The sequence below is a fragment of the Camellia sinensis genome, chromosome 14 (assembly GCF_055761805.1).
Source record: "Camellia sinensis isolate YWXY chromosome 14, ASM5576180v1, whole genome shotgun sequence".
NCBI classification, from domain to species: Eukaryota; Viridiplantae; Streptophyta; class Magnoliopsida; order Ericales; family Theaceae; genus Camellia; species Camellia sinensis.
The window spans coordinates 55,697,574-55,769,662 of NC_138974.1; the positions used below are offsets into that span (position 1 = coordinate 55,697,574).

Below are 72,089 nucleotides of genomic sequence, written 5' to 3' on the forward strand. Positions count from 1 at the left end.
ATTGACTAACTTTTATTTAATTTTTATTTTATAATCTCACATCAAGAAAAAAAGAAAAAAAATGAATTGTTTTACTTACATAAAGTGAATCTTCTACTCCCATTATATAAGTAAAATGAGATTTTTAGTGAGAAGCTTTATGATCAATATCTCATACTAATTTTTTTGATTTTCTTAATTTTAAACAATTAAGAAAATCTCAATTGACTAACTTCCATTTAATTTACATTTTACAAAATATAAAAAAATTAAATATAATTATCATATTTTTATTAAATAATATATTATTTTATCTTGTGTATAACACGGGTAATATGCTAGTACAGACATAATGCTTAATATGCTTAATCCTTTGCAGACATCTAATGTGTAGTTTGAGTTTTTTATCCTTCTCTTAGTTTCATTTTTTTTTTTTCAAAAGTAATGTTATGTAATTCAAGAATAGTAATAATAATAAATAATAAAAAAAAAATCCACAAAATTAATTAAATTATAAAACTATAATGTAGATTTAAACTTAATATGATATCAATCATCCTCAAAATAAATAGATTTATGCACTTTAAATCGTAAGGTTTTTTTTTTCTGTTCTTTTCTCTTACACTTGATTATAAAATGAAGATGTCCATTTTAAGATCAACCTATCTTAAATTGTAAATCACTTAAAAGAGATATTTTAAAACCATACTTCTACAATGACCGAAAAATTTGATCACAAATAGCACCAACCTCTTGCATTTAGGATGATTGTAGAAGGATGTAAATTGTGATCAAATATCTCTTAAGTGATTTTAAAATATCTCTTTTAGGATGATTTTAAAATATCTCTTTAAAATATCTTTGTCCATTTTAGGATGATTTTAAAATATCTCTTTTAAGTGATTTACATTAAAAATAAAAAGAAAGCAATCCTATCATTTCATTAATCATTGCAATCTTATCAATTCATAAACTTGTAAATATCTTTCTGAATTGAAATGAAAATATGGATAAGATTGTAAAATCATTTTAGAAATGGACAAAGATTGAGAGAAGATAGGGGTGTAATTTTGGCCCGTGGCTCACGGACGGGTCGAAGCCTATCAGGGGCTTGAGGTGGGCCCAGTCCATTAAGACCCGTTTAGGCCCGAGACCGTGGGCCAGGGCTTCGGCCATCGTTTTGAAGCCCGACCCATGGACCCGTTCAAGGCCCGCCCAAAAGCCCGGTCTAAGGCCCAGCCCACCCAATACCCTGTGTTATTTTTAATGAAAAATAATAGAATTTTGGTAGAAAAAATAAAATAAAATAAAAATTGTTTAAGCCCACCCAAGCATGCCCAAAGCCCGAGTCCAAACCCCTGCCTGAGGCCCGGCCCACTGGCCCGCTCAAAACCCGAATATCCCTGAGTCTGAACCTAGTTTTCTGATCTGTGGGCCGGCCAGGCCCAATTTTTTTACAGGAGCCCACAAAGCCTGACATGGGTGGGGCCGGGCCGGGCCGGGCCGGGCCAGACCAAAATTACACTCCCAAGAGAAGATAGGTCATAGTCTTCTTAGGTGGCACATACAAAGCAAGCCTATCAACCTTAGAATTGGCCTAGTGAACATAAATTAGTGGATAAAATTTGAAGTTTGAGAATGTATTCACTTTAAATCTATCTATTAGTAGCAATAAGTTTATTGGGGCCATGTTCATACAAGGTATTAATGTCGTGTATTTAACGGTCCCTGCAAGTGAATAATGTGATTAATTTTCAAAATTAATTGAAGTGTATATAAATTAATTTGGATACTTGATTATAAAAAATAAATAAATTAAAAAAGGCAAGCCTATCAATCAATATCACTAGGTCAGACAATTATGTATTAAAAGGCAAGCCTATCAATCAACATCACTAGGTCAGACAATTATGTATTAAAAGGCAAGCCTATCAATCAACATCACTAGGTCAGACAATTATGTATGTGTATGTATATCACGAGGTCTACGTTTTCCTAAATTTGGGTAGCAACTTTTTCTAGAGGTTTAAGCCTTTTTTTTTTTTTTTTTTTTTTGGTCTTTGATGGAAAAAAGGTGATAGCAGAATCTACTTTTTAACTTGGAAGAAATTTACAATACTGCTACAGACCCCATTGGGGGTCGACCCCCAGTGGCGTAATGCTATTCGTCAATTTTTTTTTTTTTTTTTTTTCTTTCTTTCTGACCAATCACCCACAGTCACGTTGGGGGTCACTGGGGGTCGCCCCCGTACTGGGGGTCCCCGCATTTTCTAAAAATTTATAATATGCATTCTTTTAAAAGATACGCATTGTAAAAAAATTATAATTTTTTTATGATAAATTTTATAATTATTTATAATGTGTTATGATATTTTATAATAAAGTTATAAATAATAAATTTATGATGTGCATTTTAAAGTTAGGAATGATACTATTATGATAAATTGTGATTTTTGTTATGACATTTTCAATTAAAAAAAAAAAGTTACGACTTTTGTTCATGAAAAAGTTATGACATTTGGGTTTAAATTATGAAATTTTGTAAAAAAATTATGAAAGACATATCATATGTACTTTTTTTAGAGTGCACATTGTAACATCTCCCTAAACATATGATTGTAAATATTCTATTTGTACCTCAAATTTTATTTATGTTCCATCATTTTTTATTAAAAATTTTTTGGGGGTGGGGGGAAATGGGGGTGATTTTTTTTTTTCTCCAAAATGGATGATGTTAATAGGTTAATAAATTAAATTATTACCAATAGGCATTCAATATTTCCAAACAATATTGAGTCTTTGGGTGATTATTAGTTCGGCGGGGAAAAAAATCAAGAAGCCAGAAGTTGAGCTAAATATAACTAAATTGACATGAAATTTTGAAATTGTTTGTATTAAGAAATTGTCAATAAGCTTAGGCCACGGGACGGGACATCACAACATCGACTCTTATCAGAATTGTTGGGCACAGTTTGGAAAATATCGATATCAATATGGACTCCTATAAAATTTAGACAACGCAGTATTTATTAAAAAATAAACAAACAAAACAAAATAAAACAAACTTCATATATATAGTTTATTTATTTATAATATTCCTAGTATTATCGAATCAACTATGAACTGTTAGACGAGCTTAAAACTGTAAAACCTTTTGGGTTGGGCTTGCTGCTAGCGGGCTTGAAGGTTGCCCTGTGACGGACCAGGCTTGGCCCACATTCCACTATCTAGGCTTAGCTTTTTTTTTTTTTTTGGGAAAATTACCCACAGGTCTTATTTGAAATATGTGTATACTATTTAATCCAATAACTTTTTGAGTAAACCCAAAAGTCCTACTTTTCCTCTCTCTCTCTTTTTCTGCATTTTTCTCTCATCTTCTTTGTCATGGACGACGATCGGTGATCATGTCATTCTTATTCTCTTTCTCTTTCTAATATATAGTTACGGGTGACCGACGACCACCATTGATCGGGGTTCACCGGTAACCACCAACCATCGAAATCAACTCATGACTTCACCATCACCGACGACGAATAAGATATATTTCCGACGAAGAAGATGAGTAGATCTATTTAGATCTGATGTAAATCTACATCAGATCTGAGTAGATCTATATCAGATTTGGCTAAATATAAACAAAAAATAATTGTTAGAGTACAATCCTCTCTCTATATCCGCCTTTCTCCTTCGAGCTCTTATTTTTTTTATATTTTCTCTGCTATACACTTCTTTTTTTCTGTTCTAATGGAGAAAATTTTTAAATTCTGAACAAGTAGTTTTTGAGTTTTAGTTACAGGCGGTGAAAAATGTAAAATTTTACAGTTTAAAATTTTTTTGGTGCTGGAATGAATCATGGTATAAAACTGTAAAATTTTACAGCTTCATAACATTCTTTAGAACTGTAAAATTTTACAGTTTCATAACATGTTTTTCAATTAGATTAATAAGGATAAATGCTTAATAAATTTTTGCTTTGAAACTGTAACATTTTACAGTTTCAAAACTTATTTTTCAATTTGATCAATATTGGAGATTATTTGCTTAAATTTTACAAAAATTGAAAAATAACATATGTTTTTTCCATTGTTGCTGTTTTTTGTCGTTTCATTTTTTTTTCTTTTAGTTTATTAATATTTAGCACATTTTGCTATGTTTTTTCGCTTTAATTTCTCCATTTATTCTTTTTTTTTTCTGCAATATTCTAGACATTCCGGTGAGTCTTCAGTGATGTTCTTAATGTCCAGTGAACGTTCTGAACATTCCGGCGACTTCCATTAACATTCTTAACACTCCGGTGAACTTCCGGCGATACTCCAGCGACTTCCCGATGATGTTGAACATTCTGACGAGTCTCCGACGACCGTTTGACGGAAATCCGACAGTTGTAAAATGTAACAGTGTCTGTAAATCTAAAAAAAAAAAATAAGATTTTTTGGTAACAATTAAAATGTATAGGACTAATTGGTGCAAGTGTTTTGTTTGAGGATTAGTTGGGTCTTGAACTTTGTATATGGGACTTATCAGTAAGTTCCCTTTTTTTTTTTTTTGAACTATAAAAAATGATGTTCTGAGGTGTCATCACTACATTCGTAGGCCCAAGCCCCGGGGTAGCCGGTTGCCAGCCTGATTTAACCCAATCCATAGGAAGGGACCCACCACCGAGGCACCAGTGGAGCTCATCAACCTCCCCAGCCATGGACAAGTTTCGATCGGTGCACAGTGCGAGGTCTCTGAAGAGAGCCCCTGGAAAATCCAGGATTTTCGCGCCCCTCAAGAGTTGAACTTGACTCATGGCTGTGGGAAGGCAATGCCTTCACCACTAGGCCACCACCCTCGGTGGTTATCTAGGCTTAGCTTAAACAATGGCTTTGGATAATGGTATTTGGTAGGTGTTAGCAAAAATTTGGTTTGGGTCAAATCAATAGGGAAGAGTAGATAGGAAAATCAATTTTCATAAACAAACAAATTGATCAAGCAATGTGGTTGATGTCTTATGCCTTGACAGATTTAAGGACTTCTTTGGATGTTGTTATGCGAAAAAACAAATGCAAACTAAATGAAATTCGATTGAATAATACTCAAACTTGTTACTTAATTTCAAGAATCAAATTACAAGTCTACAAATGATTACAATCGAAAGGGCCAAACTGAGTACAAAAGCTGAATTACAAATATACTACTCCTAAGTTAAGATAGACTATTCCTAAATAAATTACACTACTCATAAATTTTACATGAGTTGTGAATTTAGTTGTAGGTCCTCTTTGATCTTCTCTTCTTTGCCTATTTATAGGCTTCACCCACGGTTCCCTTAAAGAACTACTCTAGGCAATTTTTTCTTCTAAGCCACGTTGCCACAAACATACTGGGAAGTTACTTCCATCACTCCATATGACTGTCACGTTGCCTTATTTTTCACAACTTCTTTAACCACTTTCCATGCCTCCTGCTAAAAGAATAACAACAAATAATAATAATAATAATAATAATAATATTATGGCAATAATTTATTTATAAAAAAATGATTTATGGTCTAAATCGACACATAAAAATCAACAAGTCACAGTCAATAAAATTAAATTTAGGCATAATTGACAGACCACAACTAATTAGATTAGATTTGGCTTATTGACAGGCCATAATCGATAGAAAATAAAATATAGTGTCAATAATGCCCCCCTCATTTAAGGTAAAAATGAATTTTACCTTGAATGATATAAAAGACAAAACCTGGATCAAACCATATTCATTAAATATTGTATTAGAAATGGTCATATGTTTGCAATAAAATGACTATCTATTTCATTTGCAAAATGCAAATGCCAATTAACTGGCAAATTTACAAAACCACACCCAATCAGGATAAGCAATAATATCAAATATTCTTAATATTTTTGACAGTCGATGGTACACGTTTCACTGTCGAACATACCCATATATGTAGCAAACTTTGTTTACTGTGTTAAACACACTTGATACAATCTCAATGCAGGACTTCTTTTCTACATTTGAGAATATGGCCACTCAAGAATAATTGCTGCTTATATTCACCATGATCTTGAAGAACAAAAACCAAAGTCAAACCATCTAGACGATATTGGATCATTCGCCAATTATTTTTTCCAAGGCCACTAATGCCATCTTATCATCTTGGCCTGGTGCTCGATAGGAAATTCAAAATAGTGAGGGCCAATTTTTGGCTAATTACCTTTCACTAAAAAAGAAAGAAATATTTGAAAAAAGAAATATATTGTCTAAATATTGTTCTTTTGTTTATTAAATTCATACTTTGGTGTGACCCACAAAGTCAAAGTAAATTTTGAACAATAAAAACCATAGTATAAATTGGCTTTAAGAACTCATTTATTTCATCACTTTGAATGATATCAAATATGTTAAATTCATGAACGGTCAATTTTAGCCATGTTTGGCTCAAAAACTTGTTTTTCTCCCAAATAATTTTTATCATCTCTTGTCAGAAGAGGTTGTTGTTCGTCATTTTTTTTTTTTTTTTTTTTGTCTTTTTTGTTCATAATTTCTAGCCGTATTTGGCTTAAAATTGTGCCCCCTACGTTCATAATTTTTAACTATCTTTGACTTAAAATTATGCCCCCCAAGTAAATCTTCACCATCATCTTGTGATAGATTTTTAACATCTTTCGAGAGAATAGATTGTTTTTTAATTTTAGTCATTGATGGCTCGTGAAAACTCTCTAAAGTCACGTTATCTTCATGACTTGGTGTGTTGATTCCTCGAGCCATATTATTTTCATACATTGACTCTTCATGAATAACGGTTTGCATTTTGTGAGCCAACTTGAAATTAAATATGATGTTAAGTTCTTCAAACAATTTTTGCTTTTTATGTGAAAACATGCTTTACCAATAATTGCTCTATTCAAAGAAGAAGAGCATTTTTTATTTTTATGAATGAGCCACTAGGTTGGCCCAACTCTGAATCACTATGCATATTCGTTTGCGGGTGATGCTATGGTACATTTAGGTGTACCATACATTTAGTTATGAACTTATATGATTTTATATCATAACCTATACCATATTAGTCATAACTATCACCATATTAACTCATAACTTAGTTATATTCAATTATTTACTTATACCATATTACTTCATAACCAGGTCATTAAAAGTGACCTGCTAAACAGGTCACTTTTTATAGTTATGAGCTAAAATCATATTTCTTTATAACTATAATCAAATTGATCATAACTTAGCTATAACTACATCTCATAACCAACACCATTTTGTTCATAACTAATATCACATATTTCATAACCACATCTCATAACCAACACCATTTTAGTCATAACTAACATCACATATTTCATAATCATAATCACATATCTCATAACCAACATCACTTTGATCATAACAAATATCACATATCTCATAACTGTTGATCACATATCTCATAACCACATCTCATAACCAATCCCTTTGAGTCATAACCAACATCACATATCTCATAACCACTAGTCACATATCTCATAACCAACACCTTTTTGTCATAACTAATATCACATATCTCATAACCACTAATCACACATCTCATAACTACTACCCACATACATCATAACCACATCTCATAACCAATCCCTTTGAGTCATAACCAACATCACATATCTCATAACCACTAGTTACATATCTCGTAACCAACACCTTTTTGTCATGACCAATATCACATATTTCATAACCACTAATCACATATCTTATAATTAACACCTTTTTGCTCATAACCACATCACTTTGATCATAACCAACATCACATATCTCATAACTACTAGTCACATATCTAATAACCAACATCACATATCTCACAACCACTAGTCACATAACCAATATCTCATAACTCATAACCATTAATACATATAGCATAACTACACCCTTTGACACCACTTTGCTCATAACCATTACCCACATATCTCATAACCACTAACACATATAACATAACCAAATACCATTTGACACCACTTTGCTCATAACCATTACCCACATATCTCATAACTACTAACACATATAGTATAACCAAATACCCTTTGACACTACTTTGCTCATAACCATTACTCACATATCGCATAACCACTCATAACTATTACTCACATATCTCATAGCCACTAACACATGTAGCATAACCAAATACCCTTTGACACCACTTTGCTCATAACCATTACCCACATATCTCATAACCACTCATAACCATTACCCACATATATCATAACCACTAACACATATAGTATAACCAAACACCCTTTGACACCACTTTGCTCATAACCATTACCCACATATCTCATAACCACTCATAACCATTACCCACATATCTCATAACCACTAACACATATACCATAACCAAACATCCTTTGGCACCACTTTACTCATAACCATTACCCACATATCTCATAACCACTAACACATATAGCATAACCAAACACCTTTTGACACCACTTTGCTCATAACTATTACCCACATATCTCATAACCACTAACACATATAGCATAACCAAACACCTTTTGACACCACTTTGCTCATAACTATTACCCACATATCTCATAACCACTAACACGTATAGCATAACCAAATACCCTTTGACACCACTTTGCTCGTAACCATTAGCCACATATCTCATAACCACTAACACATATAGCATAACCAAACACCATTTGACACCACTTTGCTCATAACCATTGCCTACATATCTCATAACCACTAACACATATAGCATAACCAAACACCCTTTGACACCACTTTACTCATAACCATTACCCACATATCTCATAACCAACATCACATATATCATAACTACTAATCACATATCTCATAACCAAACACCTTTTGACTTATAACTATACCACTCTGCTCATAACCAAAATCACATATCTCGTAATCACTAATCATATATCTCATTACCTTTACCCACATATATTATAACCACATCTCATAACTAGCACCCTTTGTTTCATAATCAATATCACATATATCATAACTACTAATCATATATCTCAGAACCACTACCCACATATAGGGGTATAAATTTAGCCCATGAGCTCGCGGCACACCCCAAGTCTGCTCGTGCCCTGGGTAGGCCTAACTAGGCTTGAGTCTAAACCCAACCTAAGACCCTGAGCTATGTGTTCTAGAGCCCGACCCGACCCTGGTGTGTTATGGAGTGTGACCCATCCCGTGAGATCGCCCCGAAATTTTCTTTCCCATCTAGCTCGACCTGACCCCAATGGCTCCTTGCCCCCATTGTCAGTGCAATGGTCAAAAATTTAAATCAAAACAATTTGAAAGAGTCATATAACCGTTAATTCCACCAACAATCAATTTTATTTTTTTTTATTTTTATATATATAAATTAACTCCTCCCTCCCAAGTCCTATAAATACCACCCCTCTCACATTTTATTTCTCACAACAAATTTGTCTCTCAAACTCTCATTCTCTCTAAACTTTCATACATATACAAATCTTTGGCCGTAGTTATGATTTTATCAATTTGTACATATCTTATAGAACTGTTGAAAATGAATATTACGATTTTGTTGTACTGTTTTGCTATCTCAGCTCTCTTCATCTATCAAACATCTCTCTCATTCCTTACTGTCACTGTAGATATCTCCGATGTTCCTTATCGGAAACAACACCATCTTTGACATTATTTTCACAGACGACAAGTCCGTTCAATCTCTCTTACTCATATTCCCTTTCCTTTCGCTCTATTGGTTAATTTTCTCTAACTCTCATTTTATGTTCCATGGCTATAAGTCGTGGATTAAATTATTTGATTATTGTCATTACATTTTGTGTTTATCTGTATCATTAGAGATCCCGATTGGTGATTAAATTATTTAAAAAATTTAGATGTTTTTGTTACACCAATTAGTGGATAGTTACATAATTTTGGTTAATGTTATGAAATTTTGGAAATTAGTTACGACATTTGTGATTTTCTAGAATTTTAAACAATTTCGTTACGCCAATTAGTGATGCAGTTATGTATTTTCTATTTTATATCACAAAACTTTATGACTTGATTACAATATTATGGTCTGTTTGGTAACTATTCCATTTTTAGTTTTCAGTTTATATTTATAAAAATTTTAAAAACTGTAAAAGGCCTGTCACCTTTCTTTATCCTTTTCATTGCTGTAAAAGGCCAAGACCCTAGATTGAGAAGGGTGTACCAACTGAACTCTTCAAGATGAAAAAAATAAAATTCTCGAATCATAGAACATCGATGATAAAAGTAAACAAGAGGTCGACAATAACAAGGCATGTTGCCAATTAGTTCCAATTGACGTTTTGGTGGCAAATGCTACTGTGCAAAGAATTGTCAGAGCTAAAATGATGGTTTGGCCATTTTCAAGAGAATATTTTATGGGAAAAGACGATTGAATAATGGCATTCAATTTTCTATATGCACTTGCTGTTGCGCATTTGCTTCGAAAATGAGCGAAAACACTAAACAAAATGGCTTCATAGCCTTTGCTAGAAATTTATACAAAACAAATATCCATCAAAATACTAACAGATTTAAGTCCATACAAAAAAACAAATATCCATCAACTATCGTTTAAGAGTATTTATACAAAATACTAACAAATTTAAGTCCTCAATTTTTTTTTAAAAAAAAAAATCTTAGTTTAGAATATTTTTCTGCAGCCTATTTTTTTTTTTTTTTGTTACTAAAAATCATGAACTAATTTTTTGTGGTAGAGGAAAGGGAGCGGCAATAGTGGTGAAGATGGTGGATAAAAGATGATGGTGATGGTCATGGTCATGGTCATGGTGAAAGAGATTAGTAGTGAAGTTGTGGTAGTGGTAGTGTAAATGGAGTGACAGGGGTGAAGGAGAGGTAATGGTAGTAGTAGTGGTAGTAGTGGTAGTGGTGGTAATGAAGTGATGGCGATGGCAGTAGTAATGGTAGTTGTAGAGGTGAAGTGGCGACAGTAAAAGTAGTGGTGGTGGTGGAATAGCGTTTGTAGTAGTGGTGAAGGTGGTAGAGGAGATGGGTGGTGAGAGAGATAAATGAGTGAGAGATAGATAGAGGAGAGAAAGAGAGACAGAGTGATGAGCGAGAGAGAGAGAGAGAGAGAAAGAACGCAAACACAGTGGGAGAGAGAGAGAGAGAACAACGCAAATAGAGAAAATGGGAGTGAGAGAGTGAACAACGCAAACACAGTGGGAGAGAGAGAGAGAAAGAAAAAGAGATAGAGAGTGAGAGACAAAAAAGAGACATAGAGAGAAGAGAGATGAACGATAGAGATAGAGAGAAGAGAGATGAGCGAGAGAGACATAAAGAGAAGAGAGATGAACGAGAGAGACAGAGAGAAAGATAGAGAGAAGAGAGATGAGCGAGAGAGATAAAGAGAAGAGAGATGAACGAAAGAGACAGAGAGAGAAAAGAGATGAGAAAAGAGATGAGAGAAAAGATAGATGAGTGAGAGACACAGAGAGAGATAGATAGACAGACAGACAGACAGAGAAGAGTGATGAGTGAGAGAGAGAAAGAGAAGAGAGAAATGAAGGAAGATAAAAAAATGGATGAAAATATATAGACAGAGAGAGAGAGAGAGCGAAAAGAGATAAACGAGAGAGAGAGAGAGAGACAAAGAGAGATGAGCGAGAGAGCGAGAGAGATAAAGAGAAGAGAGACAGAGAGAGAAGAAAGATGAGAGAGATAAAGAGAAGAAAGATGGACGAGAGACACAGAGAGAAAGAGAGACAGACAGACAGACAGAGAAGAGTGATGAATGATGAGTGAGAGAGAGAAAGAGAAGAGAGACAGAGACATAGAGAGAAAGAAAGAGACAGACAGACAAAGAAGAGTGATGAGTGAGAGAAAGAGAGATAAGAGAGACAGAGATAGAGACACATAGAGAAAGAGAGAGACAGATAGACAGACAGAGAAGAGTTATGAGTGAGAGAGAGAAAGAGAAGAGAGACAGAGATAGAGAGATAAAAAGATGAAAAAATGGGTGAAAGGAGAAATGTTCAAAAGAGTAAGACGACGTCGTTTTTATTTTTTTTTATTTTTTCTTTTTGTAACAGAAAAATACTATTGCATTTATTTAAACCATTTTATGACTATATATATATGAAACCGTCTCAAAGCCACAATATATATATATATATTTTTTAAACTTTTTTTTTGCAACGGTACGTTTTACGATCGCACAAAACTTTTTCTTTTTTTTTTCGACTGTAGCTGGTACCGTCGCAAATACTCTTTTTTTTTTGCGACAGCAATTTCTATCATCGCAAATACTCTATTTTTTTGCGATGCCAAGTTATGTCGTCTCAAAAAGTCACATTTTTTGGCAACGGCAAGTTGTGCCGTCTCAAAAAGTCACATTTTTTTGAGACGGTAAGTTCTGACGTCTCCAAAAGTCACATTTTTTGCGACGACAAGCTGTGCCGTCTCAAAAAGTCACATTTTTTAGCGACGACAAGTTGTGCCGACTCAAAAAGTCACATTTTTTGAGATGGGAAGTTGTGCCGTCTCTAAAAGTCATATTTTTTGCGACAGCAAGTTATGCCATCGCAAAAAGTCATTTTTTGCGACGGCAAATGTGACGTCGCAAAAAGTTCCGCCTCATAAGCCCACTTTTCTTGTAGTGTGGTGTGGTTATGAGATATGTGATTAGTGGTTATGAGTAAAGTGGTGTGGTTATGAGCCAAAGAATGTTGGTTATGAGATATGTGATTAGTGGTTATAAGTAAAGTGGTATGGTTATGAGCCAAAGAGTATTAATTATGAGATATATGACTAATGGTTATGAGATATGTGATGTTAATTATGATCAAAGTGGTGTGACAATGAGCCAAAGGGTGTTATGAGATATGTGATTAGTGGTTATGATATATGTGATGTTAGTTATGAGCCAAAGAGTGTTGGTTATGAGATATGTGGGTAATGGTTATGAGATATGTGATTATTGTTTATGAGATATGTGATTTTGGTTATGAACAAAGTGGTGTAGTTATGAGTCAAAAGAGTGTTTGGTTATGAGATATGTGGTTATTAGTTATAAATATGTGATATTGGTTATGATCAAAGTGATGTGGTTATGAGCAAAAGGGTATTGATTATGAGATATGTAATGTTGGTTATGAGTCAAAGGGAGATTGGTTATAAGATGTGGTTATGAGTTATATGGGTAGTAGTTATGAGATATGTGATTAACGTTATGAGATATGTGATATTGGTTATGATCAAAGTGGTGTGATTATGAGCTAAAGGATATTGGTTATGAGATGTAGTTATGAGATATGTGATTGTAGTTATGAAATATATGATATTGGTTATCAACAAAATGGTGGTTATGAGATGTGGTTATGAGATATGTGATGTTAATTATGATCAAAGTGGTGTGACTATGAGCCAAAGGGTGTTATGAGATATGTGATTAGTGGTTATGATATATGTGATGTTAGTTACGAGCCAAAGAGTGTTGGTTATGAGATATGTGGGTAATGGTTATGAGATATGTGATTGTTGTTTATGAGATATGTGATTTTGGTTATGAGCAAAGTGGTGTGGTTATGAGTCAAAAGAGTGTTTGATTATGAGATATGTGATTATTAGTTATAAGATATGTGATATTGGTTATGATCAAAGTGATGTGGTTATGAGCAAAAGGGTATTGATTATGAGATATGTAATTTTGGTTATGAGTAAAAGGGGGATTGGTTATAAGATGTGGTTATGAGTTATATGGGTAGTAGTTATGAGATATGTGATTAATGTTATGAGATATGTGATATTGGTTATGATCAAAGTGGTGTGATTATGAGCTAAAGGATATTGGTTATGAGATGTAGTTATGAGATATGTGATTGTAGTTATGAAATATATGATATTGGTTATCAACAAAATGGTGCTGGTTATGAGATGTGGTTATGAGATATGTGATGTTAATTATGATCAAAGTGGTGTGACTATGAGCCAAAGGGTGTTATGAGATATGTGATTAGTGGTTATGATATATGTGATGTTAGTTATGAGCCAAAGAGTGTTGGTTATGAGATATGTGGGTAATGGTTATGAGATATGTGATTGTTGTTTATGAGATATGTGATTTTGGTTATGAGCAAAGTGGTGTGGTTATGAGTCAAAAGAGTGTTTGATTATGAGATATGTGATTATTAGTTATAAGATATGTGATATTGGTTATGATCAAAGTGACGTGGTTATGAGCAAAAGGGTGTTGATTATGAGATATGTAGTGTTGGTTATGAGTCAAAGGGGGATTGGTTATAAGATGTGGTTATGAGTTATATGGGTAGTAGTTATGAGATATGTGATTAATGTTATGAGATATGTGATATTGGTTATGATCAAAGTGGTGTGATTATGAGCTAAAGGATATTGGTTATGAGATGTAGTTATGAGATATGTGATTGTAGTTATGAAATATATGATATTGGTTATCAACAAAATGGTACTGGTTATGAGATGTGGTTATGAGATATGTGATGAGAGCTCATAACTAAGTTATGATTAATTTGATTTTAGTTATGAACAAATATGATTTTGGCTCATAACTATAAAAAGTGACCTGCTTACCAGGTCACTTTTAATGATGTGGCTCAATCTGAACCATTGATTTTCTATGTACCATACATTTTTTAAACAAAATGTACTATAGACTTTCCCTTCGTTTGCTCCTTCTTTATCGCCATAACTCCAAATTAGACAATTCTCACTGTGCGTGCCAAAATATGTTCTTAAAAATCTGGTTTACGTCAAATCGACAGGAAATAGTCAACAGGAAAACCAATTTTCACAAACAAACAAATTGATCAAGTAATGTGGTTGATGTCCTATGCCTTAATAGATTCAAGGACTTCTTTCGACGTTATTATGCGAAGAACAAATGCAAACAAAATGAAATTCGATTGAATAACACTCAAACTTGTCACTTAATTTCAAGAATCAAATTACAAGTCTGAAAATGATTACAATCAACAGGGCCAAACTGAGTACAAAAACTGAATTACAATTAAACTACTCATAAGTTAAGATAGACTATTCCTAGATAAATGACATTATTTCTAGATTTCACATGAAATCTGAATTTGGTTGCAAGTCCTTTTTGATCTTCTCTTCTTTGCCTATTTATAGGCTTTACCCACGGTGTCCTTAAAGAACTGCTCTAGGCAGTTTCTCCTTCTAAAGTCAAGTTGCCACAAACATGTTGGGAAGTTACTTCCATCACTCCATATGACAGTCACGTTGCCTTATTTTTCACAACTTCCTTTAACCACTTTCCATGCCTCCTGCTCAAAGCATAACAACAAGCAATAATAATAATAATAATAAAAATAAAAATAATAATAATAATAATAACAATAGCAATAATAATATGGCCATAATTTATTTATAAAAGATAATTTATGGTCTAAATCAACAGATAAAAATTAACAAGTTGTAATCAGTAAAATTGAATTTGGCCATCATTGACAAACCACGACTAATTAGATCAAACTTGACCTATTAACAGGCCATAATCAATAGAAAATAAAATATGATATCAACAGTATGCCAGCAAATCAAGTTAAATAACTTGTCATTAGGACTATGCACTTTACTAGGGGTGCTCGCGGATCGATTTTGTGCGGTTTGCGATTCGGTTTTGACCTGCCCACATCTATGCGGTTTGGAAAAAAGTCAACCCGCAACCGCCCGCAGTGCGGTTTGTAGTTTGTGCGGATAGGGTTTGCAGATGTGCATACGATTTGTGGTTTACACTTTTTTCTTTAAAAATTAATTTTTGATTTTTTTTTCCCATCGAATTTAGGCTTCAAATTCATTTTATATATTTGTGATCATTTGACAACAATTTTCTGATGAGTTTACAAATAAAAATTGAATATCAATGCATTAAATGAAAGTATCCAAAATAAAGAGACCCTACACTAGCATTTTTGCCATGAAAAAAATGTATATAAATGCATTAAAAAATGTATATCAATGCATTAAAGGTTGTGCTCAATTAGAACTGCCAGTTTTTTTTTTTTTTGAACACCCAAGCTTTCAATTAAAGAGGCAAATTGGTTACATCAGAGTTAAGATGAGAAACTAGAGGAGCAGGAGGGCATACAACCCAAGTTACAGGTAAGGTCTTAGAGAAACAAGCCTTAGCAACCCAGTGTATTGCTTCATTGTTGTGTCTGCTGGTCCAGGAAAAAGATAAGGAGTGTGTGGAAATAAGTCCTCGAATGTCCAGAATAATGGCACTATACTCCCACGGTGGAACTGTTTCGGATACGCAGAGGGAGATCACCGATTTGTTGTCACTTTCGATTTCCACTCGCGAGAGATTAAGTGCTTTAGCCATAAGACACGCTAGACGCACTGAATGTGCCTCAGCTTGTGCTGTAGACGAAGCCTTGCAAGTTTGAGCACAACCAGTCAGAAGGTGTCCCTTTGAATCTCGAAGGATTACAGCCAAGGCAACTGATGAGGAAGACTGACAGAAAGCTGCATCACAATTGAATTTGACGCTAGTGTGGGAAGGTGGCTGCCAACCTAAATGGGAAGTACTGTTGGGGACGGCAGTGGCCTGATTGTGAAGGTTGAAAGAGCCAATTAGAGCGTCATGTTCCTGCTAGAAGTGAGTGATCTTTTGCAATGTGCCATGAGGGTCCACCATTTGATGATTGAAAACAAAATCATTTCTAGTTTTCCAAATGAACCAAGCAATAGTGACAGCTGAGCTGATGATACGTTTGGATTCAGACTTCGAATTACCTCCCTGCAGAAAGGCATTAGTCCACTTGGCCACATTTGTAATCGAGCTGGGATTCACTCGCATATTTAGAGAGCTACCGAACCAAACAGCTTTTGTCCATGGACATCCGAACAGGAGATGCTCCACAGTTTCATCCTCTTTCCTGCAAATAGGACATACACCCGAAGCTGCACATTTACGTCGAAACAGACCCAGCTTTGTTGCCAGCAAATTATTACAGACTCTCCACCAAAAGTGATGGATTTTGGGAGGGATATCAAGAGCCCAAAGTGAGTTACAAAAATCTGCACCAAGGATGAGAGATCCGGAGGGCTTAGAAGGGCCATTGGAGTTGTGGCACAACTGCTTTGCTAAGGCATAGCTGGACTTAACTGAATAAACTCCTGATGGATTGTGGTGCCAAATTAAAAGATCATCTCTGTGAACTGCTGCAATGGGGATGGTAAGGACAGCCTGTATCTCTTCTAGCGAAAGCCATTCTTTGAGAAGATCATGTTTCCATATTTTGCGATTGGGGTCAATAGCTTCAGCCACTATTTAGACAGTACAGTGAGGTGGTTTCTGAGAAGCAATTTTGAAGTCTTTTGTAGAGGATACCCACTTGTCCTTCCAAAAGTGTGCAAGGTTGCCATTTTGAATTTGCCATCGAAGTCCCGATTGGAGAAGTGCCCTGCCCTTGAGTAGGCTAGACCAAGCCCAAGATGATCTCGTGCCTCTGGATGTTTGCAAGAAATTAGAATATGGAAAGTAGAGGCCTTTATACACATGAGCCCAGAAGGAGGTGGGATTCATGAGGAGGCGCCAACTTTGCTTAGCGAGTAAGGCTTGATTAAACGCTTTGAAATCGCGGAATCCCATCCCTCCTTGATGTTTGGGAATTGTCATATGATCCCAACTGGTCCAAGAAATGCCCTTGTTGTTCGGATCCCCTTTCCACCAATAGTTCCGAACGAGAGAATTTAGCTTAGAACAAAAGAAGTGTGGCATTTCAAAGCAAGACATGGCATAGGAGGGTAAAGCCTGAACGACGGCTTTGATAAGAGTTTCCTTACCGGCCGAAGATAAAAGTTTAGATTTTCAACCTTGCATTTTGCACAACGCTTTTTCAATCAAACTCCCAAAAGTGTCAGCTTTAGATCTGCCCCAAGAAGAAGGTAGGCCCAGGTATTTAGCTTGGAGATTGGCTTGTGGAACACCCAAAGAAGAGCAGATGGAACTTCGGGTAAGTGCAGATGCATTGGAAGAGAACAACACTCCGGATTTATCGAAATTAATGAATTGTCCAGAAGCTTCACTGTACAGGTGCAAGGTGGCCAGTATATGTTGGCATTCATTCTGATTGACCTTGAGGAAGAGAATAGCATCATCAGCAAAGAAAATGTGGGAGATGACTGGGCAGGTTCTTCGCATTTTCAATCCTGAAATCCCTTAAAAGTAGATAGCCCGAGTTATAAGGTTGGAAAACACATCAGCCACCATAAGAAAGAGATAAAGTGAGAGTGGGTCGCCTTGGCGGAGGCCACAAGAGGGGTTGATGGAAGTACGCTTAGCTCCATTAATGAAGATTGAAAACCTCACTGCTATGACACATTCCATGACTAAATTCACCTAATTCCCATGGAAACCCATTTTTAGCATCACAGCTTGCAAAAAATCCCATTGGATTCTATCATAGGCCTTGTTGAAATCCAGCTTGAGGGCCATGTCTACATGTTTGCCAGTTTTCTTCTGCTTCAAATAGTGGAAGGCCTCATGGGCGATAAGAATGCTGTCTTGAATAAGTCTGCTGGGGACAAAGGCTGCTTGTTGAGGGGATATGAGATGCTTCAGGATTTTTTTCAATCTGTTTGCCATGACTTTGGTGATGACTTTCATACTGAAATTACAGAGGCTGATTGGGCGAAATTGTGTGAGACTAGTAGGGGCGGCCACCTTGGGAATTAAGATCAAATTTGTATGATTAAGGACTCTTAAGAGGGACCCATTTGTGAAGAAAAGTTTGAATGTTGCACACATCTCTGGACCCACGATATCCCAGTGTTTCTGATAAAAGAGCCCAGGGAAACCATCAGGTCCTGGGGCCTTTAGAGATCCTAGCTGAAAGGTAGCACATTTAATCTCATCATCCGTGACTGGCCTCAGTAGAGCATCATTCATTTCCGAACAAACCATATGGTTGACCACTTAAAGTGCCTCCTCAAAGTGTCTAGGGTCCTTAGCTTGGAATAAAATAAAGAAATAACTATGGAGATGGTGGTTAATCTCATGATCCGTCTCTAATCGGACTCCACTTCTATTCTGGATTTTGACCAATTGATTCCTCTGTCGACGTTGGGCCACTGTTGCATGAAAAAAGGCCGAATTCCGATCGCCATAACTGAGCCAGTTAATTCGGGAATGCTGATGTTGATACATCTCTTCATCAAGTAAAGTAGCCTCTATCTCTGCTTAGATTAGACGAATCTGAGATCCATTTTCCAACAAGTAGGGGAGAGACTAATAGTGAAGTACTTTTGCCCGTAAGTCACTCAACTTGAGCCTATTATTACCAAAGGCTTCTTGGCTCCAGATTGTAAGGCCCCGCTTACAAGAAGCTAGTTTTTGTGTAAGCTGATGCATAGGAGAGCCTGAATGTTGTTTCCGCCAATTAAACGCAATGATCTCAGCACAGTCTGGTTTTGTTGTCCACATGGATTCGAATTTAAATTGGTGGGGAACCTTTTTTGGTGGGATTGTGCAATGAAAGAGTACCGGCCAGTGATCTGATCCCACAAAAGCTTCATGGTGGAGTTGGGCAAAGGGGAACAAAAGGCGCCAATCGACTGTTGCAAAGGCTTTATCCAATCTTTCCCTCAAGTGACACACCCCTTGTTGATTATTAGTCCATGTATACGGGGCCCCTTTAAATTCAAGGTCCATGAATTCACATTCTGCTAAGAGATCCTGGAATTGCTCCATTCTGAACTTGTTACAAGCAACTGAACCTTGTTTTTCCCATGACATGCCCACTTCATTAAGGTCACCAATGCAGAGCCAGGGGTATATGTTCTCCAACGCAATCTTTTTAAGATATTTCCAAAAGGCTTGGCGATCCGGCCATCTAGAAGGAGCATAGACAAAGGTTGTAAGCCAATCTTCAGAATTTGCCCCTTTGGAGATGATGCATCGAAAGATGTTGGGAGATTTATGGCGAACTTGAAGAGTAACCTCGTCTGACCACCAGAGAGCTAAACCACCAGATAAACCAACAGGATCAACATAGCAATGATTGGGAAAATGAAGCCTCCGTTTGATACCTTCCAGCTTAAAACGCTTATTTTTTGTTTCCATGAGGAAAATTATTGTAGGGCGATGGGGTATTACATAACCCTCGGAGGATCTGGAAAGTCAGGGGTCGCCCAATCCCCTGATAATTCCAGCTCAGAATCAACATGGCTTGTGTGGCTGTTTAGGGCTAGCCACCGCCTCTTGAGCAAAGGAATCAGAGACTGGGAAAGTGCTAGGGACTTAGGATTCACAAAAATCAGAATCATATGTAAATGGACTGACCTCAATGGGTACCAAAGAGTGCCCTTCGCCTCTGCCTTCCTCATTTTGAACATTGATGTCCACCAGCTCACTTGCTCCATAATCCAATTCTGGAGTTGCCAAGGAAGCCCGGACCCGCCTCCTAACCAATTTCCTGCCTGGGGTGCTAATTAGGCGTTTTGGGTGTCCCCTCTATGAAGAAGTGGAGGAGTGTAGACTTGGTAGTTGCTTCGATGGCTTGGTCTCTGTAGTTTTGAGGAGCTTTAGGGGAAGGTTTAGAGAGAGGTCATCGGCAGTAGCTTTTCTCTTTAGAGAGAGAGTATTGATGGCTTTGGAGAGACATAAGTCCAGAGCATAGGAGGGGTCCAGGGTGGGAGAATTGGGCCAGGAGATTGTAGTATGGTAATTGCATCAGTAAGGCCCAAATCCGTAACAGGGATAGGAGGTTCAAACTCTTTTGGGCTGTTTGGTGTACTGGGACTATCGAGTGGCTCAATCACGAAATATTTGGGCTTAGTGTTTGCATCTGGCAAAAGGCCTGCCCCTGTGGTTGGGCCAAAAGGCTGAAGGGAAGGTTGAGGAGTGAAGATGGGCTTAATGAGAGACTAACTAGAAGGGGCCTCTATCTGGGTAGGAGTAAAAGTAAACGCTACCTCTGGTTGGGGGCCACGTGGGTGAGAATTTCTCATGCCACATGGTGCAATCTGAGGAGGAGCAGGAGTGTGTGCGCACGACTCTGGGAGTGGAGGGGGACTGTACTGAGGAGGTTCAGCCGTAGTGCTATGGATTTGTACCCCCAAGCCATGCGTAACTAAGGAGGCCGTCGGTGAGTTGCCGTTGTTTGGCCGTTGGCTGTTGTCCGACGATACACCCACTGGTTTTGCAAAATTCAGTGAGGAGCAGTAGTTCTGGGCACCCCAGTGCGAAGGTCAGTCCCATACCCCGATTTGCTGTGAACTTCTTTAGAAACAAACTTGCAACTCTTGTTCTCGTGACCAATACGCCCACAGTCATAGCAAAAATCTGACAGTTTCTCATATTTGAAGGTAATCCAGACCCCATTACTGCTAAGGGAACGTTTGAGCCACAAACCTCGAGGAAGAGGCTGTTGGGTGTTGATTTCCACTCTAATACGTAAAAAACTGCGGTAGAGCAGGAGGCCTTCCTGAGGGGCTTCCACGCTAATGACTTTCCTGAGCCGATTACCAATAATGTGTCCATTCTGTTTGGTCATATTCTGGATAGGTAACCCATGGGCTTGAACCCAGAAAGGGCACCAGGTGAAATCCACTGCTTCAAAGGTTTGATTGGGAGAGAGGGTTTGAAAGACCAAGAGAGAGCCCATAATCGACCATGGATGGTCTCTGAGGATGCGATTGCGATCTTTTTCCTCTGAAAACTGAAAAATGAAGGTATTCACGTTCCAAGGTGAGATGGATAGCTCTCCTCTGACTCGCCAAGCCCCTTTGATAATGGAGGAGATGGCATTGTTGTTCAGAGACTTGGGGGTTAAGACTTTCCCCAATAAGCATAGGCTTGATGCATTTTCAGCTTCGTTTGGACTATCGAATAGCTTGAGCTCTTCCGAAACAGGGCTGTTGGAGGAGGAAGCCATGGGCAGAAATAAGAAGGGAGAGGATTGCGGTGGAGGGGATAGCAAAGTTTGGATTTCAAGTTGGTAAATGGTGAGAGATAATGAATGGGGACAGTCAGGAAAGGGCTAGGGAGGAAGGAGGAAAGGGAGAGGGAGAGAAGGGGAGGCTATGGAGAAAAAAATAGGGAAACCCACAAGAAGCCCTAGGTTAGAAAGACTCTCATCAAAGAGAGAGAAGCTCTCATTTTAGAGAGAGAGTTTCCAAACTTTATTAGAACTGTCAGTTCAGTAATAATAATCAAGCTAGAAGTTCCATCGATCACCAGAAGGAAAATTTTATTAGAAAAAAGTGGATGAGTCACCAATGAAAATCATATAAGAAACCAAGTCTAGGACTTGATAATTCTACGGCCTTAAGAAAGTTGAGAAATACTTAAAAATAAGGATCCTAGTGTCATAGAGAACATAATGGTGCTCATGTTAAAGTTACAAAGTTGGTATATAAAAAATAATAATAATTAAAGTGCGGGCGGTTTTTGCGGGTTACGGGTTTAATCCGTGACCCCCCGCAATCCACAAATTTGTCATATTTCAAACTGCATCCGCCCGAATTATATTTACGAGACCGCCTATTTATATGCAGGTTGGACAATTTGAGCAGTTCGGATAAACCGTTGCCCACCCTTACACTTTACATATGTATATACAATTAATAATAATAACTTGCCATTTGAACTATGGACTTTAGACCCGAAACTTGTCATTTGGACTTAAAAAATGATTGGACATTTGATTATTTAAAAAAAATGTCATGAAAGCTATTAATTGTAATAATTTTTATTTAATTTTTTTTTATCTTAATCAAAGGCATACTGGAAATATGAACTTTCATTCTAGCTGCTTCTTCTTCTTCTTTTTTATTTTTATTTTTTACTTCACTTTTCATTACTTTAATTTTTTATTATATTTTGGTTCTAAATTAGAGGGATCCTTAAGAACCGGTAAAAGATAAAACCTTATTTATCAACGAAAACACAGTACAAATTTGAATGACCAGGTAGTTGATTGATTCACGTGGTAAATTACGTGTATTACTAAGTAATCTGATTTATTGAATAATTCTTATATCTAATCAAAGTTGCCGTATAGTAGGTCATAATCAAATACTACTTAAAACATAACTAAGACCGTTGCATCACTTTAGATATAATAAAAAATTAGCAAAGAACTTTTTGATTAATAACCAAAATAATACTTAGGAGTTATAACCAAGTTATAATTTGTATATTATAGAACTTTCTGGTTTTTTTTTCAGAAAAAAAATATTTTGATATAATCAAAATTCATGATTTTTGATAAATTTGATCAATACAAATGAAAATTTGATTTCAGGTTAAAAATACACTTTTTTTATTTTGAAAAAAATTATTTTTTGATCCTTTTATAAAGGATTACGCGCAGGGTGACAAAAAATTTTATTAACAATTAACAAATTTATTTGTATTTAACTTTCAATTGTTAAAATTTTTTACACATAAAATATTAAAACTCAAAATTAATTTGTTATTTTAAAAATAAATTTCCGTACATTGCATGGTCACTCACTAGTTTATAAACAATAACAATTAAAAATGGATAGATGAGTCTGGTCCGGGCTGTTTTAAGAGGGTTTTTTTTACCACAAAAAGAAAAAGAAAAAGAAAAGAAAAGTCCCTCACAAATCCTTGGGTAGCAGTTGAGCCAACAACCAGATATAGTCCAACATATTATCAAAATCTGAAAACAAGAAGAAAAAAAGAAAAAAGGAAAAAAAGAAGAGAACAGACAGTGAGCCACGGCATCATATTGTTAATGCTACAATCTGTCTCCTGGGATTAAAATAAATATAGCAATAAGGCATGGACATGAAATTCTTTAAAATATCTCGAAAAAATAATAAGAATTGGAAAATTTTGGCATCAAACCTTTTAGAATAATATCCTAAACGTACAGTAATCAGTAGAAATGATGAGCTACATTGCAAAATATTCAAGGAATTCAATCGATTTTAAACAAAACTATTACCACCAAACATGAAATGATCAACCTATTACACATTTTACAAAATCAAATGGAAAACAATAATGCGTACTATACACAAGTCAAAACCCCTCCTAATTCCTCCTTCACTCACAATTTCTCCCCCAATAGAAGAAACATCATCGAAACCAGTATCCATCGCGTATCCATCCCAAGGGCAACAAGAACTATAGCATTTCTTATCTAGGCGTAATGGTGGGAACGACTCCACTAATAAGGTCACTGCCAGAGATGTCTCCTGATACATAAGGAGCATGATTCTTCAAATCAGACGATGAAGATGGTGGGGTCACATCCTTCCCAGGGTTGGCAATCAAAGATTCTGATGTTTTGGTGTCTGACTCTGGCATCATAAGCCATATGCTTTCGAGTTCTCTAACCACCTCTGACATTGAAGGCCGGTTATCTGTTTCGTCTTGACAACATTTGAGAGCTAAGTTCACAAACCTCTCCACACAATCAGAAGGATAAGATCCCATTTTTTCGTCAATGACTGAGAAGATCATTCCAGATCGATATGCCACGTTAACCTGATACAGTTGGAAAAGTAGACATAAAACACAACAATTAATGCATATGAAATTGCAACAGGCAGTGAGCTATGCAACATGGGTTTTTTCTTTTGTTTTTAATCACCCAATGCAATATTTGTTTTCTGAACTTGGGATAATCTTTCATCTACAAATTTATAAGTGAAAGTCGAAGCGAATGGAGAGATTTGAACAGTGAGATGTGTCCCAGGCAATATGCGTCACTAAAAAATATGATATGCATTCATATACACTGCTTTCGGAAGAAAGAAGTTGTGAGGAATTCACCTCTCGAACAATGTTTTTGCCATGTGAGATTGGATGCATTCCTGTCAAGAGCTCTAGAAATACAACACCAAGACTATAAACATCACTTTTGTCGGTCAGTTTATGAGTGAGGAAGTACTCTGGATCAAGGTATCCCTGCACGAAAAATGCTGTTTCAGTTTCACTCTAGAATCACTAAATTCTTAATGTTAAAAAAGATTCTAAGTAGCCTTGCCAATAAAATGCATACAACGCTCACTCCGTCTTACGATCAAGTTTCACATACCAACAATTTTAACTAGTATTAACTATTTTATCTTTTAGGATGGTTCTAAGATATCTGGCTGCATAAATGGCATACCAACAACATAAGATTTTATATATATATATATATATATTTTTTTTTTTTCTTATTTTGAATTCAGGTAAAAAATTCCTGCTTCAATATTCTGTGAAGAGATGTCATCTAAAAGACTCGAGCTTACTGGTGTCCCCTTAACAACAGTCGATACATGACCAGGTGTCATTCCCTCAATATCAGGAACCGGGGCAAGTCGGGAAAGTCCAAAATCAGCAACTTTTGCAGTAAATTTAGAATCCAACAATATGTTGCTGGCCTTGACATCTCGATGGAATATCGGAGGATCAGCTTCCGTATGCAGATAAAGGATGCCCTTAGATGAACCTAGTGCAATTCTCAATCTCATAGCAAAACCCGGAGGCTCTTTAGCCGCACCTGGGGCACCATAAATATTAAACATACATTCAATCACTGAGTAAATAACATGTACATTGACTGAAATTATAGTCTTGGTTAATACTGATTCCCAATCAGAGTTGCCACGGAGTACCCATATTAAAAAAGTACTTCCTCCATCCCAAAATATTAGTCCCTTATTCCATTTTTCATTGTCCCAAAATATTAGTCCCTCTTCAAAAATCAAGTTACAAAAATAATATTAATTTCCTATTTTGCCCTTTTTTTTAAATTAATAAACAATATAAAAAGTACAATTATGAAATTGATATTCCCAAAAAATGTACTATCAAAGAGATAATTTTGAAAAATCAACTTTTTTAAAGTGCAATAATTGTACTACCAAAAAAAGTTGGATTCCCCAAAAAGGACCATTATTTTGGGACAGAGGGAGTAAGAATAATAAGAAGCAAATTTAGAAGTTTATAGAATATACCAGATAAGTGATCCCTCAGTGTGCCGTTGGACATGAACTCGTAAACCAACATCTACATGCCAAAAAAGAGTAATCATGTGAGATAACTAACTTTCATGGTACAAGAGAGAAGCTTCCATCCCCCCTTCTGTACTCAGCTTGGAAACAAACTGAACCAAAATTACCATTTCTCCACTTGAGTTGAACCATTCTGTTTTTTTTTTTTTTTTCCCTACCATTATTTAAAATAGCTAAAATATAACTTTGCATCTTCCATTTTTGCAAGTAATCGTTCCCATTTTTTTTTTACATTAATCTATTTTTCATTGGATGTTGCTCAATTGTTCACTGATGCACATTAATATGAACCAAACAGTACATGAAAGTGACGGATAAATATACCATAACAGAAATGTAAGAGAATTTACACATTCAAATAGGTAGTGAAGTACCTGTTCGCCTTCCTCATCACAGTATCCAAGCAAAGAGACCAGGTTACGATGATGTAACCTTGACAATAGTTCTATTTCAGTGAGAAACTCCTTTTCACCCTGCAATGACCCTTCTAGTGCACGTTTTATGGCCACAACTGCGCCGTCAGCTAGAATACCTTTGTAGACCTTCCCATACCCACCTTGTCCAACTTGACTGGAGGCATCAAAATTGTTAGTCGCCAGTGCCATCTCTTGATAAGAAAAATCTTTCACACCATCAATTTTGATAGTGATCTTAGATACTGCAAAACATATGATGTGGGTCTAGTGTTACATATGATAATAACAGTTATTCATCAGATCCAAATCCATGCTATGAAAGCTTATTGCCACCACATAGCTGATACATCTAATAATTATAACACAAAAGCAAAATTTTATTTTAAGCATTGATTGTTGACATAAGTTAACAATGTCTTAATTATTGAAATTCAATCCATCCTTCACCAATGAATTACATCTCAACGTAGAGGATCTTTACCAAGTATAGTTCAAAATTTTTTTTTTTTTTTTTTTTTTTTGGGGGGGGGGGGGGGGGGGGGCGGCTAATTTACAATGTAATCCCAAGTTCCAAACTATATAAGCACTTGTGCCCTTACATTGGTCTTGGAAGGTGAATGCATTCTACAAGCCCACAAGGCCCATGGTAAATCATGGTAATTTTAAATCCTATTACTCAGGGTTGAACAAGTGCTTACGTAAGTTTGCCCATTATAAAACTATTTTTTGAAGTTTTAATCTCAACAAAAATCAAACATGCTATTTTGATAAGTTGGAAGGGTAATTCCAGAGGGATAATATGCTTATACATCACTTTCATGTATCCATAGAACAGCTGAAATTTCAAAACTGGCAGCTTCCTGTTCATCTACGAAAGCTATCATGATATATATTGAAACAAGAACTCTGAAAAAATATCAAATAGCCACCTCGGTTTAAAGCAGCCAATGATTGAGTATTTTATATTTTTTTTATAGAATCAATAATTAGAATATTTATCAAAATTGCCAACATTTTGAAATACTTATGGTCAACTACAAAAAGTAGGGACAAAACAATGGAGAATCATGATAAATTTAGTTCCACCTCAGATATTGGTAATTATAAGATACTCACATCGACGTCTTTTTGAAACTGCGGTGTATTTATTCATATGCAATCTCCATATGAGAAGTGACACAACAGCAGATAATATAAGTGCACCTGCAACTGTTCCTACTACAATGCCAGCTAGTGCCCCCTTGCTAATTCCAGATTTTGAAGTGGAAGAAGGGATCACTGCAATAGAAATAAAAGTAATAAGCACAAACCAATTCAATCCATCCTTGAATGCATGCAAAAATTGGAAAGCATGACTATGCACTCCGTTGTTTAAAATGGCATAGGTCTCTATTTGTGGCCGACTTTAAGATCAATGTAACACCCCCACCGATACATCATCCAACACCATGATCCAAGCATCATCCACTACAGTTCCAGGTAATAGGAGCATTAGCTAATTTTATTATTTTTATTAAGCTAATAAGAGCATTAGCTAATTTTTTTTTTTTTTTTTTTTTTTAAAGTATGCAAACCATTCTTACTGCCACACCAGGGGTAAACATCACTAGTGTACACATGGAGGGTAAACTAGTTACCCATATTTTCAACTAGAGCCCCAAAAAAATGTGACAACCTTCTCACAATGAAAGATATACAAAGGCCATAACTAATAAGATCACTATATCTATTTCATGATATTCCTGAACAAAACATGTCAGATAAGGCCTCCTTGAGCCTGTTGGTCTTGAGCATGACTCTTTGAACCTCTGGTCAAAGGTGCAAGGAGCTTCTGACAGATTGCTAAAAAACAAGAAACAAAAACGTTTGTCAGATAAGGTTTAGGAGACAAACCGTCTTTATAAGGGCCCCACAGAGGGAAATCAATAAGTTCATAAGGTCCAAAAATATCACTATCAGGAATATGCCATCCTGTGAACATGCTCCGGATTCGTTGAACCTCGGTCCTATTGAAGACATAAGAAGAGGTGGTGTTAACGTATACAGGAAAAATCTTGAAGTCCATTCTCAGTCGAGGGCCTTCTTCCCAAAAAACAGAAACAATCTCAAGCTGAAAAACGTTCAACTCAAGACCTGTTGTGAGGTACACCTCAAATGGAACCCAGTATGGCACAAAATCTCTGAATCCAGGACTTTTCAACCGATATCCAACGATCAGAGGCGCAGCACAGAAGCATGGTACAGGAGAGTTTGGGGAATATTCATAAGGGCATGATTGCACCGGACAATTATCACCAGAGTTTGTTGTGCTTGGGGTATGACTGGCGGTTTCATTCTGAAGAGGTCCACAGAACTGGACCAGGTTGGTATTCGAGCATATTGGATTTCCTTGAAGCCTGCAAAATTTTCAAACGAATAATAGAAGAGGAATTTGATTACTCTTTGAACCTGCTAAACAGGTCTTTATCTTACTTTACTGAATCTAAAAAGTAAAATTTTAGATTTTTACCAAGGAAACACGTGCATATAAAGATATTTCATTATGGATGAAGATGGAAAACAAACCTAACAGTGACATTTGCAGGGACGCTAACACTGCCAGAAATATTTGAAAGCATATTGTTCTGCAAATCCCTGCAGATCAAAGATCATAAAGTATTTAAAACTAATAATAGTAATATAAAGCAATATCAACCAACTTCACATCTAAAACCTATCAGAGTTAACAAAAAAAAGTTATAACCAATATCTCAAAAAGAACAAGCAAAAACTTGCAACGATTCTTCAACTTTTTTGTGAGCAAAACAAGTATCGCTGAGAATATAGCACTAAGCAATATCAACCAACTTTACACCAACCCTACTAGAGTCCAATTAAGAAAGTTACAGTTTGAAACTTAAAAAGAGCAAGGTGAGCTTGCAAAGAATCATTAACTTTAAGATTAGCAAAAGAAGTATTGCATACTAGAACACACTCTCACACACACTGTTCTGCAAATCCCTGCAGGATCAAAGAGCATAAAACCTTGCAGAAAAATTAATATCAATTAATCTCACCTAAAACACATCGAAGTCTAAGAAAGAAAGAAAGTAACAGGTTAGATCTCAAGAAGAGCATGTTTAAACTTGCAACGAATCACACACACAAGCGTAAACAAAGAGGGAAGGAGGCATAAACTTTGTAAAATGATTGAATTCTTTGTTTTGGGTCTTATAGGACTTACACGATGAGACTTTTATTTCCATTGGAAGTCCAATTTTGCCAGATACTGGCTGGAACAGAACCACTAAGTGAATTGTTCAAAAGTGACCTGCAATGGGAATGACACACAAAATAAACTCAATCATTTCATCACATAATTAAAATAATAGGCATTGGTAACCCTAAATCTTATGGAACACAAAGGAAAGTAAGTGCAGACTTAATTCAAATGAATAAAAATTTAAATTGTCTTCAAACATTACCATTTACACAACCATGCAAATTATATGGAAAAGGGGAGAAAAGAAGGGTTGAAAAATGCTCACAATGTCTGAAGTAGAGGAAGGCCCGAAAAGTTGGCCGGAATAGGTCCAGTAAGATTGTTGCCTGATAAATCACTGCACATTTTTTATCGATGATTGGTTCAAAAGTAAATTGTTAGTCTCATGGATAACTAGAATTTTCAAGGATACAGTATACTTCTCTGATTATATCCTATATACAATATAGAAATAGAATTACTTTAGGACTTAAATGTTAAAGATGGAGTATCTTACATAGTTGTCATATTCTCGGAAAGCTTATATGGTGGTATGGATCCATTAAGCTGGTTCAAACTGAGGTCGCTGAAATGTGAAGGTCGTCATTATGGCTAATACAATCAGATATATAAAGCATATATAACAAAGAAATTAGTGACTAGCCGAAGTGTCTCCAAATCTTGACACCAAAAAAAGTTTTTTAGCATGGTTTATCTAGCATCTCCAACATGGAGGCTTTTAACTATATAAGACACAAAATGATTTTTCAAAGATGCGTAAAATGTCTGGAGTGGCCAATTGGCAAGTAATTAGTGCCATAATATCTGATAGCTACTCATGAACTTACATATAAGCGAGGTGCGGTATCCTGCTCAGGTCAGGGATTGGTCCTTGCAAGCTACAGTTCCTAAGACTCCTGATACAGCCAAGAATACTGATTCATAAGCAATCTCAAGAAGCATCTGAAACATATGCATATGCATGTTTCTCAATCTCATAAGAAAAGAGCATAAAGCTTCAAGGAAGAGAAAGGTAGTCAATAGACAGTTGACGTGTCATGAACACTCTCTCTCCTCTAAATGTAGCTTAATTTTTTATTTAAATCAAAGAAGAAAAAAAGAAGAAGAGGCATTATGAAGCTAAAGCATCATGCCTCTTGGCTTACATCTCATGCAGAAACAGAATAGATAACATGACACCTTGCCTCAAGCTTAAACATTTTCTATTTACTTACAAAATCATATAAAAAGCATATGCACTTACAGCTTCAACAATCGAGACATGCTGCCATAAGAGTCTGGTATTGTAGCCCCATCAAAGTGGTTGTTGTCCAGTTGACTGCCAAATGAAAAAAGAAGAAAATTTATGAGACATTAAACACAAGATACTTTGTGCTCCTTCAATAGGGTAAACATGGTTTCCTCATTAACATAATGAAGAAAAAATCAAAAGCAATATTACAGAGATAATCTTCATGGAGGGTGACATGTTATTTTTACACCCATACACATTCACGTGTATATATATATATATATATATATTCTTCTTTACGGATGCATTGTGCACACCAACTCAACAAAGCCTCAGATCCCAGATATCCCAGCTAATTGGGGTCTCTGCTCTTGATGTATAACACATACAACATATAATGTACTCAACCTTGTATTCATTTATGAGGAAACTAATAGAGTGATTTTGTATTCTAATAACTGCAGAAGCAGAAAACGTACAGTATCAGTAGACTAGGCAGATTGGCGAGCTCTGGCGGAAGATACCCTGATAAATTATTATTGTCAAGTAACCTGCAGAATTTTACATCATTCAGACAAGCCAAATGTCCAAAATATAAGAACCCCAATACCATTATACCACATTAAAAGTTGAAAAAAGAAAAAAGAAAAAGAAATACCCACTTACATGTGAACAAGATTTGGCAGCGCAGACAGTTCAGGAGGGATTTGCCCACTAAGTGAATTATTGTTCATGTGGCTGCTCAGAGAACAAAGTAACAGTAAAAATATCAATCAAAATGATAGTAATTACAACAGCAACATTAACAACAATAATGATAATAATAAATCAGAGGGACTAAAGATAAAGAGCAGCTACATAGTTGACCAGCAGATATCATATCTAAGCTAGATAGCATCACAAAGAAACACTTACAAGTGCTTTGTTTTGTTCAATTTCGCAAATGATTTAGGTATTGGTCCAGATATTTGGTTCTGGTCAATCTGAATTCTGTCTAACTTAGGAAGATTACCAATCTCGTCAGGCAAGGGACCGGTGAGTTGATTTCCATTCAAGAGCCTGAAAACAGAAGATCACATACAAAATAAGGAACATCAAAAAATATGGTGCAATTTTGCACTACTCAAATACAAGCAAGAAATAGACTGATGTCTATGTCCATATCACATTTAACAGGAACATGTAACCAACTTACAAGAGTTCTAAAGATGTAATATTGCCAACCTCCTTCGGTATACTCCCACTTATCTGATTCCACATAACATCCCTTTAAGAACAAAAGATAAGAATAAATATCAGTTGACAAAAGAAAACTAAAAATCCACCTGTATGGGAAAAAAAACTTAAATACCTAAGGAGAATCAATAGAGACAGAGGCACCAAGTTACAGCTTAAATAGTAGACATTTTGAACAAAGATATTCTGACTCACAATATCTGCATATGAGACAAGCGGCCAAGCTCGGGAGATAAACTTCCTGATAGATTCATAGTCAGTAGTTGCCTGCAAAGGAAAATATAAAGCCCACCCAGTTTTTAGTGTAGGGTAGAGAAACCATTTTCTACCTTTATGTATTGCTACAACAGGCTTAAACACCAGATATAGTTTTTACATCGTTTATTATGTTATTTTGAACCCTTAGTTCATGCAGTAATATATATATATATAATGAACCATATATCTAGCAAATTTAGTAACTTCTGTTGCAAGGTGTTTGTTATATACATTTTAACAGTGTTCTGTAATTTAGAATTTCGTAATCTAATAAGATGATCTTTCAAGAATTCCATTTTAGAATATTTTAGGCAACATTATTTTTTTTTTGTGAAGTGTGCTTTGCAGTTTGTGTAACCTTGTTATATAGCAAATGCAGGCAAAAGCTAAGTGCCGAATTTAGTATTTAGCACAAAGAAAGGTAAAAGAGAAACTTCTAGTCACATAATTTGGCATACATCATTCAGCAACATTATCCAGCCACATAATTTCTAGGCAACACAGTTGCTGTTAAATAATTAATTAACCATCACATCTTTTCTCTTTGATCAGTAAGCAATAAATTTACTACAAAACAACTTAAATACTAATTCTGGCTTAAGATGGAAGATCCTTATAATATTTTATATCTGCATTGATGAATGCGCCCATGTTAACCAGGAATTTTTACTTCCATCTTAACTGTGGTTCACAAAAATCATGTTCATGATGATCTGATAAAGGAACAAAAATTAGGAAAAGACTGAAATCATACAATTCTCTGACGTGTAGATAGCCATCCCGCATAGTAGTGTTGTAGCACAAAACCCCTGTCCAATTCGACGTACATGGATCTCCACGATTCCAGTCACTGAGATTCCCATTTGGATCAATCAAACTGCTCCTAATGGCACCCAATGCTGTAACTGCAATTATTAGAAAAGGTCATCATTATTTCATCAGCATGATCAATTAAACATCTACATCTATCAAAAAGAAATTATAAGCAAATTTTCTACACACTTCACTAGTTGTTGCCATTCTACTTTGCTCATGGACTAGAATTTATTAATTTTTTTCTTTAAAAAAAAAGGGGGGGGGGGGGGGGGGGGGGGACTAAGTTGTCTGTATTTTAATCAGAACAAATTATTTCCAAACTCTTTTGACAAGTAATTCCCAGTTCTACAAGCATATAAACTGAGAAAATCATACAAATTAACAAACAAACACTGCTTAATTGCTTAAGGATTGAGGCCATTACTTTAAAGTTTATATGCATTAATTGGATCTACATGTAGAAATTATATCCTAGGGCTAGCACACAACACATAGATCCTTTATCCAAGTTGTCTGCCAAAAATCAAGCAAGAAACTACACTTCAGTATATAAGGTCAAATACATTACAATCAATGCATGGCGCAATATCTCTTTAGTTACGTGATATGCTAGCATGTTAAGGGTTCTTAGAAGAGAGTTCTTTTTGACAATAATTTTTTTTAGATAGAGGGGCTGTTTCAGAAGCCCTGACAAAATGTTGGCACTATTCAAAACCGTCATATCTCTTCCAACTAGATTCACCCTTAGATCGTCCAGTTTCAAGGAAAACCATACTCTGATTGGTCATCCAAAGAGATAAGGCACCTATCCATCTCGAGAAAAAGGTTCCCTGGCTTGATTAGCCTACTCTCTTCTTTCATCAAGACAAAATTGAGCTCACACTGAAATCTGTAAGAGCCATCAAATGGGAAATTCTTGCCCAGCACACCGCAACTTATTAATCTCATTAAAAGTTTTTCTTCACAAATTTTACGCCTTATTTGCGTTGGTGGTGGTGTTGATAGAGCAAAGACACTTTATTTTGGTATTCCAGCAATAAGTTCCTAGAAATTTAGCTATATCAAATTTGCAAGATAAGAGACTGTTCCATATGAGTAGTTAAACAAGACTTGTAGTTCAAATGAAAACAATTCCAGTCTTTTTGTATGAATTGAATTTTTCTTCGATGCACTGTTCTTGTCAAATGATAACAAAAAATGAAAAAAGAAACTCACTTGCGTTGCATATGGTGAACTTTAATGACATCTGTCCCTGTAAATTAATGGGAACTTTGAAACTACGAATTAAATTCGCTTATATATGTAATTCCCAAATTTCTAACAAGCTTCTCTATGATTTTACAAGTAAAACAAGACTCAAGAATAGAAGCCTAGATTGCCATCATATATACCAATACAACTCAAATGGGTGAAAAACAAGGCAAATCATAAGAACATATAAATTAACAAAAGCTAATTCAAGTGTTACCTTCTGTTGGGTCTGTAATATTCTGGCCATCTGCTCCATTAAGCATACAAGAGCAACACAGCCACACAAAAAGGGCAGCTCCAAACAACCAAGTCCTTGAACAAAACATCTCAATAACCCAGAATTGGCTACAAGTCTCCAACAAATCTTACACCCCAAATCTCTAAATATCTGAATTACCCAAATCCTGGACCTGATATGACCAATAAAAATAACCAAACACAAATTCAAACCACAGTTTTACATAAACTAAAGAAACCCAGATCAAGGACTCAATTCTCAATCATTTTAAACAATAAGAATCTCTGAAAATATATATATATATATATATATATCCCAGTGATGGAAAAAGAAGGAAACCTTGAGGAGATGGAGGAAGATGGGTCTGGGTTTGGTGAGCTTGTTGTTTCAGGGAGGATAAGAACAAGAAGAATAAGAAGAGAGAGAAGGAAGGTATGTATTTGACTGGGTCGACATTACTAGTGCTGAGAAGAGAAAAAATGACGATTATGGAAGCAGCCATCTTTTTCATCTTAAATTTAAAATATTGAATTTGTCTACTTCATGGGTTTGGCGCTATTGACTTTTGCTGAAGGTTTAGTTGAGCTGCTTTAATGGTGACAATCAGAGAGAGAGATAGATAACAGACGGAACGGCCCAATGGGACGAGGGAAATAAATAGTAGGGTATTTCAGTTGTTTGTGTCTCTCTCGGGGGTGATATTTGAAAGATTGGGTTTCAAATGGGTGCATAAACTTAATTTATTTAAAAGTTGGGACTTTTTTTATTAACTTTCTTTTATGACCTAAAATTCCAACTGAAATCATGGCATACCTCAGTTAAAAAAAAAAAAAAAAAATCATGGCATACCTCATAAATAAATTTTGAATACGCTAGTTTGAAAATAAGTTATTTTAGTAATTTTTTAATTAAAATATTTTAAATTTTTTTTTACTTTTAAAAAATATGTAAAAAAAATAGAAAAAATAAAATTTTTGAATTTTTTTATATAATTCTTTAACTTTTTAATTTTTTTAATAATTTTTTGACTTTTCAACTATTAGTGGATTGCTAAATCAAACTACAATTACCATTGCAAATAAGAAAATTCTTGGCGACATTTCAAATCAGCTGTGACTTGTAAAACCCAAAAAAAAAATTTGTAAAGTCATGAAAAAAATTGTCACTTTAATTATTAAATTTGATAAATTTCATCATTGATTTGGAATTTGTTTTGAAAACATGCTTTGAATTGCAATTTCTCCGTAATTTTTTGGGGTGTAAAATCATATATGTATCTTAGTTATAATATTTGTAATTTTTTATTATGAGTTATTATTGTATTAGTTATGACTTATCATAATATTGATTAATATTATTTTGATTATGATCTAATAATTTTTTAGTTATATTTTATGTAATGTTTAATTATAATTTATTTATTTTTAGTTATAACTACTACATGATCAAGTTCATAAATGTCATAATTTACATGAGGCGCACTGACAATACCCTTGCAAATAAATTGGGTTATTTATGAATAGTTTAAGTTAGCTCATTTAAATCTTGTTTAAATTGGATTTATTTGTTAAATGAATGAGTTTGACTTATATTTTTTAACTTATTTAGTTTTGAAGAAATAACATATCAGTCCCTGTCCAAAAAAATAATTACCATTAAGTGATAAATATTATAAATATTAATGATTATAATTATAATTTTTTTCATTGATGTGTAATAATTTTTTGAAATGATTACTTCCTTTTAGTTTTAAGCTAAGGTCGAGAAAATTGAAGTGTTTTGTTTTTTTGTTTTGGTACAATAAAATCCTCACATCCTTCTGTAGGTTGAAAGCATCACCTGAGTTAAGATCACTAAGATGTCATGTTGATTGTTCTGAACTAGAGATTATAACTTGAAAGTTTGTACTGATACCTCAACACAAGTTCCAGTTAAATTCGAATTTGTGCAATAGAAGAGAATCGAACCCACGCTAAGTGCTATGTTAGTAACAACTTGAGACTTTCTTTTAACCAACTGAGTTACGTCCAGAGATGAGAAAATCGATGTTGATTCAATTAAGTTTGTGAACACCATATAAGAGTTTTATGTAAATATATATATGTGTGTATATATATATTTGGGGTCAAAAATCCTAGTTGGCAATTCTAAGTAATACCTTATACCTCTTCTTAGACTACCCAAAATAAAAAATAGTTCATGGTTAGTATAATTAAAATTTTACCTTGTAAACTAAATTTTAATGAAAAAATAATTGCTGCAAATAATAATAATGTTTTTTTTTTTTTTTTTGGATGAAGGTAAAAGGTTCATATTTTCATTAGGCATCCTTAACATTATAATTGTTACAATTTAAGCATTCACAATTAATCACTAAAGTAAGGAAGTACTAAACAAACTCATGGATAGTGGACATTGCCTTTGCTAAAATTGTTGCTAACAATTTATGTTTAGATTGTGAATTTATCAAGAGAAACAAAACAAGTAAATTTAGCTTATTTTACTCAATTTTCTTCTCACAAATTTATAATTTAAACATAATCTTTAAAAATACTTTTCTTTAAATTTTTCTCACTCATCGCACACATCACACCATAGTTTTTAAAGTAGTACTTAGCGTGGGTTGCAAGGTCCCCACGTAAGTGGTAGTTGCAAGGTCAATTCACATAATTAATAAAAATGACTTAAAAGAGGGGAAAATATTAGTGTACGAGCACGAAATATTTTTCTCGTATAATTCTGTTGATTAAGTATGTGTTTCTTCATACGTCGTTGTTTTACTCCCTGAAAATACAAACGTGAGCTAGTCAGCGGGTGTGTGCGGATACCTCTCCGATGCCTAAGTCAGCAAAATAAACAAATAGACAAAAGCTCTGTGTATTCAGGAATCAAAGTTGTGTTATCTCTCCATAGGTGATGTTGTGAGCTTTTATAGGTTCCGTGTGGCATAATCTTAGTAGGACTCTTACTCCTCCATGTAGAGTCCTCCTAGGAATCATATTCCTAAAAGATAATGCTTATCTTTCAACACCCCCTTACTGCTTAAACCAAGTGAGATGGTTTTACCATGGTTGGATGTCAATACGACCGAGCTAACATGACCATGCTAAAGCCGCAAACTAAACCGAGCTCCAACTAGCTCGGTTCTTCCTTTCATTGCGTGTACCTCGGTTTGACATGCTCCAACTAGGCTGTTTACTTAATACCAAGCTAACCAAGTACGAGGTAGGGGTTAGCTCGATGCTCCAATGCACAGTGCCAAGCTAGCTCTGCTCTCCCAAGCACAGTGCCTAGCTAGCTCGGCCCACAACCGCTTAGTCTTTTGGACCGAAGTAAATCTGTTTTTACCTAGGTCCATCTTGCGGCCCAATTACCATAGAAGTCTCCTACTTAGCTCGGCCCAATTTAGACATAAATTACCCTCTCAATTGCCCCTTAATTCCATCTGCGTAGCATGGTAGGGATTACCTGTCTACCTACCGAGCTAAAACCTTTAGCCTTTCAACCGAGCTAAATTCACACTGTGCTACCAACCTGTTCGGTTAAAACGTCTATTCAGTCGCTGTAACTGAATCGCTTCTCATTCTAAGGGCACGTGGCAAACTCTCATTGGCCCAGCATAGCTGTCACGGCATTCTTCGTACTTCGCAACATTTGAACAGTCCCACCTAAACTCGAATTCTTCACAAAAACCCTACTCTTCAAATGCAATACTATTCACCTTCTTCTCTCTCTACTTTCTGAGTTTTTCATTTTCCTCAATACTCCATCTGCAAAAGCTCGATTGGGATTGATTTTATCTTCAGCTCCTTCATTTTTGACTGGTATGTGGCTCTCAAATTTGTTTCTTTTCCATTTTTTTCGTACTTGTTTTTACAATACAAAGCATATTATTCATATGTTTTTCAAAATATATACCATGTTTGCTTCCACTTTTCTGGGAAAAACCATGTAATAGAACCACTTGTACTCATGAATAATCTGAAGAACGATGTATTTGATCCAAAATCACACTCCAACCGAACTAGGAAGTTGTTTGTATTAGGTGCGAACCTAGCCAAACTAAACAACCGAACTAACACTTCATGTCATACTTGTAGTTCCAATAAGTCTAAATACCTTGTGCTTTACTTAGCCGAGCTAGCGAACTGCCTTAGGTTTGCGCAATAATGCTCTAGAAAGCCTCAACCGCCGACCGAGCTATAACTTGCGGCTAACCAGCTCCCTTAGTCCAAACCGAACTAAGACTGCTGCCCCAATAGCTTCAACCGGGCTAAAGTCCCTCGCTCAAACCAAGCTAAGAATGATAGTATCCCATGTAGCTGAGCTAGGACTTCATTTATTTTGCCTTTATTTCTTTCAGCATAGTCCAACGATCCGTGCTTAACCTGTCTTTTTTACTTTGCAGACTCAGGTTGGCCAGGCACTCCCTTGAACGCTCAACCGAGCTACTCAGCGTCATCTCAGCACCGAGTTAACACTCTAATTTATACTTAACTTAAATCCACATGGGTAAAAATAGGTTTTTAGTAAACTCACAAGGGGCTATGGCTGAGTTCCGAAGGGACTACAACATCCCTGATGATGTTCACCTTAGTTTAGCCGAACTAGATACTACTCCTTGGGGAAAACAGGGCTTCGTTCCCTTCACCCTTCTTTCCATTGTAGAAACCAGACTTAGATTCCCTGTACAGCCTCTTATTTGCTAGTTCCTTAGACAAACCAACCTCTGCCCTGTCCAACTTTCCACAAATTCATACCGTATAATAAATGGCATCACCAAGCTAAACCACCGGGCTAGCCTTAATCTCGGTTTAGCCGAGCTCTTCCACCAATATTTCATAGGTTCAAATGAAGATGGCTGGGTTTACTATTTAAGAATAAGGCACCGGCGTGAAAAGATAATAAAGAATACCCCAGACAAGGATGTAAACGACGATGATTTCTTCTGAGTTTCTGAGAACTTTGAAGACCAGGAAGCCCAGATTCCGAGTGACCGAATAAACTAGAACAAAGGAGTCGCCGGTATAATTACCTCGGCTCAATTTCATGTTTTTCTTTTACTTCGGTGCTTACTTTAAACCGTACTAAACGTTTGTCTTTCTTCTTCATATAGACTTGAACCATCTCAAATCCCTGTATAGCTACCCCAACTTAAACGCACTTCACGCCGCACTGCGATATCCCAATAGAAGTTGGGCCGAGCTACTAAATTTTGAACTGACATATAGATACAGCAACCGCAGGAAGACTAGGGTGACCGATTTCTTATTGGAGCCCTCGTCTGAGCCTGATCCAACACTTCCTTAGGTCAACTTGATCCCATTGACAGCGGAGCAAGAGATGGCTAAGAAGAGAGCAGTAAGGGCCCTCCTTACCGAAACAAACCAGGCCGAGGTATCACCAACTGGCCAAACTCAAGAGACCGTGGTAGCCCTGCCAACCCATCAACCTTCATCATCTTGAGCAAGCAAGCGTGCTTGGACTTCCACAACCGAGCCACGTCTTGTCGACGAGGATGAAACAGTGCTTCCTCAAACCACTCCACCGAGCCCACAACCTGAGCGTTTCCAACGATCTAACTCTTCTAAGTGGGCACCAAAGATTACCTTCCAGAACCATACTATCACTGACTTCGATTCAGTGGTCGCCAAAAAAGACCATCTGATGGCATTCAACCTTGCCAAAAGCGTTTGCCTTCCAGCCGATATAGAGCACCACGACCATCTTACCGAGCTGAAGGCCATTTGCTCGACCACAAAATCAATGGTGCTGGTAAGTGGCCCATTTTCTTGTCTTTCCAATATGTTCATCTTTCTGCTCGGTTTTACTAAAAAGTTTCTTACTACCCTTTTACAGGCCGTGCAGAAAAACCACATCGCTCACAAGCATGTGTTGGAACTGCGCAAGGCAACAAGGCAGGCCATGGCAGAGGCCAATGCCAAAACCGTCGAGCTAGAAGAGGCGAAGAAGCAAATAGCCGAGCTACAAACTGAGAGGGTTCGTCTGACCGATCTTGTCAGCTCGACTGAGGCAGACAAGCAAAAGGCGGCGGCCATGATAAAAGATAAATATCTGCGTGAGCTGGCCAAGCTGGAGGGAAAAAAGAACGCTGAGATAACCAAGCTGAGAAGAAGGTTGAGGACGTGGAAGACCGCAGTTACAATGAGGGGGAGGCCACTTACATCAAGCAATGTGAAGCTGTAAAAGATCTAATCTTCAAATGTGAATGGATGGCGGCTACGGTGCAGCTTGGTCATGGCCCAGAGACCGAGGTCTTCCTCAACCCTCCTCCGTATTTCATATTGAGCTCTATGGCGAAGTACATTCAGTAAAAAATTTTGCAAGAGGAGGACGACGATCCTACTCCAGAAGACAACACCTAACCCGGTCGCCAGTCTATCTCCCCAACTCCAGTGGTCTCCATCCCACCTTTGCCTGCTGTGTCTGATGCGGTGCCTTCAACCAAGTTTAACCAAGATGTGCTTGCCACAACCGAGCTACCTCTAGGTGAAGACCGAGTTGTTTTGGATGCCGACCTGGACGACCTTTTCTCCTGATTTTTTCTTTCCTTTGTCTAGCAAAAGAGTTTGTAACCGGGCTGAGGCCCCACCTTTTGTATTTCTGATTTGCACTACCAATGAAATCTTCTTTTGTTTTCCTTTACTATTTGTTCGGTTTACTTTCATGCTTGCACTTTCAAATTGTTATATGAATGCAGCATATCATTTTCTAGCCGAGATACCTATCTCGGTTTTAACCTTGAAATCTACCTGGTCATACCTGCCAACCTCTTCAGCCTAGGTTTTTACCTCGGCTGAAGATCAGAAAAAGGTGTTTATTCCGACCAACCACTCTTCAACCTGGATCCTTATCTTGGTTGAAGAGTACTAAGTGTTGGTTTTTCCAGCCAACTGCTCTTCAGCTTGGATCCTTATCCCGATTAAAGAGTACTAAGTGTTGATTTTTCCAGCCAACTTTTTCAGCCTAGATCCTTATATCGGCTGAAGAGCAATAAATGTTGATTTTTTCAGCCAACCTCTTCAGCCCAGATCCTAATCCTAGCTGAAGAGAGCTCAAAGTTAGTTATTCTGGCCAACTCTAAATGAAGTGTTTGGTTTTTCCAGCCAAACGTCCTGCAGCCTAAATCCTTACCCTCAGCTTAGGAGAAGTGTTGGTTTTTCTAGTGAACCTCTTCTACCCAGATCCAAATCCTAGCTGAAGAGAGCTCAAAGTTGGTTATTCTAGCCAACTCTGAGTGAAGTGTTTGGTTTTTCTAGCTAAATGTCCTGCAGCCTAGATCCTTATCTTCGGCTTAGGAAAAATAAGTGTTGGTTTTTCCAGCTAACCTCTTCAGCCCAGATCTTGATCCTAGCTGAAGAGAGCGCAAAGTTGGTTATTCCGGCCAACTCTGCTTTTTGTTGCCCCTAGCTCACTAAAACAACTTTTATAGAATAAAACAATTATGCTAAAAAAAAAACTACTTATTTTATTGAGGAAAACAAAAATTACAAGTACTTTAAAGAAAAGTTAAAAATAAAATAGTTTGAGATTGGCAGTGTTCCATGGCCTGGGAATGGCTTTGTTGTCTTCATCTTCCAAGTGGTATACCCTTTTTCCTGCTAATCCAACCACTTTGTAAGGTCCTTCCCAGTTGGGCCCTAACTTGCCATCTCCTAGTACCAGAGTGTTTCCCATTACTTTGCGCAGCACCCAATCTCCAATCTTGAATTGCTATGGATGTACTGTCTTGTTATACTTTCTGGATAACTCTTACTGGTACGAGGCAATGTGAACTAGTGCTCTTTCTCTTCTTTCTTCTGCAAGATCGAGCTCCAATGCTATGGCTTCTCCATTTAAGTCTGGATCAAAATTTTCACTTCTAATTGTAGGGAGGCCAACTTCTAGTGGGATTACTGCTTTCATGCCATAGGCCAAGAAAAAAGGTGTTTTTCCAATAGACCGCCGAAGTGTGGTACGGTAAGCCCATAAAACATGAGGGAGCTCCTGCGCCCATTTGCCTTTTGCTTTCTCTAACCTTTTCTTCAATCCATCCAAGACGACTTTGTTTGATGCTTCCACTTGGCCATTTGCTTGGGGGTATGCCGGTGTAGAATTGTAGAATTCTATCTTGTACTCTTCACAAAAGTCTCTAAAGATTTTGCTATCGAACTGAGTGCCGTTGTCGGATATTAGAACTTTTGGTATGCCAAACCGAGTGATGATATTCTGCCAGACGAACTTCTTCACATCTTTCTCCTTTATTGATGCTAGTGCTTCTGTTTTCACACACTTTGTGAAGTAGTCTGTTGCTGCAAGGAAGAACTTTTTGTTACCGGGTGCTGTTGAAAGTGGTCCTACTATGTCCAAGCCCCACATTGTGAAGGGCCATGGGCTAGTTAATGGTAGAAGCTCTCTGGCTGGTTGATGTATTTGGTGTGCAAACTTCTGACATTTCTCGCACTTCCTGACATACTTCTCTAAATCTGCTTGCATGTAAGGCCACCAATATCCTTGTGAGATTGCCCTGTAAGCCAATGATCTTCCCTCTTGGTGGCTTCCGCATACGCCTTCGTGTATCTCGAACAAGAATGCTTTAACTTTGCTGGAATGAACACACTTTAGGTAAGGTCTTGTGAAGGATTTCTTGTACAAGGCCATTGATGGGGAGAGCCAAAATCATTGTGATTTTGTTCTAATCTTGTTGGCTTCTTTATTTTCTTCAGGTAAGACGTCGTCTTTTAAAAATACTATAATGGGATCCATCCATGAAGGGCCTAGTTCGGCGCAACATACTTCAGCTACTTCGGGCTCTTCGATGCTTGGTCTTGGCAAGGAGTCGATCAATAATGGATATAGGATGGATGTATCTTCCATCGAAGCAAAGCCTGCTAGTTCGTCCGCTCTGCTATTTTCTTCCCTGCCTATCTGCTCTATCCACACTACTTCAAATTTCTTGATCTCTTTTCTGACTAACTCTTGGTACTTACCCATCCTGTCATCCTTTGCCTCGTAGTCGCCTGAAATTTGGTTTACCACCAGCTGTGAGTCACTACAAACCATTAGCTCAGTGGCCTTCATGTAGAGTGCTGATTTTAGGCCTGCCAGAAGCGTTTCATACTCCGCTTCGTTGTTTGATGCTGGGAAGCCAAGGTTGACTGCTTGTTCCATTATTAGGCCGTCTGGTGAGATGAGGACTATGCCAAGTCCTGCACCGTGCCTGTTGGACGCTCCATCTATGAAGAGCTTCCACATCTCTCCAACGAACAGCTTCCAACAAGTAGAGGGATCGGATGATGCCTTGTGGTCATTAGTGTTACTGGTATTTTCTTCAAAGTCCACACTTATTGTTTGCCCCTCATTATCTGATTGTATCAAGTCTTTACTTGTTGGCAAATCTTTGCTTGGTGTAGCATGGTTTGCTTCTTCCTCCCTTCGTTTACCCTGGTCTGTCCTGGGATGTGGCTGGGTATCCTGTATCAGGGGTTGCGCTATTCCGGCGACACTTTCTATCCGTATTTCGGTTGTATCAGTTAAGTCAACTGGGCAGATATGATGACTTCTTGGTATGAATTCTGCGACAAAGTCTGCCAAAGCTTGGGCTTTTATCGCAGTTCTGGGTTGAAACTTGATGTCAAACTGTCCCAACTCTACTGCCCACTTCAAGATTCGCCTAGAAAAGTTCACCCTCTCAAACAAAGCTTTTAATGGAAAAGTTGTGAGGACGATTATGGTGTGGGCATGAAAGTAATGCGACAACTTCCTTGAGGCCATCATTAAGGCTAAGGCCAGTTTTTCCAATGGTAAGTACCTGATTTCTGCGCCTAGCAATGTCTTGCTGACATAAAAGATAAGCAGCTATTGGATTCCTTCCACTCGGACCAACACTGCGCTAATTGCGTGCTGTGAAACTGCCAGGTACGAAAATAGTTCTTCTCCAGGTATTGGGGTCACTAGCAACGGTGGAGAAGACATGTATTCTTTCAAACTTTCTAGGGCGCGGTCACATTCTTCATCCCACTCAAACTTGGCCTTTAATGCTTGAAAAAATGATCGACATCTGTCTGATGACCGACTTATGAACCGGTTGAGCGCGGCTGCCATACCGGTGAGATGCTGTACTTCTTTTACAGAGTTGGGCCTCTCTAGATCCTGAATTACTTTGATTTGAGAGGGGTCTGCCTCTATACCTCGGTTGGTCACCAGGAAGCCTAGGAATTTGCCTGATCCTACGTCGAACACACACTTAGATGCATTAAGGCGCAACTTGTGCTTCTTCAGGATCTGAAACATCTCACCTAGGTCCTTGAGATGGTCATTCTCGTCCTTGCTTTTGACTACCATATCATCGATGTAAGCCTCCATTGTTCTGCCTAACAATGGTTCAAACATCTTGGTAACCATCTGCTGGAATGTCGCCCCTGCGTTTTTTAGGCCAAAGGGCATGACCTTGTAACAATATAGTCCTCTTGGCGTTGTAAAGGATGTGACCTCCTGGTCTGGTTCATACATAGCGATCTGATGGTAACCTCTGTACGCACAAGAAAGCTAAGTCGATTGTGTCCTGCCGTTAGGTCTACCAGTTGGTCTATCCGTAGTAGGAGAAAGCTTTCTTTTGGGCACGCCTTATTGACTGTTTTGTAGTCCACGCAAACACGCCATTTTTCATTCTTCTTTGGCACCACTACTGTATTGGATACCCATTTGGGATAGTGCACTTCTTTGATAGCTCCTGCCTCTAGAAGATTTCTCACTTCTTCCACCACTATCTCGGCGTGGTGGAGTGCTGATCTGCGAGTGCGCTGTATAATTGGTCTGGCAGTTGGGTAGACATTCAATTGGTGACAGATGAAGTTTGGGTCAATGCCAGGCATGTCATATGGCGTCCAGGCAAACCCTTCGATGTTAGAGGTCAAGAATTCCATGACCTCTATTCTCTCAGTGCTGGACATAGATGAGCCAAGCAAAAAGAACTTTTCTGAGTTCTTTTCATCTATTCTTACCTGTACCAAGTCTTCCACTGCCTTCTATTCAGAGGCTTTGCCAACATCCGCAAACAATTCATTTCTCTCAGGTTCTTTCACCATCTGAACAAATCCTTTGGCAGCTCGGCTGCCATTTACTGTGACGAAGCACTGCTTGGACATAATTTGGTCTCCAAAGACCTCTTCAATTACTTCGACTTCGTTGGGGAACCGCAATACTTGATGATAGGTTAACGCTACAGATCGCATGGCATGTAGCCATGTCCTTCCCAAGATTATGTTGTAAGTGGAAGGGACTTTCAACACCCAGAATTCCACTTGTTTCGTCATGCTTCCTGCTCTGACTGGAAGGATTATCTTGCCCACTGGCCATTCTGGCATTGAGTTGAATCTGATCAGGGGAGATATTGCAGGTGCCAAGTCTTTGTCCTCCAGTTTCAGTTGTTTGAAGGTTTCATAATACATTATCTCACATGAACTTCCTTGGTCGATCAAAATCCGTTTGATGTCATAATCCTTGACGCAGAGTGTGACGACCAGAGCATCATTGTGAGGGCAATATATCCTTGCCAAGTCTCTGTCTGAGAAAGATATGATGCTCGTGGCTTCTGTTCTCCCCTTTTTATGATAGGTTCCGCACTTAGTACCTCCCTTAAGTGCTCAGCCTTCTTGATCATTCCCCTGAGCTCACATACCCACTCAGGTTTGAATACCCCATGTATTACGTTAATCACGCCTTGAGGTAGGGCGCCGATCGGCATTCCGTTTGGGTTGTCATGGTTCTGGGGGGCGGGCTGTGTCCCTCCTTCTATGTACTGGTCCAGGTGTCCAACTGCCACTAACTCCTCCAGGTGCTATCTCAACGGCGAGCAATTTTCAGTGCGGTGCCATTTTTCCTTATGAAAGGTGCACCGAGATATTTCGTCATAGTCCTTTTGCGCTTCTCCCAACTTAACTAGCCATCGGATGAAAGGTTTATCACGTATCTCACTAAGAATCTAATAGATCGGTTTTTTGAACACTATGGTAATGGCATTGCGGACTCTCAACCACCTTTTATCTTGGTCCTCTTCGTTGTCCCGCTTTTCTCACCCGTTCCTACTTGGACATTCTACCACGTTGACTTCTGCCGTAGTCTTTTTATCTGGTACTGCTGATGCACCAGATTTGGCTTTAGCGCGGGCACCATCCTTCTCCACCCGAATATGTTGGTGCACTCTCTCCATTAAGGCCTCCATCGTGAGGGGTGGCGCCATGGTGATTGAGTCCCTGAGCCTATTTCCGACTGGAAGACCTCTTTTGTACTGTGCGATGGCGAGATTTGTAGGGCAATCTCCTATCTAGTTGAAGGTCTCCCAATAAGGACTGTTGTAGGATCTCAACGTCTCCTTGTCGTCCATGTCAATGGAGAGTAGCTGATCGATCTCCACTGGCGTCTTGGTGTTCGTTCTGAATCTTGTCACGAATGCCTCTGCCAATTGCGCCCAGGAGGCTATGCTGCCTTCTGGTAGCCTTTCGAACCATGTTAAACATAGGTCGCCAAGGCTGGATGGGAATAGGATGCACATCAACACCTCGTTTCGCCGGTATACTGCCATAACCTGGCGAAAGTGGCTAAGGTGCATGTAGGGGTCTGTTTTCCCCTCATACGTGGTGAATTTGGGCTAAAGGAAGCCTAAAAGGAGGGGCGCGTTCTTAATCTTCAGAACGAACGACGAGGTCTGCAGCCTTGCTAATGCTTTGTCTGTCGGTTCGTAAGCAAGGCGCGGTATCGGCATTCCTACCTCGACGCTCCCATGTGTCCGAGGAGCCAACCGCTGAAGGGCTGAAACTCTGCGTAGGTCGCGTGCCCTGTTATCTTCCTTCCATTGTGCCCTTTCTTCTAGCACAGTTCGCAAATCAGATGATCTAGGCAACTCTGTCTGCCTGGATAACGTCTGGTGTGTGCGTGAGGGCCGATAGGTGCTTCCCTCAGTATGTGACCTCTCAGTTCTTGTTCTCTCAGACCTGGAGTAACGAGTCCTAGGAGTTCTTGACTAAGTGTCGCCTGTTCCCAAGCTCCTACTCTCTGCTTGCAATGGCGTGGTATGCCTACCACAATCTTCTGAGTGGCGAGGGGGCGTGTTACTTTTGCGCCCCTCTTCTGTCGCCACCCCTTTTCCTTTGATCTGGCGTTTCATAGACTCCATGTTCGCCGCCATCTTCCTTATTAACTCGTTTTCTTCCTTTACGCGATCCTCCAAAACTTGAGGATCGATCCTCCGCCTTTGTCTTTCTGGACTTTGAGAGCGACGGGGGCTATTAGTTCGCCTCTCCTTTGCATCCCTCCGGGGGTTCTGTCGCTAGGGCTCTAAATCAGCCATGGGGGGGATAGAAGACAAACCTTCGCGCCTCCCACCCCCCTCTGTGGTTTGTCCGTCAATGGCGGACTGCGACAAATCTTCATTGTGTGCCATTACTTCCAATTACAGAGGAAAAACTTGATCAAGAGCTTTTGTTCTTTCTGAGCTCCTCACAGACGGCGCCAATTGTACGAGCACGAAATATTTTTCTCGTATAATCCTGTTGATCAAGTCTGCGCTCCTCCGTACGTCATCGCTTTACTCCCTAAAAACACAAATGTAAGCTAGCCGGTGGATGTGTGCCGGATACCTCTCCGATGCCTAAGTCAGCAAAATAAACAAATAGACAAAAGCTCTGTGTATTCGGGAATTAAAGTTGTGTTATCTCTCCATAGGTGATGTTGTGAGCTTTTATAGATTTCGTGTGGCACAATCCTAGTAGGACTCTTACTCCTCCATATAGAGTCCTTCTAGGAATCATATACCTGAAAGATAATGCTTATCTTTCAACACCCCCTCACTGCTTAAACCATGTAAGATGGTTTTACCATGGTTGGATGTCAATATGACCGAGCTAACATGACCATGCTAAAGCCGCAGACTAGACCGAGCTCCAACTAGCTCGATTCTTCCTTTCACTGCGTGTACCTCGGTTTGACATGCTCCAACTAGGCTGTTTACTTAATACCGAGCTAACCAAGTACAGGTAGGGGTTAGCTCGGTGCTCCAATGCACAGTGCCAAGCTAGCTCGGCTCTCCCAAGCATAGTGCCTAGCTAGCTCGGCCCATAACCGCATAGTCTTTTGGACCGAAGTAAATCTGTTTTTACCTCGGTCCATCTTGCGGCCCAATTACCAAAGAAGTCTCATACTTAGCTCAGCCCAATTTAGACATAAATTACCCTCTTAATTAGGTTGCGTTTGGTAGAGTTTTGTAAATATGATTTGAAAGTATGAGTTGTACTTTGAGTTTGTGCGTTGTGAAATTATGATTTGAGTGTAGAAAATTTGTTTGGTTATGGTTTTTGAATAGAGTGTTGAATTGAGAGTGGAATTGAGTTTTGAAAGTTTGATTTGACATATGAAGTAAGAAAATTTGTTTGGTTATGAGTTTTGGAAAAAGTTTTCAAAACTTAATTCAAATTGTTATAACTCATAACAAAACACACTACTTTCACACTATTGAAAATTCTGATCAACACCCATAACCAAACTCTTTTTAAAATTCAATTTAAAAAAATTATTATTAACAGAAAATAACATTAATTAATTTTTTAATTGAAAATACTACAAAGGAAATAATTTTTTTTCAAAATAAATATTCAAAAAATTTAAATCATAAATATTTAAATAATTTAAATAATCTAAAAAATTTAATAAGTAAAAAATTTAAATAAATATTCAAAAAATTTAAATCGTAAAAATTTAAATAATTTAAATATTCAAAAAATTTAAATAATTTAAAATGTTAATATTTTAAATTTAAAAACAACTCTACACTCAAATTGTAACCAAACACATAAAACAAAACTCAATTAAGAAATTATTTTTAAAACTCATAACCAAACACATAACTCGAAACTTCATACTACTTTTACAACTCTACACTCAAATCGTAACCAAATACATAAAAAAAATTAAAATATTTAAAAATATTTTAATAAAATAGAATTTGAATTTATTTTTATAAAATATTTTAAAATTTAAAAAATTAAAATGGTAATATTTTGAAATTAAAATATTTAAAAATATTCAAAAAATTAAAAAAATCGTAACATATTTAAATATTTAAAATCTTCACAAAATTAAAATATTTAAATATTTAAAATATTTAAAAAATTAAAATATTGATTTGAATTGAGTTTTGAAAAGAATTTTGAATTATGTGTTTAGTTATGAGTTTTGAAAAGTAATGATTATGTTTTGAATTGAGTTTTGAGAAATGGGTGTAGAATTATGATTTGAAAACTCAAAACAAACAACACACTCAAATCAATGGGTGGAACTATAATTTGAATTGCTTACCAACTAAGTCTTAGTTATTCTAGAAGGATCCTGCCTTGTTTGGAAAGTTGACTATTTTAGTAGATTATTTTAATTTTTGACTATCTTACTGAATTAAAATTTTTATGTTTGAGAAGATGATTAATTTTTTTATACTTAGATGTGATATTTGTGAGATAAAAAATAAAATGATTATGAGTTTGATGTGACATTTTGTCTTATTGACTATTTTAATCTATTTTGTCTTTTTGAGAAATCATAAACCATATTTGTCACGCCTCAAAATTTGGACAATTAATTATTAAATTGGGACTAAACTCCAATCAATATTCCATCATCTAAATCTTATGAATAAAACAAAATCGAAACGTTCACGTTTCTAAAGGGTTTAAGTAAATTTTTGTGCTCAAAAGATTACAAGGATAAAAAACAAAAAAAAAACAAAAAAACAAAACACCAATCAAACTATCTATCATAAATTCATAACTGTCCAATACCTCTAATATTAAAGTAGCAACAAATATGCAAAATAACTTAAATAATGTAAAGTTACAAAATAACCCACCATGTCAAATTATATAAGTACTAAGGTCATAAAAATAATAATTGATGATACTACGCGAGACTTGGACGAGTCGGACTGATCCACGCTTCTCCAACCGGTATCCGAGTGATCAAGCCCACCAGAGAACCTGCACAAGAGTTCAACGGGGAACGGGGAGTCCCCAGCGAACCCTCCGACGAGCAAGTTAGAAAGAGAAGTGGATTGTAGAGATAGATTAAAGACAGAAAAGTTTAACCTTCTTCTTGTCTTCAACGTCTGCTTATATCCTTTGGTAATCATTTTGTTGTCCCCTCCGACTTGTCACCTTGACCGAAAGTCTATGCTGTAGCTTCCCTTGTTCAGGGTGAGGGCGTGTCGTCCAGACGGAAAGGGGTTATCGCAATAAATGCTGTAAGGAAGCCTCATTAATGGCGATGTGTCGTAGCAATAACTTTGCAGATCTTTGTCTGCTGATGTGGCTTGCCCTTCTCTTGCCATGTGTCTTGATGTCATTGGTTCTTATTGCTTTATGAGACTTCAACAGTGCTGGACTCTAGTATTTGGGATATGTATTGGGCCCTAAATGGTGGGCTATAACCTTTATGAGCCTACACATGTCAGTAGTCCCCTATTTCCAAGTACAACTTTAGTCCAATGAAGGGAATAATGAAGAGAAAGAGGGACATGAGAGACCGGTAGGGTGAAGGCTGACCGAGAGGGGTGACCGACCATGAGGAGGGCCGATCGCGAAGGGTGGCCGAATGGAGAGACCGACCATAAGGAGGGCCGACCACGAAGGGTGACCGAGTGGGGAGATCGACCATGAGGAGGGTCATCCGGGAAGGGTGTCCTAGTGAAAGGGCGACCACGAAGGGTGGGGCGGGGGGGCGTGGGGCTCGAGAGGCGGCGGGGCACGTGTTGAAGTAAAGTGGAATAGACGGGAAAGGGGAAAGGGACAATGGATCATGGTCATATACGTGGCAGAATCGCACAGTGGGAGAGGTTAGGCGTTGGGTAATAAGTGAAACGATAGGTCATTATAGGGTATTGAAAAGACAGTTTTGGCGGATTTTTAAAAATTTTCAAACTGGCGAAAATTAATTGTGACCCTTGGAATACGGGCAAACCCTGGGCGTTTGGTATTATCCGTTTTACGTACCTCTTTGCTAGCAACCAAAATATTCCAGGTGTAAACTCCTTCGTTGCTAGTGATACACCCTTGCGACACTTTGTAAATTTTCTCGCGCCCGCATCCGAAGCCATTCGCAGACATACCACAAAAATGGCCCAAGAGGAAGCTGCAACCACCAGGGTTGACCCGTTTGGGGACGACGATGCGGTGGATTTAGCGGAGCAATATAGGATAGAGGGGCGAGTGGGGAGAGGGGGGGAACCGGCAGGACGACCTCATTCGTCCACCATGATAGCGGCTCCGAAGCCAATCAGCCAGGCGGAACCAGATCACTGGCATACAAAGGCCGACAAGTCGACTGTTACTGCGGAGGAGTTGGAGGGTATGCGCGAAAAATACCAAGTTCCTGTCGAAATAGAGTTAATGCTGCCGACGCCAACGGAGAGGCCATCTGACGGTCGGCCGGGGGAGTACTCTACGAGGAGGCATTTAAGGAAGGGTTGAGGTTGCCGCTTTCGCAAATAGTAGTGGATGTCCTAAACCGATTGGAGATGGCGCCGGGTCAACTAATGCCCAATGCGTGGAAGATTGTACTGGCCTGTGCAAGTGCGTGGCCGAGAGCGAACGAATGGGGGGCTATGACGGTAGACGAGTTCTTTGCTTGCTACAAGGCCTCGGGCCAACAAGAAACTTGGGTCACTTTGCAGGTGGTGGCAGGGAGGGGGACTGGTGGCGGGGTTGCCGTCATCAATCAAAGGGTGGAGGCCGCGGTGGTTCTACGTGTTCGCAAACCAGGAAGTTAGAGTGCGCACGGTGTGGAGAGTGCCCACCAAGTTTATGGAGCCAAGGTTAGGGGCGGTAGCAGAGGAGAGGGTGAAAAAAGTGAAGGCATGGAGGGAGAAGGAGGGCGCCAGATGGGACGATCTTCAACCGTCAACCTTGTATGCCACAAGGTTGGCCCTCAGCCGACCGATGAAGATCTGGCACCGGCAGAGCTAGAGGTGAGGAGAAAAGCGCAAGAGGCGGATGATTGGACCCTTTTCGCCAAGGCCAATCAGTTTAAAGAAACGTAGTTAGGCCAGCCACCAAAACCAGTCTCGAAGGAGAGAATCCGACCGCGCCCCAAGCCGCTGGGGGAAAAGGACTTGAGCAGTTTTGAGCCATGATCGCCCCCGGCTGATCCGGTTAAGGAAATGGTGAACAAAGAGGGGGAGGCTTTGAAAAAGAAGAAGAAGATGAGGGTTGCCCCTGAGGGGGCTTCAGATGTGCCTGGGTCAAAAAAGATGAGGGTTAGTGGGGAGGTTACCCCTATGGCGGAGAAGGCAGAGGAGAGGGGAGTGGGGGCTGCACCAGAAGGGGTGGTTGTCCCAGAGGCGCAGGAGGAGAAGAGTCAATGGGGCTAAGAGGGAGAAGAGCACGTGAGCGCCCTGGGCCCCAAGATGCAATTGGAAAATAGGTCAGCTGACCCTGAGGAAGTGATGGGGCAGCAACCCAAGGGGGGTCTTGCGCCCCAAGGAAAGGGAGTCAAGGTGAAGTATGTCATCTACCATGCTCCCGCAGTGTCTGGGCGATTGGAGGGAGAAGGAGGCCCAGCCAGGACAATTGCAGATCTTTTTTTGGGGGTAGTGAACGAAGGAGCCGTGCGCTCTGCGGCCAGGTTCAATAAGGCTGAGCTGCTAAAGGGGCTGTGATCTACCCAAATAGAGGCGACCACTTGGCAGGGGCTCTATTGAGAAAGGCGGCGGCAGCTGCAAAGGGTGAAGGGAAACCTGTGAAGGCAAAGTTGGAGGAAGCGAAGGCCCAACTTGAAAGTTTTAAGAAGGAGAGCGTAAGTTGGAGGAAGGCTGCGCAAAGTACGTGTGCCAGGGGGTTGGAGGAGGCTCAGAAGGCGAAGAAGATGGAGGTTTTGGCGATCGTGCAGGGTAATGTTGCCGATCGTGCCCATGCTGAACTATGCGCGGCCAAGGTGGAGCTGGAGGACGAACGTCGCAAGGTGGTGTCGCTCGAGTTCCAACTAGCTGGCGAGTAGAAGAGGCTGAAAGATGCTCAAAATGCCTGCACGGTCACCAACGAGCGTTTTAAAGAGGCCATGACCAACAATAAAGATCTGCGCGCCCAGTCGATCAAAGAGAAGGAAGAAGCAGACCTGAAGATCGCTGGGTTGGAACGAGATCTTGCGGACGAATGCGCGAAGGCTGTGACAGAAAAAGCAGCGTTGGAGAAGGAGTTGGGGGAGGAGAAAACCAAGTCAGCCTCAGAGAGGGCAGCATACCCCGATCTGTGCATCGCAGCAGTAGAGCAGTTCAAGGGGTCTACTGACTTTCAGATGGCTAGTAATGCTGCGATCGCCAGCCACCTGGCGAGAGAAGGGGTTGGGGGGGCTAGCCCGTCGGGGGCGACCGCTAGGGGAAGGAGTGAAGAAGAAGTAATCCAGACCTTCCAGCGGTCGGACTTCTATAAACACGAAATGGCTGAGTTCTGGGACAATGGGTGGAAGATGTTCAAGCGTAAAGATGAAGAGTTGTTCCCAGACTTAGACTTTAGTAATGTCAAGATCGACGAAGACGACGTGGCCCAGACCCCCCTAGACGAGGGCGTTGAAGAAGAAGATCTCGTCGCAAGTGAAGAGGAGTGAGTGGGGTGGAGAAAAGTTGTACACAGAGTTTTGGTTTTTTGGTTTTTTTTTTTTTGAATTGCTGTAATAAACTTATGTACAAGTTTATGAATGAATAAAATTATGAATTGTGTTTGGCATACTGTTTTTTGTGTGTGTAATTCTACAATGAATGAGAATGGTGACTTGCACAAACTGTAAGAATGTAAGGATGTTAAAAATGTAATTGCTTGTGTACAAATCATTGTGAAGTTCAGAATGTAAGAATGTTAAAAAGTTTGAAGGTTCAAATTGTGACCCAAAGATGGAGTCAGTCTGGCTTGTAAGCGTCCCCAATAGTGAAATTTTTAAATCATGGCGTAAGGGTGTTGATAAATGAAGGATTAAGTTAGGAAATGAAAGTCAAAAAGAAAAAACGTAAAGAGTGTTGTAAAAACATGGACCTGGAATTTGACTAAGTATGACCACTATGCCATAACCATGAAGTTTACATGGATGGCCTTGACCGAGCTCCTCATTCGCGCTCAGTTTGGGTTAAGCTATGATTAACTGATTCTTCAAGTAATTTAGTAGCTTTAAGTAACTCAGTCTGGCTGAGCTCTTCGTGCTCAGTCTGGCTGAGGCTTTATGTAACTCGGTCTGGCTGAGGCTTTAAGTTACTCAGTCTGGCCAAGCTCCTCATACTCGATCTGTTTAAGGCTTTAAGTAACTTGGTTTGGCCAAGCTCTTCATGCTCAGTCTGGCTAAGGCTTTAAGTAACTCGGTCTGGCCGAGCTCTTCATGCTCAGTCTGCCTGAGGCTTTAAGTAACTCGGTCTGGCTGAGGCTTTGCATACTCAGTCTGGCTGAGGCTTTGCGTAACTTGGTCTGGCCGAGCTCTTCATGCTCAGTTTGGCTGAGGCTTTGCGTAACTTGATCTGGCCGAGCTCTTCATGCTCAGTCTGGCTGAGGCGTTAAGTAACTCGGTCTGGCCGAGCTCTTCATGCTTAGTCTGGTTGAGGCTGCGATCAAAGCGTTATTGGAATACCACACAGATAACTGAGATATAGGTTTGTTGTCATTAAAGTGTAGCCCATGTGATCAGAAATTTACATCATGTGAGAGAAGAACAAGAACATTCAAGTGTGTAAATAGCCAAGAAGAAAATACAATAACTGATCAGTACAAGAATGGAAAATTATTGAAAGTAACACTTCAAGTTCTCGGCGTTCCATGGGTGGGGAAGATCTCGGCCCTCCATGTCCTGAAGTCGGTAAGTGCCCGGACGAGGTCTAGCTTTAACAACGTAAGGTCCTTCCCATCTGGGTGCCAGCTTGCCCTCAGTCGGATTCTTGGTCGCGAGGGTTACTTTGCGTAAAACAAGGTCCCCCACGGCGAACTCCCTCGGTCGGACTCTGCGGTTTTAGTGAGCTCTCATTTTCTGTTGGTATGAGGCGCGTCTGACTGCAGTGGTTTCTCGGAGCTCTTCAATTAGATTAAAGTCTACCCGACGCAGCTCTTCAGTTAGTTATGGATTGAGATGTAGAACCCTTGGGGTAGGCAGACCGATTTCCACTGGGATGACTACCTCAGCGCCGTATGTTAAGCGAAAGGGGGTCTCCCCAGTGAGAGTTCGGGTGGTAGTGCAGTAGACCCAAAGTACATTTGGTAATTCCTCAGCCTAGAGTCCCTTAGCAGCTTCCAGTTTAGTTTTGATGATCTTCGGAAGAGAATAGTTGGTGACCTCAACTTGGCCATTGGCTTGGGGATGGCCTGGGGAGGAGAAACATAGCTAGATTTGAAGCTCGGCACAAAATTTACTGAACTTGGCATTGTCAAATTGTTTACCATTGTCGGAGACGATGGCTTGAGGGATACCAAATCTGCAGACAATCGACTGCCAGATGAATCTGGTTATGTTCCGCTCGGTAAATGTGGCAAGGGTTTCTGCTTCCACTCATTTAGTGAAGTAATCGATGGCGACAATGGCGAATTTGGTTAGTCCCCGGCCAGTGGACAACAGGCCAATCAAGTCGATCCCCCATTTGGTGAATGGGTAAGGGCTGCAGAGTGTGATCAATTCTGTGGGAGGAGCATGGGGGATGTTGGCAAAACGTTGGCACTTATCATATTTGAGTACGAAGTCTGACGCATCTTGATTAAGAGTAGGCCAGAAATAACCAGTGCGAAGTATTTTGTGGGCTAGGGACCTGTAACAACTCTCATCACTGATCACTGATTGACCATTGATTACTGATACTGTCACTGATTACTGTTAAACTGAGACTGACTGAATTTTGAAACTGATCGATCGACGGTATCTGTTTAAATGCATGTCTATCTGTTTGACTGTTGAACTATCTGTTCATGTTTTAATGTTTAAATTGCGAATTGAAGGCCTTATCGGCGGCCGAACCAGAAACCGATTAGTGTTTCATGATCATCATAATTTATGTGATTTTATAGTGTAATTATCTGAAAACTGATTAGGTATGATTAAAGTAGATTAAACGAGCCAATTCCATAGTTTGACTTATTTACTAACTTGCCACTCTAGTGGCCCACTACATGATCAACCTTTGAGCCTTAGTATACACTCAAGTACACATTTGCTCAGCTTATTCCTTGCCTTTGCCGACTAGAGAGAGAGAGATAAGGGAGAGAGTTGGATTTCATCTCATTTTGCTTGGTCTTGTTTGGAAATTAAGGGGATTGAAGTATAGATTTCATATTTAAGCTTCTACTCTTGATGTATAAGACTTAGGTAAGGATTTTATCTTCTCATTCTTGTATTCAAGCTAGTTTTTGCATGTTCCATGTTAATTGAAGAGTTGAGTCAGGAATTGGCCTCTTAATGTTGAATTGAAGCTTAAGGCTTGCATGCATGTATGTATTTTGAAGTTTAAAGGTTGTAGTTCATAATTCCTCACATGCATGTTCATATTATTGTCAAAGTGCATGATTTCATCTTGTTTGAAGAAGAATTGGCTCATTGAGCAAGTGTTTGAAGTGTTGAGGTTGATTGAATTCATGGTTATTGCATGTTCATCATGTTCTTGAACCTTGGTTTGAAATCATATTTAATTGAACTACCTTTGGGCTTTGATTTCTCAAATTGATCTTTGAAACATGTTGTATTATGAGTTTTGAAGTGTTTTCCAGAAAATTAGCCCAAAATAATCGAATTTGATGCATTGAAACTTGATTTGAGCATTGGAGTTCAAATCTGGATTTTCCAGATTTTGGTCTCTCGCTCGAGCGGGGAAAGTGGCGCTCGAGCGGGGAATTCGAGCTCCCAGCATCTTGCACTGTTTTACAGTCCGCTCGAGCGGAGTAATGTACGCTCGAGCGGAGACCTTTGTCAGCATGTCCGCTCGAGCGGGGAAACCCACGCTCGAGCGGGACCTCTAATTTTCTGAAAATGTTTTTTTTGAGCGCATCTTTGTATCCTCATCCCATTCTAGGCATTCTTAGGCCTAGTTTAAGACATCTTAATGAGGATATAGATGTAGAACACACCGAGGCATTAGGGGTTAAGTTATTATCTTTCCCAACTGTGTAGCTTAGTGTGTGTTTGATCTGTTGACTGTGTAGGGTTGACTTCCGAGGAGACGCTCTAGCTTACTATAGCCCAGAACTCTGTGAGTAACATTTGTGTAAAGATATGTTCAAACTGATTATCTTCTGAACAATTAAACTGAACTATTTCTGAACGGTATTGTTAACTGAATGAATGAATGTATGACTTATATTCTGAACTGTATTGTGGCATCCTTAGCAACTACTGTTATTGACAACTACTGTTACAGAGATCTCTGTCGGTTCCCATGTTGGAACCACTACTGTTTACTGATATGATGGCCATCATTCACTGTTTGGTCTATTAAGACACGGTCTATTAAGACCTACTGTACTGTTTAGCTACTGGATGTACCACATATGACTGTTATAATCTGTGAAACTTGGAGCAAAGTGCTGCACGGAACTAAGTGCTACAAAGTGAGCCACCTCTAGAATCTGTGCGAGACACCTCTTGAGTCCATAAGAACTGTACTATTACTGTTACTGTTACTGTTACTGCTACTGCTACTGTACTGTTACTGTTACTGCTACTGTACTGCCACTGTACTATTACTGTTACTGTTACTGTTACTGTACTGCTACTGTACTGTTATTGTTACTGCTACTGTACTGCCACTGTACTATTACTGTTACTGTTACTGTTACTGCTACTGTACTGCTACTGTACTGTTACTGTTACTGCTACTGTACTGCCACTGTACTATTACTGTTACTGTTACTGCTACTGCTACTGTACTGTCACTGTACTATTACTGTTACTGTTACTGCTACTGTACTGTTACTATATTGTTACCGTTACTGCTACTGTACTGACACTGCTACTAGTACTGCTAACGGATGTGCCACGTACGATTATTATGATTTCTAAATGACTGTTACGGCATCAATATGAGCCACAAACTGACTGGCCGATATACTGAATCAATGAACTGTTTAAGTATTGTAAAGACATTCATCCTAAACCTCTTTACGTATTATGTTATTCACTGGGTTTTAGCTCACTGCTCATATATATATGTAGGTGTTCAGGCACTGGACCGCTGCTAGGAGCGTCAGACAAGTTTTTGTTTTGTCAGCCAACCACTGTGCCTCACTGTGAGGTTCTAAGCCGTTCAAGCTTCGGCTTTGGGGTGTTTTAATATTCCCTGTCCGTCCCTGTAACTGTTTTGTTTACTGTATAGACTGTATAGACTGTTACTGTACCGTTTAATAGGGATTAGATCCCTGTTCTGAATGATTGTGCATGTATGTGTAGACTGTTACAGCTCATTGGACATTATTCATGTACTATATTGGCTTCCGCCAGGCCCTGTACTCTGTTTTACTGGTTTACTGTTAGGCAGGCCTTCGGTAATCTCGGATTACTGGTCGGTTACGGTGCTAAACCCATAGGGCCGGGTTTGGGTCGTGACAGGACCTGCTACCCGAATGATTGCCACATATACCCTCATGGACTTCTCTCATCACGTAGGTCGCCTGAACAAGATTAAGGCATCTCAGGTATAGACGTGAAAAGCCCCTTTTGTACAAAAGACCATCAACAAGAATGTAATTGGACGACTGGGCCCTGACTTTGGCGGCCTACTTTTTGTCATCTGGCAGTTCCCCTGTTGTCAAAAATAGAAAGATGTCGGACGCCCAGGGGATAGGTTCATTTTGGAGAAAGTAGACTTGCTACTGGTTTAGGGAAATGGCAGGGTGGGCCAGGTACTCGAGGCGGACACCGTGGCTGAGGTCTGACTAGTCTGCCGAAGCCAACTGAGCCATTTCATCTGCCTTGGAGTTTTTCGCTCGAGGGATGTGCTTGATGTGGAAATTATTGAAGAGGCGAGCGATGGGGAGTGCAATATCCCTATAAGCTCGTATGGAATCTTCCTTGGCATCGAATTCCCCCGTGATTTGTCCGACAATGAGCTGGGCATCGCTGAACACTTGGATATGACTGACACTAATGTCTCTGGTGAGGCGAAGACCTGCAATCAATGTCTCATATTCAACCTCATTATTGTTTGCATCAAATAGAAACCGGAGAGCACACTTGAAATATCCACCGTCGGGGGCGGTGAGGATGAGGCCAGCTCCACTGCCTTCCTTGCGGGATGATCCGTTGACGTTGAGGGTCCAAGAGTGGGGGTCTTCTGGCTCGGTAAGGGTTGGTGGAGGCGGATGAGCTGTGGTTGGAGTGGGATTAGTGAACTCCAGAAAGAAATCAGCAACAACCTGCCCCTTAATCGTTGTCCGAGGTTGGTAGGAGATGTTAAACTGACTGAGTTCGACCGACCACTGCATAAGTCTACCAGAAAGCACTGGTTGTTACATTATCTTCTTCAATGGTTGGTCAGTGACGACCGCTATGGAATGGGCTTGGAAGTAAGGACGGAGCCATCTGGAGGCAATGACCAAAGCCAAGGACATTTTTTCTAACAGTGGGTAATTCTGTTCTGCTCCTCTAAGAGCCCGACTGATGTAGTAGACTGGCCGTTAGATAGAGCTGTCTTCCCTGATAATAGCTGCACTGATTGCGGTGTTTGACACGGCTAAATAGAGGAAAAAGGGGTTCGCCCGTGATTGCTTGAGAAAGGAGGGGGGTTGGCCATGCACTGCTTCAACTGTTGAAAGTCCTCTTTGGATTCAGCTATCCACTCAAAAGTTTGCCGAAGAACTTTGAAGAAGAGGAGGCACTTATCCGTTGCACGGGAAATAAAGCGGTTGAAGGCGGCCACTCGGCCAGTAAGCCTCTGAACCTCCTTAACCGTTCTAGGAGACTGCATTTCAATCAAGGCCTTGATCTTTTTAGGGTTAGCTTCAATGCCCCGCTGACTGACCATGAAACCCAAAAACTTTCCAGATCCTATGCTGAAGGCGCATTTCTCCGGATTAAGCTTCATTTGGTACTTTCGTAGGGTGGTGAAGGTCTCTTGCAAGTCGTCCAGATGATCAGTGGAGAGCTTGCTCTTGATTAGCATGTCGTCGACATATACTTCCATGTTTCGGCCTATCTGGTGATGAAAGACAGCGTTGACTAACTGTTGATAGGTAGCCCCAGCATTTTTCAACCCAAACGGCATCACACGGTAATGGTAGGTACCTCGGTCGGTGATGAAGGAGGTATGTTCCCGATCAGACGGGTGCATCAGAATTTGGTTGTACCCGGAGAAGGCATCCATGAAGCTGAGCATTTGATGACCGGCCGTGGCGTCAACCAGCAAATCTATGCGAGGGAAAGGATAGCTGTCTTTGGGGCAAGCTCGGCTGAGGTCGGAGTAGTCGACACAGAGCCGCCACTAACCATTATTTTTACGAACCAGAACCACATTCGACAGCCATCTGGGGTAGTCCACGTTTGTGATGAACTCTGATTCAAGGAGCTTATCTACTTTAGAAGCAATAGGTTATTGCGCTCCGGGTAAAAGATGCGTTGTTTCTGGCGGATAGGTCGGAAATGGGGCTCAATGCTGAGATAGTGTGTGGTGAAAGAGGGGTCAATACCCGGCATATCGGAGTGGGTCCATGCAAATACATCGTTGTGCTCAATCAGGAGGGCGGTAAGGTCGGCCTTGGCCTGGGGGATAGTTGGCTGCCGATCTTGGCAGTTTTGGCCGGGTTGATAGGATCAATGAGGACCTTGACAAGCTCTTCCACTGGTTCCCCTCTGATCAACTCGTCATTGTCTCTAACGTCAAGTCCTTCAATGATCATAGCCTCCCTGAGCTTGACTTCTTTAAGTGAGGCGACATAACATTCTCTGGCCACGGTCTGTTCTTCCCTCACTGTGCTGACCCCAAGATCGGTGGTGAACTTGATGGCAAGGTGGAAAGTGGATGTGACAGCTTGGAAAACATTTAGGGTGGTGCGGCCAAGGATGATGTTGTAGGCAGAAGGGCAGTCGACCACAAGGAAGGTGAGCAACTTGGTGGTCTGTCGAGGGTACTCCCCAATTATGATGGGAAAATCGATGGAGCCAATGGAGGTCACCCGGTCGCCCGTGAAACCAACCAAAGGGGTTTGGAGAGGGGACAAACTTTCTTCCCCGATCTTGAGCTGGCGGAAGCAATTGAGGAAGATGATGTCTGAAGAACTGCTGTTGTCGACGAGAACCCGTTTGACCTTGTAATTGGAGAGGAGGGCAGAGATGACAAGAGGGTCGTCATGGGGGTAACGGATGCCTGTGCAGTTGGCGTCTGTAAAGGCGATAGGCTCGGTCCACTGCTTAGGCTGTTTGGAGGGTCGGTCCAATGTGGCGACTTTTTTGTCTGAGCCCTGCCTTATTTTTCTGAGTTCTGTCCGCTGGGCCAAGCGGGATGGTCCTCCACAAGCAAGCTCGCCGGAAATAACTCTGATTTCTCTAACAAGTGGGGTGGGGTTACCTTGTGCCCGAGGTTGCTGTAGAGGGCGATCATGAACTTGGTTAGGTTGTGCTGGTTGTCGGTGAGTGGTGTGCCGACAGTTGATTCTGATGGGTTCAGTCTGTTGTCTCTGCAGAGGGCGAGTTTCCGTGAATCGACTGAGACGACCTTGACAAATCAAGCCCTCGACCTGATCTTTGAGGTTAACACACTCTCTGGTGTTATGGCCGTGGTCCTAGTGAAAATGGTAGTATTTGGACTGGTCTCTCCGATTGGAAGGAGTCTGTGATGGTTGGGGCCATTTTAGGGGGTAGTCACGCTAGATCTAATTGAGGACTTGTTCCATGGGTGAATTGAGGGGTGTGTATTGCTCGAACTGGCTGGGCGGTCGGGCTGGTGCCGACCGGTCGGCTCGGTGGGGGTCGGTCGGTATAATGAGGTGTTCGGTTATTGTATTGGGTGTTTCTAGTGTCTGAATCATTTCTCTTCTCCTTGGTGGTGGGGTTTTTGGTTGTAGGGTCTTGGCGAGCGGTTAGGGAATCTTCGGCGTCCATATATTTTTGGGCTTTGGAGAGTAGGGCTGCTATGGAGGTCGGGGGATTTTTTGAGAGGGAGAAGAGGAAGTCAGATGACCGCAGACCGGCCATAAAAGCTGTAAGGATGACTTTGTCATCATTTTTCGCTACCTGTAAGGCTTCAGTGTTGAAGCGGGTAACGAAATTGCGCAACGACTCCCCCTCGGTTTGATGGATGTTGAGGAGTTGAGTTGCCGGACGTCGCTGGCGCTGAGCTCCAATGTAATGGCTGGGGAAGGAGTCACTGAGGTGCTGGAAGGTGGACACAGAGTCCGCCGACAACTGACTAAACCAAAGTCGAGCTGACTCCTTGAGTGTCACGAGGAAAGCCCGACACATAATTTCGTCAGGAAATGTATGGAGGATCATAAGGGTTCTGTAGGCCTCCAAGTGGTCGATTGGGTCCGTCATACCTTCAAAAGAGTCGATGATGGGCATTTTGAACTTGGGGGGTAGAGGTTTGTCCCTGATGGAAGCGACAAATAGGGAGTTGGTTGTGGTAGATAGTTTATGCTGTATCTTCTGCATGACCCCTTGGAGCTGGAGCTTCATGGCTCGGAGTTCTGCGTCCTAGAGAGGGATGTTGTGACCACCGGAGGGCAGCGGTGGCTGGACGCTGCTGGCCTCTCCTTCAGGGGTCGGTGCCGAGATCGATGGCTGTGGGCCCCAAGATGGTAGGTTTACACCTGGGAGAGGGGGTTGCAAGCCTTCCAAGTTAGGTGGATTAGGCTGCAAGATAGTGTGGCTAGGGGCTCGTTCTTGGTTTGGGGGAATATCTGGAGGTAGTGAAGGAGGCGTAGGAAGGTTTCTTTGGAGAAGAGCATTAATCAGGGTTTGGTTTTGCTCGGCCAAGCGGTTAATGTTGTTGGTGAGCTCGGTGAAATACGGTGGTGGGTTATTTGGATTGGGGGGTCGGTTTGATGATTGAAAACATTGGGGTAAGAAGCCATGGATCTAGTCGTGACCATACACCTTGGCTGGTGATAGGAAAGGGGTTATTGCGGAGGGCCTCCGGCGACAATGAACACAACTGGCGCGCGAAGTAAAAGATTCCCACAGACGGCGCCAACTGATGATACTACACGAGACTTGGACGGGTCGGACTGATCCACGCTTCTCCAACCGATATCCGAGTAATCAAACCCACCAGAGAACCTGCACAAGAGTTCAACGGGGAACGGGGAGTCCCCAGCGAATCCTCCGACGAGCAAGTTGGAAAAAGAAGTGGATTGTAGAGATAGATTAGAGATAGAAAAGCTTAACCTTCTGCTTGTCTTCAACGTCTGCTTATATCCTCTGGTAATCATTTCGTTGTCCCCTCCAACCTGTCACCTTGGCCGAAAGTCTATACTGTAGCTTCCCTTGTTTAGGGTAAGGGCGTGCCGTCCCGGCGGAGAAGGGTTATTGTAATCAATGCTGTAAGGGGGCCTCATTAATGGCGATGTGCCGTGGCAATAACTTTGCAGATCTTTGCCTTCTGATGTGGCTTGCCCTTCTCTTGTCATGTGTCATGATGTCATTGGTTCTTATTGCTACATGGGGCTTCAGCAGTGCTAGGCTCTAGTATTTGGGATATGTATTGGGCTCTAAATGGTGGGTTATAACCTTTATGGGCCTACCCACGTCAATAATAATAATAAATAAATAATACATATATAAACTGACGTCAACCCTAAGCTCAAAAAAATAAAAGAAGTCTAAACGACATGTCCAACAACTACAATTATTTCTCTTCACCACCGTAGTCTCAACTAATCCTGCAAAGAAAGTTCAGCTGCACTTAAACAAAATGCACTCGAGATGCCAAGAGACAAAACAGGTTAGTATATTAGTATGAGTACAAATATTTGACACCCACGTGTCCATCAGTCACAAACAAAAATACATTTAATTCTTGTTACGGGATAAGTAGTTTCATCTGCACCGAGACAAATGTGTAGTTTCCCGAGATACGGTGGTTTTTAGTTTGTTGCCCGTACACAACGAAATATAATTTGAGTATAAAATAAACAAAATAAAAATAAATATATAGTGGGTCAGCCCTGCATAGAAAGTTAGTAAGACCCACAATTCTGTAAAAAATAAAGTTAGTATAATTTAATCATAGGTAACTTGTTAAAAAAGTATAAAAATACACTGTTTCATGTTTAAATAATCCGAATTGACCAAAATTCAAAGAACAAAAGTTGTACAGAATTAAACTTCCTAAAAGACTAAGCGAACGAATTTAGTAGAAACTAAACAGATTGAGAGAAAAACTTAATAGAAGAATCTAGACAAAATTCGATTAAAAAATCTGGAACTAAAAATGAAAAAAAACTATCCAAAGATGATTTTTTTCAAAAATTTTCAAAACATGAAAAGTATTCAAAATGAGAAAATCGATGTTGATTCAATTAAATTCGTGAACACCATATAAGAGTTTTATGTAAATATATATATATATATATGTGTGTGTGTATATATTTGGGGTCAAAAATCCTAGTTGGCAATTCTAAGTAATACCTTATACCTCTTCTTAGAATACCCAAAATAAAAAATAGTTCATGGTTAGTATAATTAAAATTTTACCTTGTAAACTAAATTTTAATGAAAAAATAATTGCTGCAAATAATAATAATGTTTTTTTCCTTTTTTTTGGGATGAAGGTAAAAGGTTTATAGTTTCATTAGGCATCCTTAACATTATAATTGTTACAATTTAAGCATTCACAATTAATCACTAAAGTAAGGAAGTACTAAACAAACTCATGGATAGTGAACATTGCCTTTGCTAAAATTGTTGCTAACAATTTATGTTTAGATTGTGAATTTATCAAGAGAAACAAAATAAGTAAATTTAGCTTATTTTACTCAATTTTCTTCTCACAAATTTATAATTTAAACATAATCTTTAAAAGTACTTTTCTTTAAATTTTTCTCACTCATCACACACATCTCACAAATTTATAATTTAAACATAATCTTTAAAAGTACTTTTCTTTAAATTTTTCTCACTCATCACACACATCACACCATAGTTTTTAAAGTAGTACCTACCTTTTGACAAAATTTAAAAACTTCATTTGGAAAATTGAAAAAGTAGTCTCCACTTAAGTGGTATAATAGAAATGACTTAAAAAAGAGGGAAAAATATTAGTTATTCTAAAAGGATTATGTCTTGTTTAGAAAGTTGATTATTTCAGTAAATTATTTTAATTTTTGATTATTTTATTAAATTAAAATTTTTATATTTGAGAAGATGGTTAATTTTTTTATAGTTAAATGTGATGTTTGTGAGATAAAAAATAAAATGATTATGAGTTTGATGTGATATTTTGTCTTATTGATTATTTTAATCGATTTTGTCTTTTTGAGAAATCATAAACCATATTTGTCACGCCTCAAAATTTGGACAATTAAATATTAAATTAGGACTAAACTCCAATTAATATTCCATCACCTAAATCTTATGAATAAAACAAAATCTAAACGTTCACGTTTCTAAAAGGTTTAAGTAAATTTCCATGCTCAAAAGATTACAAGGATAAAAAAAAAAAACAAAACAAAACAAAACACCAATCAAACTATTTATCATAAATTCATAACTGTCCAATACCTCCAATATTAAAGTAGCAACAAATATGCAAAATAACTTAAATAATGTAAAGTTACAAAATAACCCACCATGTCAAATTATCAAAGTACTAAGGTCAAAATAATAATCAAAATAATAATAATAATAATAATAATAATAATAATAATAATAATAAATATATAAACTAACGTCAACTCTAAGTTCAAAAAAATAAAAGAAGTCCAAACGACATGTCCAACAACTACAATTATTTCTCTTCACCACCGTAGTTTCAACTAATCCTGCAAAGAAAGTTCGGCTGCACTTAAACAAAATGCAATCGAGATGCCAAGAGACAAAACATGTTAGTATACTAGTATGAGTACAAATATTTGACACCTACGTGTCCATCAGTCACAAACAAAAATACATTTAATTCTTGTTACGGGACAAGACAAGTAGTTTCATCTGCACCGAGACGAATGGATAGTTTCCCGAGATACGGTAGTTTTTAGTTTGTTGCCCGTACACAACGAGATATAATTTGAGTATAAAATAAACAAAATAAAAATAAATATATAGTGGGTCAGCCCTGCATAAAAAGTTAGTAAGACCCACAATTCTGTAAAAAATAAAGTTAGTATAATTTAATCATAGGTAACTTGTTAAAAAAGTATAAAAATGCACTGTTTCATGCTTAAATAATCCGAATTGACCAAAATTCAAAGAATAAAAGTTGTACAGAATTAAACTTCCTAAAAGACTAAGCGAACGAATTTAGTAGAAACTAAACAGATTGAGAGAAAAACTTAATAGAAGAATCTAGACAAAATTCGATTAAAAAATCTGGAACTAAAAATGAAAAAAAAAAACTATTCAAAGATGATTTTCTTCAAAAATTTTCAAAACATGAAAAGTATTCAAAATGAGAAAATCGATGTTGATTCAATTAAATTCGTGAACACCATATAAGAGTTTTATGTAAATATATATATATATATATATACACGACAATACTACGTAATTCAAATTTTGTGGCACAAAAGTGGCTCAAATAGTCAAAACGACATCGTTTTGAGTACAGAACAATATAAAAATGGCCAAAACGACGTCGTTTTGGCCATTTGAACCACTTTTGAGCCACAAAATTTAAACTACGAGACATTTTTCATATATCTATATATGTGTGTGTATATGTGTGTGTATATATATTTGGGGTCAAAAATCCTAGTTGGCAATTCTAAGTAATACCTTATACCTCTTCTTAGACTACCAAAATAAAAAATAGTTCATGGTTAGTATAATTAAAATTTTACCTTGTAAACTAAATTTTAATGAAAAAATAATTGCTGCAAATAATAATAATGTTTTTTTTCTTTTTTTTGGGATGAAGGTAAAAGGTTTATATTTTCATTAGGCATCCTTAACGTTATAATTGTTACAATTTAAGCATTCACAATTAATCACTAAAGTAAGGAAGCACTAAACAAACTCATGGATAGTGAACATTGCCTTTGCTAAAATTGTTGCTAACAATTTATGTTTAGATTGTGAATTTATCAAGAGAAACAAAATAAGTAAATTTAGCTTATTTTACTCAATTTTCTTCTCACAAATTTATAATTTAAACATAATCTTTAAAAATACTTTTCTTTAAATTTTTCTCACTCATCACACACATCACACCATAGTTTTTAAAGTAGTAGCTACCTTTTGACAAAATCTAAAAACTTCATTTGGAAAATTGAAAAAGTAGTCCCCACTTAAGTGGTAGTCGCAAGGTCAATTCACATAATTAATAGAAATGACTTAAAAAAAAGGGAAAAATATTAGTTATTGTAGAAGGATTATGTCTTGTTTGGAAAGTTGATTATTTCAGTAAATTATTTTAATTTTTGATTATTTTATTAAATTAAAATTTTTATATTTGAGAAGATGATTAATTTTTTTATAGTTAAATGTGATGTTTGTGAGATAAAAAATAAAATGATTATGAATTTGATGTGATATTTTGTCTTATTGACTATTTTAATCGATTTTGTCTTTTTGAGAAATCATAAACCATATTTGTCACGCCTCAAAATTTGAACAATTAAATATTAAATTAGGACTAAACTCCAATTAATATTCCATTATCTAAATCTTATGAATAAAACAAAATCTAATCGTTCACGTTTCTAAAGTGTTTAAGTAAATTTCCATGCTCAAAAGATTACAAGGATAAAAAAAACAAAACAAAACAAAACAAAACACCAATCAAACTATTTATCATAAATTCATAACTGTCCAATACCTCCAATATTAAAGTAGCAACAAATATGCAAAATAACTTAAATAATGTAAAGTTACAAAATAACCCACCATGTCAAATTATCAAAGTACTAAGGTCATAACAATAATAATAATAATAATAATAATAATAATAATAATAATAATAATAATAATAATAAAAAATAATAAATATATAAATTAACGTCAACTCTAAGTTCAAAAAAATAAAAGAAGTCCAAACGATATGTCCAACAACTACAATTATTTCTCTTCACCACCGTAGTCTTAACTAATCCTGCAAAGAAAGTTCGGCTGCACTTAAACAAAATGCACTCGAGATGCCAAGAGACAAAACATGTTAGTATACTAGTATGAGTACAAATATTTGACACCCACGTGTCCATCAGTCACAAACAAAAATACATTTAATTCTTGTTACGGGACAAGACAAGTAGTTTCATCTGCACCGAGACGAATGGGTAGTTTCTCGAGATACGGTGGTTTTTAGTTTGTTGCCCGTACACAACGAAATATAATTTGAATATAAAATAAATAAAATAAAAATAAATATATAGTGGGTCAGCCCTGCATAGAAAGTTAGTAAGACCCACAATTCTGTAAAAAATAAAATTAGTATAATTTAATCATAAGTAATTTGTTAAAAAAGTATAAAAATGCACTGTTTCATACTTAAATAATTCGAATTGACCAAAATTCAAAGAACAAAAGTTGTACAGAATTAAATTTCCTAAAAGACTAAGCGAACGAATTTAGTAGAAACGAAACAGGTTGAGAGAAAAACTTAATGGATTTGCACATTTGGCGTCTCCTAACATATGCCGTTGTATTGCTATTAGTCGGCAGTCGCCCCCCATTTCACATTTGCTCTTTGCTGATGATTGTTTTATATTCCTCAACTATAAGACAGATGAAATTTGGTGCTTCCATTGGTTTTTAAATGCTTTTTGTCACTACTCCGGGCTGCATATAAATTTTCATAAATCGGAGCTTTATCTTAGTCCCAATTTTTCACATTTGGCTAGGGACTGGCTGGTTTCTCTTTTTGGAGTTAAAGTTGTCCCAAAACCCTGCATCTATTTGGGGGCTAACTTGGGTTTCTCCGGGCGCTCAAAGTCGGACATATTTACTTCAATTTTGAGTAAAGTTAGCCACAAGTTACAAGGCTGGAAGTGTGATTTTTTAAATTTTGCAGGCCAGGGTATTTTGGTCAAACATGTCCTTCAATCCATTCCGGTGTACCTTATGACTGTGTTTCGCATGCCTGAATCATTTCAACATAAGCTTACGTCTCTTATTCGTCAGTTCCTTTGGGCCTCTTCCCGGGGTAAAGGGATATCTTGGAAAAAATGGACATATCTGTGTCTTCCAAAAGACTGGGGCGGATTGGGTTTTCGAAATCTTATGTGTTTTAACCAAGCTTTGCTAGCTAAACAAGCATGGCGGATTCTTTCATGTCCCAATTTATTACTTTTCGCGAGTGTTGCTTGGTAAATATTGTCAACGGCGTTCTTTTCTTGACATTCGCCAATCTTCGTCCTTTTTATGGGGATGGCGGAGTATTTTATGGGGCCGTTCGTTACTCGCCTCGGGGCTTCAATGGGTAGTGGGGAACGGACAACGCATTAACCCATTTGATGATCAATGGATTCCGATTGTTTCAAATCCTTGCAGAGGCCGAGGTTGGACTGCTATTTGTCCTGGGTTGAGGGTTGCACATTTCATAGATCCCTTGCTACGGTCTTGGCATCTTGAGTTATTGAAATTGTTTTTTCCTGCATATGTTCTCTCTTATATTGTATCCATGCACATTTCTCAAGTTGATATTGAGGACAAAATGGTGTGGGGACCGACCAAAAGTGGCGAGTATTCAGTCAAATCGGGTTATAGGCAGGCGTTGACCCGACAATTTCCCGACCATTCTAGGCCTGATCCGGATTGGCAAGTTTGGAAACGCTTATGGCAGATCAAGATCCCCCCTAAATGGATCTCGTTTGTGTGGAAATGTCTACATAATATTCTTCCGGTTAAAACTGAATTAAAGAAAAGGGGGATGCCAATTGATATTATTTGTTCCAGGTGTTTTCAGCATGCGGAATCCCTTGAACATCTATTTTTTGATTGCCCCATTTCACAACGGATTTGGCGTGGGTCGACTTTGGGTTTAGATTTTGGGGTGGGAAGACCTTTATTCTTTTTCTCACGGTTTCAAGGCTGGGTGCAACAAATACATGACTCGGAGATTGTAATACACTCCATTGCCTTATTATGGGCCATTTGGATGCAACGTAACTCTGTAGAATTTCATAGAGTTGAGGTGTCCATAGAACGATCGATCATGTTTGCTTCCGAGTTACTAACATTATTTCTTTCACCCCTGCACAATGTTCCCTATGAGATTTCTCACTCTAGTTCTTCTCCTCAACCCAGTTTTGTTAAGCAGGCTATTTTGCAGACTGCTAAGCCATGCATTGCTACTGGTCCGCGTATGCGTATTGTTGTGGATGGCTTTTGGGTTGCTGTAGGTGAGCGTGTTGGTCTGGCGTGGGTTTTCTTTGATTCTGATGATCACCGAGTCTATGAGGAAGCTATTTTGGGACCTTCAATGTTATCTCCTCAACAAGCCGAAGCAGTTGCTGTTCTCCATGCTCTGCGTTGGGTAGTCCATTCCAGCATCAATCATCTACTTCTTCAAACAGATTGCCTAGTCCTTCTTCTGCTGCTCCACCACCATGCTCAAGAATCTGATTGGAGTCTCCAATCCATTCTAGCTGACATTTTGTCTTTGTGTAAATCTTTTGATCATGTTGTCTTACAAAAAGTGGACCGTGATATGGTTCACGCTGCTCACCAACTTGCTACTGATGTAAGACTTTTTGCTTAGTTAATGTTTATATTGCTGTGTTATCCTCAAAAAGAGAAAAACTTAATAGAAGAACCTAGATGAAATTTGATTAAAAAATCTGGAACTAAAAATGAGAAGAAACTATCCTAAGATGATTTTTTTCAAAAATTTTCAAAACATGAAAAGAATTGAAAATATCGTTTTAATTAAGTTTACATGAAACCAATAAAAATGAGCTCGTTTTGTGAGTTAAAACAGTGTCTAAAATCTACATTGCTAAAATGAATAAAAATTACTATAATCAAGATAATCTGATTACAAGTTCTAATTGATCTTTTTAGTACAAAGTTAAAATACAAAAGTTGTCTAAAATTACGTATACATGCCTCTGTCCAAATTTTATAATTTATTGAGGTCACTTACTATTTTTAAAGATGTTCAAATTAATACAATTCAAACTATACCAATATGTTCATATTCAATTCTTTGTACCTTAATTTCACCATTTCGACCTTCACTTCCGGCCTACACATATATCCCATGTGCCTCCCGTATACTTAACACCGCTCCGAAACCAAACTTGCACGGGG

General features: G+C 38.5%; 3 protein-coding genes across 4 annotated transcripts; 1 reads left to right on the forward strand and 2 right to left on the reverse strand.

The window, feature by feature from the left end:
- Positions 1-21,170: 21,170 nt before the first annotated feature.
- On the reverse strand, positions 21,171-21,896 carry LOC145806995 (uncharacterized protein At4g02000-like). Its single transcript, XM_082904885.1, has one exon. The coding sequence runs from the start codon at positions 21,894-21,896 to the stop codon at positions 21,171-21,173; it is 726 nt and encodes a 241-aa protein (XP_082761011.1).
- A 1,921-nt stretch (positions 21,897-23,817) lies between these two features.
- LOC114280530 (putative LRR receptor-like serine/threonine-protein kinase At1g06840) lies at positions 23,818-35,421 on the reverse strand. 2 transcript variants are annotated; one of them, XM_028222916.2, is made up of 21 exons: positions 35,049-35,421; positions 34,689-34,881; positions 33,159-33,309; positions 32,342-32,413; positions 32,106-32,177; positions 31,826-31,969; positions 31,577-31,648; positions 31,390-31,461; positions 30,923-30,997; positions 30,507-30,575; positions 30,176-30,244; positions 29,945-30,016; positions 29,641-29,727; positions 28,983-29,051; positions 28,311-28,813; positions 27,534-27,695; positions 26,376-26,659; positions 25,945-25,996; positions 25,237-25,487; positions 24,773-24,907; positions 23,818-24,484 (listed from the first exon to the last, which is right to left on the reverse strand). In XM_028222916.2, exons 2-21 carry the CDS (start codon positions 34,795-34,797, stop codon positions 24,134-24,136), a joined length of 2,871 nt encoding a protein of 956 aa, XP_028078717.2. In that variant the 5' UTR covers positions 34,798-34,881; positions 35,049-35,421; the 3' UTR covers positions 23,818-24,133. The 2 variants fall into 2 exon arrangements, with proteins under 2 accessions (XP_028078717.2, XP_028078718.2); XM_028222917.2 differs by having other exon boundaries at positions 32,262-32,413.
- Positions 35,422-70,458: 35,037 nt separating this feature from the next.
- On the forward strand, positions 70,459-71,538 carry LOC114280486 (uncharacterized). Its single transcript, XM_028222863.2, has one exon. The coding sequence runs from the start codon at positions 70,459-70,461 to the stop codon at positions 71,536-71,538; it is 1,080 nt and encodes a 359-aa protein (XP_028078664.2).
- Positions 71,539-72,089: the final 551 nt, after the last annotated feature.

What these genes read in the sequence shown, in the direction of transcription:
- LOC145806995 (XM_082904885.1), bottom strand. Translation starts at nt 21,896, where the DNA reads ATGGCTTCCTCCTCCAACAGCCCTGTTTCGGAAGAGCTCAAGCTATTC.
- LOC114280530 (XM_028222916.2), bottom strand. Translation starts at nt 34,797, where the DNA reads ATGTTTTGTTCAAGGACTTGGTTGTTTGGAGCTGCCCTTTTTGTGTGG. An exon ending in CTTCCTCTACTTCAGACATT is followed by an intron (nt 29,728 to 29,944) that starts GTGAGCATTTTT and finishes TTCCCATTGCAG; the next exon opens with GTCACTTTTGAACAATTCAC. An exon ending in ACTGAGGGATCACTTATCTG is followed by an intron (nt 25,488 to 25,944) that starts GTATATTCTATA and finishes ATGGTGCCCCAG; the next exon opens with GTGCGGCTAAAGAGCCTCCG.
- LOC114280486 (XM_028222863.2), top strand. Translation starts at nt 70,459, where the DNA reads ATGCACATTTCTCAAGTTGATATTGAGGACAAAATGGTGTGGGGACCG.